The 72,089-nt window shown below is 42.5% G+C and overlaps 1 protein-coding gene across 1 annotated transcript; it reads left to right on the top strand.

Moving 5' to 3' along the window:
* The first annotated feature begins 13,310 nt into the window (after window positions 1–13,310).
* usp53a (ubiquitin specific peptidase 53a) lies at window positions 13,311–71,246 on the top strand. The gene is made up of 16 exons (XM_083789329.1): window positions 13,311–13,585; window positions 15,963–16,055; window positions 17,013–17,147; window positions 19,208–19,318; window positions 21,947–22,029; window positions 22,758–22,842; window positions 24,100–24,246; window positions 29,047–29,196; window positions 34,336–34,510; window positions 41,413–41,649; window positions 49,415–49,564; window positions 56,225–57,188; window positions 59,218–59,282; window positions 68,022–68,088; window positions 68,422–69,224; window positions 69,827–71,246. Exons 1-16 carry the CDS (start codon window positions 13,442–13,444, stop codon window positions 69,895–69,897), a joined length of 3,480 nt encoding a protein of 1,159 aa, XP_083645455.1. The 5' UTR covers window positions 13,311–13,441; the 3' UTR covers window positions 69,898–71,246.
* The last annotated feature ends 843 nt before the right edge of the window (window positions 71,247–72,089 follow it).

Below are 72,089 nucleotides of genomic sequence, written 5' to 3'. Positions count from 1 at the left end.
TATATTTTGGCCTGCAAACATGTACAGTTCACCAATCACCATGTGATCATAATTGTGCAGAAATCATAATGGAAACAACAAGAGTTGTTTAATAACAGTTTGCTGTGAGCTATAGGAGTATCATCATAGCAATCAGTGAATTCATTCATAAATCCAGCTATGCAAGTTGGAGGGACTCTGAGAAGTTTGGCAGTTAGGCTTGGAAACATTCTTTTTGTGCATTCCCTCCCTGCGCTAACTCTGGAAGTAGGAAAAAAACATACTGTAGCTGGCGGTCTGAATATGTCATCATACTGTACGTACGTGTTCCAGCCCAGGGACTGACATTACAAATATCCATGGGCAACAGAACAGTGAGTGAGCTACAATTCAAGTGAGTGAATTCGGCAGGGGAGGTAGTTAAACTTCTGAAAAACTATCATTTTATTGCAATAACAGCCGTTATTATCCGTTACCTTACCCGGTATTTATTTCCCTAACTATCTGGTGGGGAGAATTGAACTTTCCCCCCTTCCCAGTTCCCAGTCAGAGTTTAGTGGCATTTTGAAAGTTAATTACCAACTTGAGTCAATGGGTTGTGAGATGTTTTAAAGAATCTTATCTTACCTTTCTGTTACTCTAGCAACATAATTTCTTCACAGTTTCTTTCTGTTACTCTTAGCAACATCATTTCTTATTTATAATCTTGTCACATTGTTGACGCTGTCACTGAACTTAATTTAATTTAAACCATGGATGGAGGCTGAATTCCGGGTAGGTGTTTTGAATAAAAATAGTAAAATTGTGAGTCATGATGACTCATTTGGAACATTTGGAAATACATTCATCTTATTATTATTTGTTGTAGTTGCTCTAATACTTGTTGACATTAAATGTATAAATAGTGAAAATAACGAATAATAAATAATACCAGTATTTTCTAGAATATCTTTAGTCATTGTAATGGTTAATAAGACGTTTAGGAGAAAAGGTTGTGACTCCTAACTGGTAACCGATTTCTACAAGCTCCAAATTCCTGAATTTGAGGTCACGCAATCAATGACCTCCCAGAATCTTAACCGTTCGTTACCACCTGAAAACCCATACTTAACCATCTCTAACCTAAGACCTTTAGTAAACACACCCACTTTATATGCTTTTATATACCTATACTTCAATGCCACAACCATTATAATCACGTTCCTAAACTTTATCATCTCTAAACTTTGACCTAAACAATATGAACATGGTTTGGCCCAGCTCTGGCTGTCATGCAATGCATCATGGGTATGATACTGACGGTTCAGGAGCTATACTATGAAAAACACAAGTTTTGTATTAAGAGCGAAAGGATCTCTGTAGTGTTCTCTGTAGTGTTCTCTGTAGTGTCCGTACTTCGTACCAGGGACAACGCTTTGCAGTTGAATGTTACTCCCAGTAAAGGAAAGCCATCCATCAACGCTGAGACAGAGTTTAGAGGCACATGGAAGGGGCACGTACACTATGCTGTCACACAGGTGTGTAATGTCGTGCCATCCCAGCCAGCCAGATGATGTATTGGATCTGCATGAAGGAAAAAAAAAGCATACGTTGCACCATTGGGTCAAAACTCTAGAGAATTTCAGAAGTTTCTCAAGTTGTATTAGAGACTGTTCAGAGCAAGGCTAGAGAGCTGTGGGCTCACGCTTTGTCGATGGGCTGTTTTCAGCACAGAGATTTGGTTTAGAGTATATATCAATGAGTATACAGTTTAACCCATTCTGACCTGAGATCAGATTCATACGAGGTTTCCACTGGACACACACTGGTCTGATTAACCCATTCTGACCTGAGATCAGATTCTAAAAATGTCAGTCGTTCTTCGAAAAATAGCAGACCCACAAGCTCGTAGCGCGCCACTCGGTGGCACACTATGAGCTTGTAGATCTGCTGTTTTTCAATAGCTAAAGCATAACATAATGCTTAAAACACCAAAAGGGGTTCCCGCCCCAAAATGGGTTAAAATGGTGTAAGATGATTGACAGACACACTCTGATACATTTGATGAATATAGTAGTAATTAGGGATGTCCCCGATCGATACACTTTTTTCGCTTCCGATCCGATCCCGATCCCAATTTCTGTGTTTTCTGCTGATACCGATATCAGTGTCGTGATCTCATGTTGTGTTTATTGCTATCTATCTATATATCTCGTGTTGTGTTTATAGCAGACTCCTCACTCAAATGTGTCCTTACAGTTTGGGACAACTACAAAACAAACTCCACATGTCCCAACATTTTATTTACCTGCCATAGAGTCAACCCCTTCCTTACCCCTGTGTCGGATCGGTGGTTAGACTGGCATATTCACCGATACCGATATGACCAAATAAGGGCCGATCCGATACTTTCCCCAGATACCGATACAGTATAGGTACATCTCTAGCAGTAATATAGATCAGGAAATGTTGGCGGACCTCTAAACAAAGGTATCGCAATAGACTGCACGGTTTGCAACTTAACAATAAGCAGGGCAATAACACATTGAATGCAGAGAGACCTACACTAGCATGACAGTATGCAAAGAATATAGAAGTGCCCGCCCCTGTAGCAAATATGACATATTTATCACACTGTCAGATGTTTAAATATTACATATGGGTGGTACAGTACAGTCCAATACTACTTTACAACAATACTCTATTATGTAACTGTGTTTATTTATCATTGCAGACACACTAAATTAGTGTGTTTCACTTCAACCGTGAATCAATGCAGCACAGGCTCTTAGCATTATACAGCCATATAACGCAGATCAATTAAATCATTCTTAATGAGGCTATCCATCAACGGATCACTAATAGATAAATTACAGCACCAGACTCTCCCCTTACTGTCGCACAAAAAAAATACCGTACACGCTGTACAGTATCTCGCAGACCGCCCTGACTGTTAAAGCTGCTGATTCACAACAGAGAGACTCTTTGGCTGATTACCCCAAGGTGCTGGCCGTAGCGTTTTTACTGCAAAGAAAAAAAAGAAATAAAAAAACGAATCCTTGAAATTCACTATACTCACAACCTGGGGTAGTCGTTGTTTACAGAGGAATACCCAGGGCTTCCTAGTGTGTGTGTGTGGTGTGTGCGCAATGTCACTTCCAATCCTGGAAAGTGAAATGGCTTCTTCTCCGAGGCCCCGAGTTTTGGCTGCATCTCAAATCTACATTTTATATTTGGCAGATTTCCCGTGTTGTGACACAGGCTTTTGTTCTTTCTACTTAACCCATTCTGACCTGAGATCAGATTCATACGAGGTTTTCCACTGGACACACACTGGTTCTGATTAACCCATTCTGACCTGAGATCAGATTCTAAAAATGTCAGTCGTTCTTCGATTTTTTTCAAAAATAGCAGACCTACAAGCTCGTATCGCGCCACTCGGTGGCGCGATATGAGCTTGTAGATCTGCTGTTTTTCAATAGCTAAAGCATAACATGATGCCGACACCAAAATGGGTGCCCGGTCAGAATGGGTAACAAATGTCCAAAGACAAAGGGGGAATTCTAATGGGGAGGTCTAGTCTAGCAAATAAATAAAAGAAAGAAATAAAATATGGTTCTTGGAAATGTAGTAGTAGGGCTACAACTATCGATTATCTCCTCCTAGCGATTATTCTATCGATTTTAGGGGGGAACCCCTTTTTGGTGTTTTAAACATTACGTTATAATTTAGCTATTGGAAAAATAGCAGATCTACAAGATTTGAAAAATCGTGAAAATGTGGTGCAAATTTGGAATATATATCCTTTCAGAGCGAACGTTTTTAACTCAAATCTTTGCTTCTGGCAAGGTCCCTGGAACAACATAATTTCAGATGGGGGGTCGGCAGCCAAAATGCATAAATTTTTGGGGGTCCTTGACATGAAAATGTGTGAGAACGAATGACGTAGAAACATGAGGTTTTTCAGTAAACTGTCAGGATTTAGAAGACATATTGTAGAATCCTTCCCAGGTCAAAATGGGTTAAGCACATTTTTATATTGACTTTTTTTACGTGTCAAACAAATTGATCAAACACTTACGGTAAGCTTTATTTTATACTTTGTCGCACAACGGTGTCATAGATGTCATATGTATCATATATGTAGTTTATGTACTCTACTACAAGCTCACAACACACCATATCATCATGCACTGCATGTGAGCTTAGTTTTATAGATCTGCTATTTTCACAGTTTTTATTAATTTATTATTATTTATTTTTGTGGCTTTCGCCTTTTATTATTTCATTTGATGTTTTATGCAGGGACAGACAGTAGGCTGACAGGATGGGGAGAGAGATGGGGCGGGGGGGGGGGGGGAGTGACCTGTAGTAAAGGCCGTCGGGATCGGGAGTCGAACCCGCGGCACACTGCCAGACTGGACCGCTGAGCCACGGCCCAGACCTTATTTATTTATTTTAAAACATTTTTGAAAATGTTTACCTATGACATAACCAGAATAGAGTTGGGTAGTATAGATACTGGTTGCGTTTTATATATATATATTGCTCAAGCGATCCTTGAGCAATGTTAAAACACACCACCTTCCCCGTTCTGTGGAGAATATTTGCTGAAAATAGCAGATCTATACATGTTGTTGATGACTGTGTCACTATTCGTATGACAAATAGCGAAAATACCCCATCTTTAAGATTGTTTTAAATTCTTTTCACAATTTCACCTATAATGACATGGCCAACATTGGAATGCCAGTGTGCTTTGCTAGAGAAGTTTAGTCTACTATTGTCCTTGTACCCGTTTCTCTTAGGAATTTAATTAATACTATTTCAACTTCAGTTAGCTTTAAAATGGGCAAGAAATGTTTTTTTCCATTTGTATTACATTAAATTAAATATTTGAACTGCATGGAAGGAAGCCATGCTGCTGCTTGAAGATAGTGATCCCACTCATACTGAATACTTTAGACAGGAGGGTGTGGGTTGTCCTGCTTGGGTTACACTAGGTCATGACATAACTGTTTGTTTGCAGAAGACACGTGACCAAAGTATATACAGTAGGCAGTTATTATTCCATCTAGAACCGGAACGAGGACGCAGAGTTTTAACCTCAATGACTGCTGCTATAAGTACACTAATTTAAATTAAACTGTCTTTTAGATTCAGATCTTTGAATAGCAATACCACATAGCCACTTAAAAACCTATCATAGGCCTGTCATTGATTTATACTTTGTTGACGCCAAGGTTATAATAGTTAACTAAAACTAACTATAAAACGAAAACTAGAATTTAAAAAACATTTTAGTTAACTGAAACTAATAAAAAATACAAATAAATTAAAAAACGATAACTAACTGAAACTGTATTGTGTGTCCTCAAAACTAACTGAAATTATAGACAAAATACCCTTAGTTTAATAATATTTATATTTATATAAACTAGAAAACCCGCTCTAAAAACTAACTGAATTAGAAATAAATGTCAAAACGAACTAAAACTAAACCATAATGAAAAAAACAAAACTATTATAACCTTGGTTGACGCTGGTGTCGCCTGCAGAAAATAGCAGATCCACAAACTCACAAGTAAAGGCGTCGCAGATGTGATTCGTATAGCGATGCCTTGTGAGCTAAAGCTTGTAGATCTGCTAAATAGTTGATATCTCACACAGGTGTGTGAGTACAGATGGGGCTGTAGTCAGTCACCTGGGCAGGCAACGTGTTTGTATCGCTCTTTTCACAGTCCTACAGTATCAGCTTTCTGTTTCCTCTACACCTGATCTCAGGAGGTTAACATGGTCTCACGTTAACCTCCTAGGAGTGCATTGGCGTTTAGTCAGTCCAACGCTGCATAATACTAGTTACAGGTCACAGAGGCTGCATTTCTAGTTGGTTTAGTATATGGGCCGCCTCCAACAAACGCTGCTAGTGTGTAATTCACAAAAACATGTACTCAGAGCAGCCACAGAATACTTGCCCAGGGTAACAAGACAACTCGCCCCATTTCTGTTTTCCTCACAGAATTTTCCCCAGTGAGGGGTGGGAGAGGCTGGACAGCAGACGGCTGGACTCTAACTATAAACTTTCATGACAGCAGAACAGCCTAAGTACAAATATAATTTATCAAAAGCTACTACAGTGAAGTCTGTTCACAGAAGTTGTTGTAGGATATGTGGGGATTATCTGACGAGGTACCATTTGAGTGGGCAAAACCTTACATATACTAAATAATACTAAATTGTTTATAGGGTCAATATAAGTAAAATAATATAGCCTTTCCACAGGAGTATCTTTTTATATTTTTCCAAAAAGAATACAAACAGCCAATAGCATATTACAAAGATATCCCCCTCACTGGTGAAAAACGGGCAAGCACCGGGGTGAGTTGTCCAGTATTACTTGCCCAGCATACAAGTACAATGCTCATTTTCTCTCTTTAAAGCCATACCAGTAAGACGCCCCCTGGGGGGCGAGATGCGACCTCGCCCTAAACCAGAGCCTTTGATATAGACAGAGTTACGCAAACTGCGTTCACTTTATAAAGTTTATGGGGCTTCAGTCCAACAATGGCGGCTCTCCTACATGGACTTCTATTGAGCATAGGGGACAACCAACTGGGACAAGTCCTGGATCGGAAGTACGCAGAAATGCACTGGACTCAGGTGGCAACAGCCCAGCTTTAATGATCTTAAATCCCCTTTATTTTAGATTGTTTTGTAGTAATAGTACAACATAAACATTAAAGACACTTTAGTTGTTACTGTAGAATACTTTAAAACAGTTGTCATGTTGCACACATGCTTAAAATAGCTCTTATTTGCGGCCGCCCTCGTTGAAAACAATGTATTTCCAACTCCAGCTTGTCCCTCTCCAGGCTGCATGAACAGCACTCGAGCGCTAGATGGCTCTGGGCATGGAGGGGGGGCATCAGCTATAGTATATAGGTTGTGCTTTAGGTGAAAGCCTTCGTTATTTCACCTAGAGCTCCATATATGGAGACAACAGCAGATATCCAGCGCTGACATCAGACTAATGTAGAAACCTCATATATGGATATACACGCCTGGCATCGTCATGGTGATATGTACAGTAGGCTACTCAGTTGGCTGGCATCAGTATAGTCATCATGACGCGCATCTAGTGAACCATATATAAGAAGAATCCGAGATCATGTGGGGGATCCCGACTACACAGCTCAGCGAGATCTCAAATCTACAGGGCCCAAGACACAGGATACAAGACACCACACTCTACCAGGGGGACCCTGGTCAACCTTGCAAGTACATCAGGATTAAGTGGCTATAGGGTTAAAGGCCATCTCTATTTAACTGAAGAGGTAAGCAGATGTTTGTATGTACAGTTAAAAGTCAGGATAACAGGAGAAAGGGCACGGTCATTCCTCTCTATATGGGAAAGGGTAGACTTTGGCTAGCTGTGCAGTGTCAGTGCAGTGGTTTGTGGCAACCAAAATAATACAGACCGAGAATATCTCCAGCCAGTCTTTGGTCATTTATACTCATTCAAAAAGCTGCATCCCCAACTACGTCTTCCAGATTTATGTCATGCCCTTCATAGCTTGTGTGCACGTGTGTGTGTGTGTGTGTGTTGAGGACTTTGCTGAATAAATAACAATTTCATCAACTTGGTGTACACTTTAATTGCGACCGGAGGTGGCAGTTAACTATGAAATAAGTACGTAAGTAAGTAGCCTTGCCGAGCCGTGAGGCCCATAGCAGGGCAGGAGCCTATCTCCTGTTTCTGTAGCGTGAGGCAGCTTGATGTACAAGTACACCCCCTGGACATGACGCTAGTATGTCACAGGGACTTACACCCCAACAACCCTTGATGCTGAGTGTCAAGCAGGGAGGCACTGGGTCCCATGTTTCATAGTCTTTGGTATGACCCGGCCGGGGATCGAACCCCTGACCTCCCAGTCTCAGGGCGGACACTCTAACCACAAGGCCACTGAGCTGTTAACTATGAAACCGTGCATTTTTGACACCTAACCCACCGTCACTCTCTCCCCGCCACTCTCACACCCCAGGCAAGCCCCCAGGTCATGGTGACATCACGTGACATCAGCCCCTGTCTAGAGTCACCCCCAGAGGGTATGACTGTACAAACGTTTTCACTCTACACCAAATCTCTTTGTTGGAAATAGCAGATCTATAAGGCAAGCTCATTTCGCAAAAATATGGCATTCGGCAGCAAATGTAGCTTGAGCTTAGTGTATAACACAATACACTACATTCTACAGGAAGGAGTCGGACAGAGTCATGTTTACGTTATGACTGTCAGTGCAGAACTTGTGTTGGTTATCATTATCACTAAGTATAATTACTCAGACAGGGGGCTGGCCTGGTAGTTCATTTGGTTGAATATACATGTGGAAGAAATTGAGCTAGATTATAATAGATTTTGATGTGATATATCTGTGACTTGCCATTGTCTAGTGATGTTATTCTGAGGTCTGAGTTTGAAACTGAATACAGCATGCATGTATTGTGATGCAGATAACTTTCATATTTGACCTGAGGCGAGGGAAATGTTTGCCATAATGTAACACCATGGTATTATGGACATAACTTAATATCCGATCAGTTACAGGTCATTTATTAGAGTTAACTAAAACTAAACACAAACCTAAAACTAGGTTTTTTGTTAGGTTAAATAGTAAATCAAAGCTACACTTACAAACTGGATTGTGCACTTAAAAAAAAACTAAATATACAGAATAGAGAATACCGTATGTATTGTTTAGTCTTTGTCAATTTGTCAACAAACTTGTGCATGAGGAGCTAATGTGATTGAGACTGGGATATTTACAAACGCAGTCTGGCCTCACTGTTCAAGGTGGGAGATAAGGGAGTGTAGTGTACACACACAGTTTACCTCCCTCCAGCACCGACGATAATCCCAAAGACTTTAGCGACATTGGTTCTTGAGTTGGTCTTTAAGTAAGTGATTTCTGTGGAATGCTGTTGCTATGGAGTTGAGTTGCAAAGCGTAGAGCCTGCTGGGCCTTCTATAGCAAGTCGTTGCGTAGTGGTAGTAGTAGGAGAGGAAAATCGGGGGCAAAGATGTAACAGGAATGCTAAACTTTTGGTTGCAACATTAACCTGCTATACCTTAAGTTACATGGGGTTAACTTGCAACTAGTCAGATCAGGTGAAAATTCCTGGAATGCCAGGAGGGAGGGAGGGAGGGGTGTTGTCCAACTGGTTCTGTCTGGCCAAAGCGTTGTAGGAACGTCCTGGAGCGCTCTCTGTTGAGAGTGAAACATGTGTCATTGTTTCATTTTTGAGCAGTGCCTAAACCATGTATGTATGTCTGTCCCTGGGTCTGTCTGTCCGAGCACGGAAAGCTGCACCGCTCACTTCACACAGGCGTGATTTCTTTTTACAAACTGGGGCTGTCTGAATGGCCAGTGATGTAAATAAGTTGTCAATGTAATGAGTCACAGGATGCAGGGATGGTATTTTAGAAATGAGTCCCAGTTACATTTTATGAGTCCCACTTCAATGACGTTAGGAGTCATATTTTGCCATTTTTACAAATTGCAGAATTTAACTCCCATTTCATATGGTTATAATGTGGTTATATTCATGTAGAAAACAGAAGGAGAAATTATTATTATAACTAAAGCTATCAAAATAAACTAGAATAAAAAACAGTACAGTATAGTGCATCCCGTGGATGCATTGCAGAGGTTGTTGTTTTATTGCGTCCCTTAACTATAAAATGCGTTTTGGGATGCACAATGCACCCTATTTTAATCTCTGCTGAATGGCTGTCTGAGTATTACATTTAGTCAATTGGTCAGCAAGCATGGTTATTTTGTCAGGTGTCTGGTCTGGTGTTTAAAAATAGGATGTGCAACAAAGGAAACAGCTGCTCATTATCTCATTTCAGCTTTGGACGATTTCCTCTTAAACCATTTATCATTTATACTAGCACGAGGAGAAAAAAACCCCCCTTGCTACAATTTACGGTCTGAGCTCTCGTTCTAATTCAGAACGTTTCAAAGTTTAAACTTTCACATTCCTGACCTGAATGTAGAGTTCCTTTTGCTTACCTCATGCCCCCCCCCCCCCCTCCCCCCTTGTGGCATGTGCACAGAGTTGTGGACCTAATAACCTTGGAGCAGGTTGGACTGCATAGTCATGCTTATGGAAGCAGCCAGGCAGGCCACAGGGTGCAGATGACACTCTGTCAGAGAGAGAGAGAGAGAGAGAGCCTCTGGAAGTGGATAGCATACATAACTGCAAAACCCAAACAACCCTATTTCCATTGCTGTGTGCCCCAGCCCTGCATATTCAACGCACTATTTGTGTGGGTGTGTTGTTCTCTGTGTTTGACATGACAAGGTTAAGCCTGTGTTTGGTGACCGGTGTGGTGGAACTGGAACACACTCTGTCACACACTTTACTTTATGTGTGTGTGTATTGTGTAATGTGTTTGTGTACTTGATGATATTAGGTTTTTGTATTTGCCACTTTAACCCATTCTGACCTGAGATCAGATTCTAAAAATGTCTTCTACATCCTGACAGTTTTCTGAAAAAGCCATGTTTCTATGTCAGTCGTTCTTCGGGTTTTTAAAAAATAGCAGACCTACAAGCTCGTGGTGCGCTATGAGCTTGTAGATCTGCTATTTTTTCAATAGCTAAAGCATAACATACACCAAAAGGGGTTCCTGCCCAAAATGGGTTTTAATTGAAGGAGGCATGTGATACAGTGTGGACTAAAATAAAATATGAAGTTCAATTGATAATTTTTTTTTCTAACTATAGCCCAAAATAAATACCTGATTTGAAAAGGTAAATGAATTAAACATTTCAACCGCTAGTAGTATTGATGGTGATCAGCAGACACATGTGTCATTGTGTGCCATATTGTGTGAAATATAACTACAGTAGTACTGAGAAAATAACAGCAAGAATGTTGTTGTACTACGTTATATTGGTTTCCATCACGTGACGGTCAAGTTTTGTTAAGGAATGTTTATCTTATAATTAACTGACATTTATTTGAAATTGTGAAATTGCGATGACTGTTTGTGCAGTCATGTTTATATTCAGTCCAGTATTACTTTTTTCTTAATTTCTTTCAAGCTATACTGTTTTGGAAAACATCCGAAAAAATGTAGGTTACAAATGTAATCACAGGTCAGATTTGATGTAGTGTCACGTCTAGTGCAAAGGCTACTCATACAAGTTAATATATAATGTCTCGAAAGATTGCACCTTGACACATGATTTTCAGTTAAATATGTTTTTACAGTTTTGTAGGACTACTATTGAGAGGGTATGCGCGTGACATCACCGTACCTGGAAGTTATGCGGGAACGCCCACTGAGTGGAAAAAAACTACTTTCTGGCCTTGACAGCCCATTCATCCAAACAGAAAAGTCCTGTCTGATTGCATTAAACAATGTTAAACTCACCAACATTGCAGCTGTACGAAAAGCTTGAATTACCCTCTTTCTATCTGCAAAGTTTTTGTTTCATGAAAATCCACCATAGAAACGTTATGAGATACTTTCTGTCAAGAAATGCCCTGCATTTGTTTATTTTTCTAAGTGTCAGAGTTTGGAAGTGCTTGTTTTCAATAACACAACATTTTGCTGCTTCCTGCATTAAGTGACGTTTAGAAACAGGTGGTACGGCAGGACGGTTGAGTGATTTCCAACGAGCGCTTCCAAACTCCAACACTCCATGCTGCTCAATGTTTTACCACTCAGTCTAGATGAGGGGGGGCGTGTCCTGATGGGAAAATCATGCATGTGCATTACTCTCTATATTGACATGTCCTGGCTCATGTCCTGGCTCAGGAGGTAGAGCAGGTCGTCCAATGATCCGTGGGTCTGCGGTTTGAATCCAGGCTCCTCCTCCTGTCTACATGTCGAAGTGTCCTTGTGCAAAGACACTGAACCTCAAATTGCTCCCGATGTGCTGGTTGGTGCCTTACATGGCTTCCGCCGCAATCGATGAATGTGTGTGTGTGTGAATAGGTTAATATAATGCACAATCTATGTAAAGCGCCTTGGATAAAGGCGCTATATAAATGCACCATTTACCATTTATGTCGCATCTCAGGCCTCATTCACACGTATCAAACACAATCAAACAAATGTTTGGTCATTGTTTTTGTTTTTTTAGGCCATCACAATGCTTTTCCAATGGGAGTCACATGGTCTGACCAAACTTTTGTGTTTGATTGCTAAACCTAACCTCCCACGGGGCAGCACACCTAAACCTAACCTTAACCCATGTCTTACCAATGACTAGTCTAAACTAAGTATGCACCCCCCTTCAATCCGTGTCATTTTAGATGTTGCAATTTAAGTTGATTAATTGAGCATTTTGGCCTTTTAGGCTTCGTAATCACACATTGCACAGGGCAGATATGTCCCCTGGGCCGGGGGGACCACCGGTGGGCCTTGAGGGATTCCAGTTCTGGTTCCGAGAGGCTAAATCTCGTCACATGGTGGTTCCGTGGCTCTAATGCCGAATAAATAATGGGCCTTGATATGATTTTTTTTTGAAAACCACTGATCTACAAGCTTACATCACATCACAAAGTGACTTGTTGTAAGCTTGTAGATCAGATATTTCTGCTATTTTTTGAACATGGAAACGATTGACGATTATGCAAAAAAAACAATTGTGATTATGTCAAATAATTGCGATTAGGCGAATTATGTCATAATCGTGACAGACAGGCCTATGCATAACTTAACATGAATGTTTCCTGGGGGTCTAAATGGTTTAATCAATAATCATGTGTAAAGCCCAGCAGATCATACGCATCACTGTTAATAACGATATCGATGTTTCTCCTTTTTTCTCCCACGCAGCGCTCCACTTGAATTTGAACTCCGGCGGTGAGAGATCTCTGCACGGTCGGAACGTTCCCCCATGGATGGACCTCGGGGCGGGCAGAGCAACAATTGATTCTGATCGATTGATTGTCCTCAATAACGGCCAGAGAGCCATGTGGTAATAACCCACCCAGCGGGACAGACAGACAGACAGACAGACGGTCCCTCTCCCAACGTTGCTGTTGTGTCTGTGAGCGTGACGGGAACAAGAACAAGATGATGACCTCAAGCTTCCTAGGGCGCCCTGCAGTACGGGCAAAAAACTACCCCGAAGGAAAACAAACTCACAAGCAATAAGGTTTTCCTTAACCTTTGAATTTTTTTGTTTTGTAATTTTGCCCCTTTTTTGTGTTCAATATATTAATTTGAGACATTTCCAAAGTACCAAACCGGGGGTTCCAAAGCACCACCCTGTGAAAAAGCTGCAGAAATGGGGGATTAAGAGGCCGATGTGTTTATTCGGGGACAACAATCGAAGCTATAGCTAGCGTACACACGGCTAGCTAAACGGAGCTTCAGACTGTCGGGGAATTCCTCCAATCAGGGGCCGAGGATTCCCAAGCAATCATCAGCGAGCCCCCCATAAACAGACCCCTCTATCCGATGGCATGGGTCAAGTTCTTCAGGAAGCCGGGCGGCGGTCTCGCCAAATCCTACCAGCCGGGCAGCATGCTGTCTCTCGCCCCCACCAAGGGTCTGCTCAACGAGCCGGGCCAGAACAGCTGCTTCCTCAACAGTGCCGTGCAGGTACGGGTCCAACAGAACACATTACAAATCCTTCTGATAATACAGTGGTTCCCCAGCTTTTTCATGTCAAGGACCCCCAAAATTACACTAATTAGGCCGCGGACACCCCATTTGAAGAGAAGATTGTTACGGCTCTAGCAGTGATTTTCAACCCCCCAGTTTGACGTGCATTAGTCTACGGACCCCCCATTTAATAGCATTTCTATCTCTGGGACCCCCAATTTATATTGTAAAATCAATGCTAATTTAACTCTGAGAGCGTACAAATGTACATTTGTACACTCTCAGAGTTACAGACCCATAAGGGTCCATTTGGTTCCAAATTGTCTCCTTAACCCATATCTCCTTCACACGCTTTCAGAGCCACCGTTCCATTTGACCATTTAACAATTCTCAACGAAACATTCATCCTAATTAGTTTGGCATTTACTGGACATGAACAGATTGATAGTCTTCTAAAGTACGTCAATGATCGCTCCATCGTAGGCTACAACCTCATGTCATCATTACTTACACAAGTTTAATAATGGAGATATTTTATCATTTCTTTCCCCTGGCACAGTACTTCTCAATACCATTTGTCTCTGTTACAGAATTGATCAACGTAGAGCGATAGCATTCACGCTACTCTGTGTAATAATGGTTTCCACATGGATGTGTTCTGTTCCCTTTTAGCTATAGTGCCTTTATTATCGTATGCAATGATTTCCAATAATACATTAGCACTGCATTTCCATTTGACAAAAACGCAAACAATACAGTACTGTAATAACCCATTTTGGGGCGGGAACCCCTTTTGGTGTTAGCATTACGTTATAGCAGATCTACAAGCTGCTACGAGCTTGTAGGTCTGCTATTTTTGAAAAATCGAAGAACGACTGACATAGAAACATAGCTTTTTCAGAAAACTGTCAGGATGTATAGAAGACATTTTTTAGAATCTGATCTCGGGTCAGAATGGGATAACCTGTCCTCACGTCATGGTGACTAAAAACTTATTTGTTTTGCCATATCATCAAAATATTGTTTTGCCATATCATCAAAATACAGTGAAAACAATTATATCTCTGGGTAAAACAAATCAAAACGACGTTCTTGGCACATCATCATTATTATTATTATTATCATCATTTGTTTTCCAAGTTTCCATATTATCGCCACAGACAGTTCCACAGAGTAATGAATTCTCCAGCAAAGCCAAGCCGTTATCTTAAATGTACATCATGTACACAGTACACACAGTACAATGTAAATGTACATGTTGTAGTACATGTCATGTACACAGTACGATCCTTCTTGTGTCATTATGCGGAGGACAACAATTCTACATTAAAAGCCCAAAGCTTAGTCACTCTATTGGATGTGTCATGACTTCCCAGAACTTGACCCAAGGTGGTTGTTGTTTTTTTTCCTGTCTGGTGGGGTGGGGGGTGGGGGGGGGGGGGGGGGGGGGGGGGATGTTAATTGGTTGGTATAGACGAGCGTCTATACTGTGGTCAGCCCACAGTGAGGTCATTCTGAGACGCTGTGAGTCACTGACAGGACAGCCCGTGAGCTTCTGGAAGAATATCCTTTACCTAGGGCTTTGTTTGTTTCCGCACAGAAGAAGGCAAGAAATGTGGCACAGATCTTTGAATACGTTTTTAACTCATATCTTTGCTTCTGGGGAGGTCACTGGAACAACATATTTTCAGATTTACAGTTACAGTTAACTCTTGGGGTCCTTGACATGAAAAAGGTTGAGCACCACTGACGTAGAAACAGAGGTTTTTCAGAAAAATGAGTTTTGTCCCCTCAGCCATCGCGGCATTAAACAAACTGCCCCACCGATAGGATGGTTCTGTACACAGTGGGGACCTCATGTTTTGGTTATATTTTTTGTATCATCTTGGTGTAATGTGTTGTTTTTGATGTGGGTGTTGAACAGACTGTGAAGACAAATATCCTTCAGGACAATAAAGATTATTATTATTTTGTAGAATCGGTTCTCAGGTCTAAATGGGTTAAAACGAAGACGGCGGAGAAGAAAAAACAACGACTGACGGCCAAGCTACACCATTCAGTTTTGCGCGCGTGCGTATGCGTTTACTGAGCGCGTACAGTGCGTTTGGATAGGACCAATATATGTCAATGATACCAGCTACACCAGACGCACGGTTACCGCGGGCCATCCTACGCGTGCTCTAAAAATAGGATTGGTTCTAAATCTTTTACGTGCGTACGCCCCCATGCGCGCTTATCTATATATCCTGCCGGAAGGTCCCGCACAAATCTGCCGCGCGCCACAGATCTGGTGTAGCCGGGGCATTTCACACGCATACTTTGTGCAATTAATTACAATTAATCCATTTCCCTTCTCTCCTCTCCTCTCCTCTAGGTGCTGTGGCAGCTGGATATCTTCAGGAGGAGCCTGAGGCAGCTACCTGGTCACTTCTGTCTGGGAGACAACTGCATCTTCTGTGCATTGAAGGTAACGCAACGTAATGGCCCTCCCCGAGGGCCTTATGGTCACATGCTTAAGGTGCAACGCTGGGATGTATTATAAATGAAACGCATTGTACCGTCACATAAAGTGGCTGCAGTGAAATGAGAAAGGCTACTATAATACTGAATAACACTGTCTGGGTGAACAGATGTATTAAAATGGAAGAATATTTTCTTCATGACCTTTTTTCTTTTTTTTTTTATGATCATTATTACATTTAAGGACCAATACTTTTGCTACAATTGCTGCTATAACTGCTGCTAAACCTGTGATATCCGGTCAATTCACAGATAAACAAGAATTGATGGGTACATTTTGGTCTGATAAGGATGTAGCGTGCAATCTGCATGCATGTTCAAATCATATATACATTTATACTTTAATAATAATAATAATAATAATAATAATAGATAAAATTGATATAGCGCTTTTCTAAATACCCAAAGCGCTTTACATAAGAACACTAGGAACAGACTTTATTAGGAAAAAACCCAAAGCAAAACATAGCAACAGTACAGGGTCAAAAAGATAAAAGGATAAACGAGGGAAGGGGGGGGGGGGGGGGGGGCGGGGGGTGGGGGACGGGGGGGGGGGGGGACGGGGGGGGGACGGGGGGGACATCCTAACCAGACCTCAGCTGGGGAAAGCTATCCTGAAGAGGTGGGTTCTGAGTGAGGTTTTGAAGGACAGGAGAGAGGGAGCAGCTCTGAGATGGTTAGGGAGTTCATTCCAGAGTTTGGGGGCCGAAACATAGAAGGCCCTGTCCCCCCCAGGCGCGGTACTTGGCCTTTACATTATATCCAACCATTTTCCTAGGTGCCCCTGTATCAGTTTCAGTTGCTAGGATTTGTAAGGTGACAACAGGTGACTGTGAAGTGTACGTCGGTATCTTTCATCCAGTTGTAAAATAAAAACATTTTGTTGTTTTTCCTTCCTCTCCAGGGAATCTTCTCCCAGTTCCAGCACAGTCGGGAGCGAGCGCTGCCCTCGGACAACCTGCGCAACGCCTTGGCGGAGACCTTTAAGGACGAGCAGCGCTTCCAGCTGGGTTACATGGATGATGCCGCCGAGTGCTTTGTGAGTTCCCCGGGCAACCACTGAGAGAGAGAGAGAGATACGCGAAACAGTGTGTAGGGTGATGCACTGTAACAAATTGTTTGTCGAGGTCACTGAAAGAGCCTCTGTCCCTGCCTTCCCTTCCCCTCCCACCAACCCTTGCCACACTGGCTCTAAATATCTTCATGGCAGCTTACATAAGAGCACCAGAGCTATGTCGGATTGTTGAAGACGTCATTATGCCAAGTAATGTTTGTTTATATATGGATATGGGTTCAACTTCTCACACATTTGGACTGTTTTACTGTGTGCGTTTGTGAGTTGTTGTTTTTTGTAAAGGCTTTAGTTTTAGCCAGGTCGGTTATGTTTCCACTACAGTTCTGTTTTGGCTGCAATGAGCAAACATAAAGCACTATAGAGCGTCGCAGTCCCACCCCCTTTCATGATGACGCCAGGCCCAGGAAATGAATCCCAATGCATTTTCCTCATAGACATTTCAAAAAGTAATTATTTAAAGACCTTTTAAGCGTCGTACGAAGCCAACTCGAGTCGTGACAAATCATGACAACAAACACAATATTTTGGACCAAACAAATGATTTACAAAGAAGAAAAAAGTGTTGTAACTTACCCGCCGTTTTTTTCTACTTTCTAATTCTTTGTTTGGCCACAAAACATTGAGTTTATTGTCATGATTCGTCACGACAAGAGTTGTCTTTGTCCGCGGCGTAAACTTCTAAATACTTTTTGAAAAGTCTATGAGGAAAATGAACGGGGATTTATTTTCCGGGTCTCTCGAGGGGGTTGGACTGCGACGCTCTATACTGTAGCCTACTGTACATGGCTTCACAATGCATTTCAGTTATGGAGTTTTGGCCCTGTTGTTGATAGCGTGCATTAACTTAAGGTTCGTCCTGTAGTGTTGTTGCTATGATGCTAGTCAGCATACTGTAGATATATGTGTAATCATTCTGTTCTGTGTTGGCTCAGCAGTTTTGTAACGAGGGGTGTGTGTTCACGTTCAGTTAAGATGTCTCATTACGTACAGTTACAGTAGCATATTGGATAAACAGCTGACAAAATGAAGAGGGCAGTTGTTTTTTAGAGAAGACAACCAGAGCAGCGCACACACCACTATTCTGCATGGGAGAATAAAATGAACTGAAATATTACCACACCGCATGCAAACACAACAACTTAACTCCCCACAGCTATAAACTGTAAGTGTAAGGCATGTTAAGTGGATAAGAAAGTTGAAAATAAGCAGTGAATATCAAACCCAAGTTAGGAGCCAGGCAAAAACAACTTTGTGTTTTGGGCCTACGCTCTGAATGCAAAGAAGGCACATCTTTGAAGTGACTTTCAGACTACGGCAGAATATTGAGAGTGAGGCTGCAGTAAGAATTAGAGACGTACAAATATTTAAAAAAAACAGGAAATCATCATAGAGGAGGTAAAAAGGGTATATATTCATAATGCTTAGTAATGTTATAAAGATGAATGCAGGACGTGTTTTCAATAAATGGCTGGCATACATGTACATTATACATGACCGATCCGTCTTAAAGATCATGTGTACCGACTAGGCATGTAACGATACACTCAACTCACGATACGTATCACGATATGAGGTTCACGATACGATTTTCCACGATATTTTCAACACAATGATTTTCCAGACAAATGACCAATTCTTTTTTTTTTAATGATTTATCTTCCCCCCCCAAAGCTTTTTTCACAATTTTTATTTAACTACATTGCAAAGATAATTGCCTTCCTTGATGTATTAATGAGCATCAATAACGACCATCACCTGGGCACATTCACAGACACATATACAGCTCCCCTCTCCAGGCCTCTACTGTCTCATTTCTCTCCAAAATCATGTGAATATGATGGAATATGATTACAGCTGACATTTCTTATCACAATTTTTTTTTTTTTTTTTTTTTTGAAAATCGTTTTGTTTTATTTTATAAATCGATACATATCGTCGGGATATAATATCGATCTATCGCGATATACGATATATCGTTACATGCCTAGTACCGACTGATATATGCCTTTCTTCTTGTCATGCAGGAGAACATTCTGGAGAGGATCCACCTCCACATCGTGCCTGAGGAGACTGACGCCTGCACCTCCAAGTCTTGCATCACGCACCAGAAGTTTGCAATGTCTGTGTACGAGCAGGTAAATGGACGACCATCCCGTGTCGGGGGGGGAACCCTTGTATCTCCTTTTCAGAACACTTCCAATGGATCCAATGTAGTTATTATTTTGCTCTGTAACACTTTCCATTAGTTCGATGTTTATAAAACCCACAGACACACTTAATTAGTCACAAGCTCTGTAACACTTTACATTAGTTCAATATTTATGAAACCCACAGACACACTCATTTAAAAAAATCTTTAGACATGGTGAACATAGCCGATCTACAAGTTCACAGCGCGTCACATGGATCGCCAGGTGCTTTTTTCAGTCACCTCTTTCTGCGACACTGCCATATGATAATCTAGGGCAAGTGGGTCCCAAACCTTTTCATGTCAAGGACCCCCAAATTGACACTAATTAGCCCTGCGGACCCCCATTTGAAGAGACATGCCAAGAGAGATTTTTACGGCTCTAGCAGTGATTCTCGACCCGTTTTTATTTCAAGGACGCCCAGTTTGACATGCATTAGTCTGCATTTCTCTCTCTGGGACCCCCACTTTATATTGTAAAATCAATGTTAATTTAACTCTGAGAGTGTAGGCCCAATTTGGTTCCAAAGTATCATTTAGCTGGGGACCCCCTGGGGGTCCCCGGACCCCCGTTTGGGAACCACTGATCTAGGGCACTCATTTACAGAAAAAAGCATGAAACGTTAACATGTGGAGATACAAGGTTTCTGCCCGACAACAACGGCGATAATATTCAGCACTGCAAATTGAACTGGATGAACTCATTCTCTGTGTGCTAGCACCATACCAATGTGAGGATGAGATGTCGACAGCTAATTTTACCACAGCTGAATTATTGCTTCGTATTAAACTGCAGCACTCTGTTGGAAAGGGTGTTGATTGTAGGCAAGGCCAGTTTATTTGTATTTGCACATTTCAACAACAAGGCAATAAAAAATGCTTTACACAGCATTGTAGTATTCCTGCCTATAGTATATTTTCTCCCACATTGCTTAAAGCACTTTAAACCCCATACATCATCAATGACTGCAGTCCTCCAGAGGTCTATATACTATACAGTAGGTTCCCTACTTTTTTACCCTTTACACTAAATCTCTTCGCCGAAAATCGCCGCTCTAGAAGTTTAGAATACATCCATGACTCATGGATGTATTCTCTGGCTGTTGTGAAATCTGACATGTACTGTGTAGCATTGAAGTGTAATTTAGTTTCTGCCTCTTGGCCAGTTCACCCTGTGTAAAAGAGACTCCGTCTCAATATGTTTTTTACTGGTTAAATAAAGGTTAAATAAATAAATAAATACAAGCTCACGACGCGTCGTAACATGACACGTTCTTAAGTTAGAGTTAACGCTTTTTGAGCTTGTAGATCAGCTATTTCTCTTGCTATATTTGAATTGAAAACCTGAATAATCTTTTGCTATTTTTGAAATGGAATCCTGAAAAGTAACTTTCTTTTTTATAGTTATGTTAACTTTATGAACCGTTAACATAACTACATTGGACACAAAAAGACAATAACATTTGAATACTAGTCATTAAGTACTATAGTATCCCTAAATCCCACACCCTAACTCTGTCACTTTGATTCCCATCCCTAAATCCCACAGTGATTATTATCGCCATATCCAGTCTTTGAACATCCCACTGTAGTCTGTAGTGTCATTATTGGTGACACACCTTTAGAGCAGCCGTCAGTAAATCTGCTTTTTTTTCTCCCCACTCCATGGCACTCATTTCACGACTATTGGATTGTCACAGAACACACACACACACACACACACACACACACACACACACACACACACACTACTAGATCATGTGAGTTGCACTTGGGTCGATACAGGATTGATGACTTGAGAAATTAAATTGGACACATGATATATCAAGCTCTGAGAAGTGTTAAAGCTAAAAAAAAATCAAACACTTCTGTCACCAAGGCTACTGTTGCCAGTGACGTACAGTAAGCTCTGGCAACACGGTGGCTGTGGTGACAGGAGAAGAGTGTTTTAACTACACTAAAACTACATGAAAAGAACGGGGGAAAAAGTCATCCACTTTCTTGATAGAAACCACACCCAAAATGGTCCTTTTTTTGCCGATGATATCCAGTGCCCACCATTTGTGACCAAATTTGACTGAGACTGCCATTGGATTCTTTTAATTTTTTGTTTTTTTATGTCATATAAAAGCAGGGAATCATAGCTTCAAATTGACATATTGGTTGTTCAGTTTGACCCACCAGTTTAGGAGATATGGCTTATAGAGTAATGTCTTTCAGAGAAACAGCGATTTGAGAAAACAGGCTTGAAAGGTTCACTTCTGTGGTCTCTAACATTACACCTAGCTAAAAGAAAAATCATTTTTACATGTCAATTTCAGCTCCGACACTTATTTCAGACATGCTCTAGTATGTGAAGAGTCTTCCTGTGCTATAAACACATTTTGAAAAAAGAAAACCTTTTCTCCTCTGGTGAAAAGCTGGAATTTGCGCGATGGCAGGCTCTCAGTCAAATCTGGACACATTTTCCCACAAATGACTTCAGCTGACTTCAGTAAATGAGTACGTGGTATACTGTAGTAGCAGAGGGGAGCGTCGCTAACACCCCGCTGTGTGTTTCTTTCTGTCTTTGCAGTCTGTGTGCCGTAGCTGTGGGGCGTCCTCTGATCCTCTGCCGTTCACTGAGCTGGTGCATTATGTCTCCACTACGGCCCTCTGGTAAGACACCGCTTTGTTTGCATATATCTGCGGCATAATCTGCTATTTTTCAATAGCTAATGTATAATGTAATGCTTAAAGATGGAGTGCCACAATTTTTTTTATTTTTCCAGTTTTTCATGTGTCTATGAGGTGACAGTACTTCATTAGACACCCTGGGGTCGTTTTTATGTGCAATGGTGTATTGACTTTGTATTTAGCGTTTCTTCCTGGAGGCTAAACCCTTGACAGTCAAACGGGCCAATGAAATAAACAGTAATATAGTGACATCACACTATCAGCCCCTCCCCTAACCCCTCCCCCTTTATCATACAACTACAGCTGTGGGTGCGGCTTCAGTTCAGGTGGATCACCACCCATCATCACCCACCAGGCAAACCAGGCATACTTAATGAACTGGTGGGTGTGTCCACATAAAAGCATGATTTTAACAAATACTGTACACTTTTTGGAAAAAGTTATATTCCCCCTTATATTGTAATAATACCTGATGATCATATTTTAGGGTGGAAAAAAATGGTGGCACTCCATCTTTAAAACACCAAAACGGGATCCCGCCCCAAAATGGGTTAAACTGGCTATTGTTGACATGTTTTCCTGCGGAAATTTTTCACAGCTCGCATGCGGCGCTGCCAAACCGCCCACAGCCTGTCTGTAGTCTCTCCTTTATTTCCCCTCTTCTTCCCAACATCATCTTTCTTTCCTGACAATCTGCAACTCCTCCACAGCCACCAGATGAATCACAGGAGAGATGAGTCATTTGGGGAGGTGTTGCAGGCGGCCAGCACCATCGGAGACATGCGTAACTGCCCGGTAAGTAGCAGAAACACTTACCGTTAATGTACTGTACGTGTTGAAGTGTGCACGGGGGTGTGTCAGTCACACTCCCTATACTGTACACACACACACACACACACACACACACACACACACACACACACACCAAACGATAAGAAATTAGTTGAAAATAAGCATTGAATATCAAACCTCTCGTTCTTTGAATTTATTAGCCAGGCAAAACAACTTTGTGTTTTGGCTTATACGCTCTGAATGCAAAGGCAATCTTTACTTTGAAGTGACATCTTTTTTTTTTATCGCAAACATGCATACACCGTAAACAATCATACATAATCATATCGCACACACATATCCCCTCCTTACCCTCCCTCCCTCTCTCCCTCCAGGGAACAGGGTGCTTTTGTACCAAGTTATTAATTTAACCCATTTTGGGCGGGAGCCCCTTTTGCTGTTTTAAGCATTATGTTATACTTTAGCTATTGAAAAATAGCAGGTCTACAATCTCATAGCGCGACACCTACGCGCTTGTAGGTCTGCTATTTTTTTTAAACCGTGAAAATGTGGCGCAAACCTTTGAATACATATTCTTTCAGAGTGAACGTACTGTATTAAACTCAAATCTTTGCTTCTGAGGGGTTCCTGGAACAACATATTTTCAGATGGTGGGTCGGTGGCCAATTACATAATAATCGCGGGGATTCCTTGACATGAAATATTGAGCACCACTGATATAGAAACATAGGTATTTCAGAAAACTGTCAGGATTCAGAAGACTTTTTTTCTTTTTTTTCCAGACCTAAATGGGTTAATACGTTTTAACAGCAGGGCATAATTCTTGATTCAAGGGTCTGCCGCTTCTTATCCGTCAAAGAGAGTGTGTTTGCCAATTGGTAATTGGTAAAAAATGTGGGCTAATGGCCTCTTTGTCTGCATCTCTTTTTTTTTTTGACACAAACACACACACACACACACACACACACACACGCACACACTAAAACCTGGGAGCTGACCAGTACAACCACAGTCTTATACCGTTGGCCACTAAGCAGCTCCAGGGGGAGCAGTTGGGGGTTCAGTGCCTTGCTCAAGGGCACTTCAGCGGTGTGATTTTTCGGGCAGTGATTTTTCCTGCCCGTCCGGGGAATCGAACCGGCAACCTTTCGGCAACAAGGGCGCTCCCCTAACCCTTAGGCCACCGCTGCCCCTAATGGTCTCTTTGTCTGCATCTCTAATGGTCTCTTAACTCTTCGTCTGCCTCTCTCCTGTTCCCAGAGTAATTGTGGCCAGAGGATCAGGATCCGTCGGGTCCTCATGAACTCCCCAGAGATCGTCACCATCGGCTTCGTCTGGGACACGGAGCAGTCTGACCTCACCGAGGACGTCATCCGCTCCCTGGGCTCCCATCTCAACCTCTCTGGGGTAGGTTCTGTTCTCTGGGGTAGGTTCTGTTCTCTGGGGTAGGTTCTGTTCGTTGGGGTAGGTTCTGTTCTCTGGGGTAGGTTCTGTTCGTTGAGGCTGTGCTGTTATTGTTTGTTAGGTTTTTTTTTTGCATGCATTTAAATTGGCCAATACCTGAATAACTGTTACTTTTAGACGTCGTTGGGACGTAAAGAGAGTGCGGGGACAAATTTATTTTTGTGTGTTTGGGGCGGAATATGTTATACTTTAGCTATTGAAAAATAGCAGATCTACAAACTCATAGCGCAGTACTCAGTGGCGCACTATATGAGCTTGTAGATCTGCTATTTTTGAAAAACCGTAAAACTTCGGCACAAATCTTTGAATGTATATTCTTTCAGAGCGAAAGTTATTTTTATTTCGACGTCAGGCCTAAATGGGTTAAAACACCAAAAGGGGTTCCCGCCCCAAAAATGGGTTAAAGATGTAAGTTGCACACGCATTGGGGCTGTACCAAGAAAACAATCTGCATAAAACCTTGACCTCCCTTAAGGGCGTGAACCTCGAACCTCTTTCCCCGCCCGACGTGCCCGCTGCGTTGTCGGCATACGTGTGCACGTCCAAACTGTCCATGATGATGAAGACGGGTTCATGGCTGCTGTATTTCTTATACATTTTATCCCACGATTTTGTAACCCATTTTCACCCCTGTGTCAATCATCTAATGTGATCCTGGGCTCTACACACCCTCCACCAACCTAGTCCCCATTATATGGGGGACAAGGGGAGAGCAGCCTAGTCCCCATATATGGGGGACAAGGGGAGACCAACCTAGTCCCCATATATGGGGGACAAGGGGAGACCAACCTAGTCCCCATATATGGGGGACAAGGGGAGAGCAACAGACTTGAACTCATGCTTCCTTCATGCCTGAGTGTCCAAGTCGCTCCTTTACACCTGACAGGGGGGGAGTTTCCCTGGTTGGACGTAGCGCGTGGAAGGAACACGTTATTCCAACCAGTTCCTTTCCCCTCCATCAGGCGCCCCTAGGCTGCTGTATTTCTTGACCCCCTCGCGACGAGGTCAGTGTATTTTTGGTGCGACTGACGGCACATATGTGGGGCATAAAGTAGGGATTTATTCCTCTGTAAGTCGGGGTCATTGCGTAAGCTAAGCAGCAGCAGCAGCCAGCGCCCAGTCAGTCAGCCAGTGCCCACTTGGCTCGCCCACCCCGGGCTGATGAAGAAAGAAAAAGCTCCCTGCTGGCCTGGGTCAAAAGGGTCCAAAACACCACCCGTGCGTGTGCGTGTGCGTGTGCGTGTGTGTGTGTGTGTGTGTGTGTGTGTGTGTGTGAGCACATGCGCGTGTGTGTTTAGTGATGAAGTAGAGAGTGTTTGTGTTTTGTTTGTGGGTGTGCTTTGAGGTGGCTCTTGTTATTCGTCTGGCTTGTTTATTTTCACATTTGACTTGATCAAACACACATGTATAGCCTTTCTTATGTTCTTATGCGAATAGAGTAGAGTTGATGCTGTTACAGCTGCCTTCTTCTTAGATAACACTTGTTCAGGTTAGAACTTAACGGGAACACGTTAGTTTAAAACGCACGCAAATATCAGTGGAACTGATTTGCGAATTCACATAACATCCATTTGCAAGTAAATAGATATGTATAGTAGGGCCGGGACTAATTGCGATTAATTTAGATTAATTAACTACAGAAAAATTTATCGCGATTAACTACAGATAAATTAATCTCACCTTTTTTTTCACCGCGGAACGTTTCTCACTGGGCGCTTTTCTATAGTACTGAAAACTGGAAATAATAAAAAGTCACCCCATTTTGTGTTGCCTAGAACTGGAGGTCTGACAAAAAACAGTAACAATATGAAGTAAGTACAGCTTTGAGATGTACTTGTTACTGTTACTAATTTTTTTTCAGACCTCCAGTTCCAGGCAACACAGAATGGGGTGACTTTTTATTATTATTTCCACAACAGGTATATTAATGACAGTAAAATGTTGAAAATGAGTGGTATCCTGTAGTCACTATTCGTTGATTCACTGGGATACCAAAAAACATTAAAAAAAAGGTTTCTCGCTGTTCTCGGGTTGAATATTGATATGCGATTAAAATGCGATTAATCTAGATTAATTAATCGCAAAGCCTCTGATTAATTAGATTAATTTTTTTAATCGAGTCCCAGCTCTAATGTATAGACATGGGGAAATAGCACAGTCTAAAGTTTTAAGGCTAAAATAGGAATAGAAAGATCTACAATACAAAGCTCACAAACGAGCAGTGTATCTTAAAGTTCAGTTTTCTGCAAATATATTTAGTGTAGCGGAAACAAAAGGAGGACTAGTTATAGACCCCTGAGGAACTAGTCGGGACAACTATACAGTCTACAGGTTTGTGTTTATGTAAGACGTTAATTCTCTGTTCGCCGACATTCAAAAACGAGATGAAATGGTGAAAGCAACATGCTTTTGATCCTCCCAAAACACACACACACACACACACACACACACACACACACACACACACACACACACACACACACACACACACACACACACTTTTTGAAAACAACAGCCTTCTCTTGGGACGCCCCACCATGCCACACTTCCTCAAGTCCTACATGCAGGGGCCACAACAACGGGAGGAGAGAGTTGTGTAACTGGTCACTTGTTTCAGGGGCCACACAACGGCAGGAGAGAGTTGTGTAACGGCCACTTGTTTCAGGCTGCCTGGGGCCAGGGGCCAACACCAGGGGCCCAACAACGGCAGGAGAGAGTTGTGTAACTGGTCACTTGTTTCAGGCTGCCTGGGGCCAGGGGCCAACACCAGGGGCCCAACAACGGCAGGAGAGAGTTGTGTAACTGGTCACTTGTTTCAGGCTGCCTGGGGCCAGGGGCCAACGCCAGGGGCCAACACCAGGGGCCAACAACGGGAGGAGAGAGTTGTGTAACTGGCCACTTGTTTCAGACTGCCTGGGCGAAACAAGAACGGCCGGTTCTCTCTCTCTCTCTCTCTCTCTCTCTCTCTCGCCTTCTTCTCTTTCTTTTCCTCGTCTGAGACAAAGGGTTTCAAAGCAGGGGGGGGGGGGGGGGGGGGGGGGGCTGCCTTCCTTAAACACCAGAGAGAGAGTCACATGAATCAGGGTCTTTGTGGCGCTCCAGTGAGTTGGTGGTAGACTAATCCCTCTGATGGAATGCCTTCGGAACTCTGGAGAGGCGCGGGAGGGAGGGAGGGAGGGAGGGAGGGAGGGGATCTGTCAAATAAAAAGGCTCTCTCTATAACGTCAATGGAAAAGGTTGTTATGCAACAATCTCACACGCTTACGAGCGTTTGCCCCCGTGTGAACTGTGCACCGATTGATTTGTTGTCGTCGTTGTCGTTCCCTTTCCGTTGTCCGGTGAGGCTGCACAATGGAACTTAAGAATATTAAAGGACCACTTCACCACTTTTCAACCTATCTTATAATAGGTCCTCACTAATAATCATATGGAAGCATATCACATTGAGTGCAGTGCACTGTGTATAGTATAGCATGTACACACTACAGTACACAACTTTTTTTTTTTATCAAGTATATTTATTGTTTTTTTTTAAAGACAAACAGACATTACACAACAAGAACATAATAACAAAACGACAAAAGAAAAGAAAGAAAAGAAAAGAAAAACAGCTCAGGCACAACACTATTATAAATAAAAAGATTGAATATACAAAGACATGACGAGGACAATTGAACCATAATGACAAGTGGCTTTCGAATTTTGATAGACTCCCATTCAAGAAATACATCCATACAGTACATAAATACATATAATAAAAAGGCAGACAATAGTTATCATAGGCACCAAATCATTACAACAAGAGCAAGACGGCTTTTATAAGCTCACTCTGAGCATCGCGGCCCATATAAGGGGCTGTGACGACGACGGCGGCCGCCCCCTGATTTAACCCATTCTGACCTGAGATCAGATTCATACGAGGTTTCCACTGGACACACGCTGGTCTGACGAACCCATTCTGACCTGAGATCGGATTCTAGAAATGTCAGTCGCTCTTCGATTTTTCAAAAAATAGCAGACCTACAAGCTCGTATCGCGCCACTCGGTGGCGCGATATGAGCTTGTAGATCTGCTATTTTTCAATAGCTAAAGCATAACCAAAATGGGTGCCCGGTCAGAATGGGTTAAGCCGGCCCTTATCTGTGTTGATTGTCAGATCAATTGGCAGTTCATTCCCTCAGAGCTTAATCCATAAACAGATGGGGGGGAGGGGGAGGGGGGGGGGGGGGGTAACTGATCCCACTAGCTATCATCGGCATCACTCACTGAGTCACTGCCCCCCCGCCCACTCACTGGTGCAGCATTGATGCAGCTGAGTAATTGATCAATTTGTGTGTGTGTGTGTGTGTGTGTGTGTGCTCTGTCTGTGTGTGTGTGTGTGTGTGTGTTTTAAACATTATGTTATAATTTAGCTATTGAAAAATAGCAGATCTACAAGCTCATAGTGCGCCACCGAGTGGCACGCTATGAGCTTGTAGGTCTGCTATTTTTTTTTTATCGTGAAAATATGCCTCAAACCTTTGAATATATATTATTACAGAGTGAACATTTCAACTCAAATCTTTGCTTGTGTGTGTGTGTGTGTGTGTGTGTGTGTGTGTGTTTGTGTGTGTGTGTGTGTGTGTGTGTGTGTGTGTGTGCGTGCGTGCTCTGTGTGTGTGTGTGTGTGTGCGTGCTCTGTGTGTGCGTGCTCTGTGTGTGTGTGTGTGTGTGTGCGTGCTCTGTGTGTGTGTGTGCGTGCAGCTCTTCTACAGGGTGACGGATGAACACGCCAAAAAGGGCGAGCTGCTGCTGGTGGGAATGATCTGCTACTCCAGCCGTCACTACTGTGCCTTCGCCTTCCACACCAAGACCTCCAAGTGGGTGTTCTTTGACGACGCCACCGTGAAGGAGGTGAGAGACAGTAACACTGTAGTAACACTGTACTCTAGTAACACATTACTGTGCCTTCGCCTTCCACACCAAGACCTCCAAGTGGGTCTTCTTTGACGACGCCCCTGTGAAGGAGGTGAGAGACAGTCAATGTACACGATGGTGAAGATTAGGGCATGAAGCGACTAGTCGACTAGTAACCTCGCCTCACCAGGCTTTCCATCACCTCGGAGGAAAGCCTGGTCTCTGTTTCAAAAGTCTGTATGATCCTGTCGGGAGCGGACGATATCGTTACGTCATGTTGTAGTATTGTTTTGTAGTCATCAGGATGATATCGTTACGTCATGTTGTAGTATTGTTTTGTAGTCATCAGGATGATATTGTTACGTCATGTTGTAGTATTGTTTTGTAGTCATCAGGATGATATCGTTACGTCATGTTGTAGTATTGTTTTGTAGTCATCAGGATGATATCGTTACGTCATGTTGTAGTATTGTTTTGTAGTCATCAGGATGATATCGTTACATCATGTTGTAGTATTGTTTTGTAGTCATCAGGATGATATCGTTAAGTCATGTTGTAGTATTGTTTTGTAGTCGACAGGCAGGAACAACAGGCGGCGGCAACTTCCTTTTTCCCTCAAACCAATTTTTCTCAATAAAAGCTACAGGCTATACGAGAGCTTTTATTGAGAAAAGGAAAAGGAAGTTGCCGCCGCCTGTTGTTCCTGCCTGTCGACTACAAAACAATACTACAACATGACGTAACGATATCATCCGCTCCCGACAGGATCATATACCCTAAATGAAATGGTGCCCAGGCTAGTCGACTAGTAAATCCACTAGTCAATCTTGTTGGTACTAGTTGACTAGTTGATAAGAAAAAATAAATAAATATAAGTTTTTTTTCTTTTCCCCCCTGATTTTGTAGTCCTCAAGATCAGGTAGATTATAGTTACTAGCCCTTACCCGTTGTGAGATGGGCGCAGTACCGCGGGGGGTACTGCGCCCTGGGTGCATTTTCGCCATTATTTTTTTAATTCACTAATAAATTCATTATAAATTTATAATTTGTTAAATTGGTAAAAGGGCTTCGTTAAGACCTCCATATTCATATGGTCAATGCCTGTGTTAAAAGTGGGAGCGATTGGTGCAGGCGGTGAGGAGATATGGCGGTGTTTCTGACACACACACAGACAGACACGCAGACAGACATTGACTGAATTATAGTATGATGATGATGATGATGATAGTCACGCTGTTGTACACTGTTTTTAAACGTACACATTTTTATGAAAAAAAAGAAAATCGAGTAGTCGAGTAGTAAACTAGTCAACTAGTAAAAAACTAGAAGTGAATGCCGTAGTAAAGATGCGTAAGATTCACCTTGATGCACCTTTTTTAAGTGAGGTTAAACGATGTATTACAATATTTTACCACTTAAATCCTATATTCTTCATTGACCGGGGGTCCCCCAGGGGTCTATCCATGGCCCCCTCCTTATTCTTTCTTTTCTTTTCTTTTCTTTTCTTTTCTTTTCTTTTCTTTTCTTTTCTTTTCTTTTCTTTTCTTTTCTTTTCTCCCCCCCTACACCAAATCCTGTTGGTTTGGGTACAAGCTCCCACTGTAACGTTTTGTTGCGTTTCTAAATGACCTATTTTCACCAAATGTTTGTTTATTATGCTAACGCCCAGAATAGGGACGCTAGGGTTGAAGTGGTTGACACTGGATTTAACGACCGAAACAACAGCTTCAGAGTTGAACTGACAGACTTAACTTTGCTGTGTGTGCAGAATGCTGGCCTGCTGAAACTCACACCCATCAGATAATAAGAAAACACCCCATGCCAGCTCATTGAAATGCACAGCATTTATATATACGGCATGCGCACATAATTAATTTAGCAACAACCCACATTTTTAGTCGCCCAACTGCATATACTGTTGTTGTTGTTGTTATTGTTGGTGAGGCATTCCTCCGGAGCAGCAGAAAGTGTAGAAAATGTGCTGATGGAAGAGAGAGAGAGAGAGTAGCGTCTCCTCTGTCTCTTTATCAACATCAGCGCTCTCTGTATCGCCCGATAAGAGCTCCATCGATTGCCCCGTAAGGAAGCCCAGGTTGATGATTCTTAATAGACGGCTCCCCTCCCTCTCTCTCTTTCCTCCCTCACGAGTCACCACAGAACACTGCAGTACTGTCTGTGTCTGTGTCTGTACTGTCTGTGTCTGTGTCTCTCTCTCTTTCCTCCCTCACCACAGAACACTGCAGTACCGTCTGTGTCTGTACTGTCTGTGTCTGTCTCTCTTTCCTCCCTCACCACAGAACACTGCAGTACTGTCTGTGTCTGTGGAAGCAACGCCCCTCACTGTGCCACTATGGTTGTGGTGTTCTAGGGCATTAAGCAACCTTGTTGGTACTAGTTGACTAGTTTCCCCCGATTTTGTAGGCCTCAAGATCTAGTCACCAATGTACACAGTTTCTAAATGTACAAATATTTATTTCCAAATATATATATATTTTTACATAATAGGTCGTTAGACAACCAGTCGACTAGTAAACTAGGCAACTAGTCAACTAGTAAAAATGACTAGAAGTGAATGCCCTAGTGTGTTCTTCTTCAAATAAGTTGCTGGTTTTGAGTCTTCACTGATTGTTAGAGTTTTGCAGGTCAGAGGATGCATACAGAGTAATGTGCTGCCATGCAGCCTAGCTGGACATCCCTGATGTCCTTGTGTTGTCCCTTTTCTCTACCTCAAAGTGGGGTCTAGCTAAATGAGGAATACTTTAACCCTTTTAGACCTGAAAACGATTCTACAAATGTATTCTAAATCCTGACAGTTTTCTGAAAACCCCATGTTTCTATGTCAGTGGTTCTCAAAACGTTTTCATGTCAAGGACCCACAGAATTATATATGTGTGTAGGGCGACCCCCCATCTGAAAATGTGTTGTTCCAGGGACCCCCCCCCCCAGAAGCAAACATATGAGTTAAAACGTTCACTGTGAAAGAACATCTATTCAAAGATTTGCACACGTTTTCACGAGTTTTCAAAAAATAGCAGACCTACAAGCTCATAGCGCGGCACTCTGTGCCGTGCTTTGAGCTTGTAGATCTGCTATTTATCAATAGCTAAAGTTTATAATAAATAAGCAAAAATCCTGGGTCATTCACATGACATTTTTTGAGAACTACCACCGCTCTCTGTGTGCTCACATGTGAGACAAGCGTGCTTTTCTCGAGCCCCCCGTCCCTATATCCTCCTCCCTCCCTCCCCGCCCCGTCCCATCCATAGAGTATTAAAAGGATAGAGACTGATCTGGCGCGAAGCTCCGCCCCCTCCGCTATTCATGTCAGTGGAAGTTGCTCAGTGGCGTTTTGAAGCACCCGGAAGGACCGTCTACTTCCGCCTTTTTTCGCCGATTCAGCATTTGGGCACCAAAGTTTGGTGCCCAAATGCGGGGGGGGGGATTTCCAGCGTTTCTAGCATTGCTGGAGTAAATTCATTTATTTAACTCTTTGAGTGTAAAAATGACACTCTCGGTTAAACTCCCTCCCTTTACAATAGGGTACTAGAAATGGTGCTCCTTAGGGCATTCACTTCTAGTCATTTTTAATAGTCGACTAGTTGCCTAGTTTACTAGTCGACTAGTTGTTTAACTACCTATTATGTAAAAAAATATATTTTTAATTTTTTTATAAATATTTGTGTACATTTAAAAACTGTGTACCTGATCTTGAGGCCTACACATTTGTGCTGCATGGCGGAGACAATAAGAAGTCCAGCCTGGAGCCCCTCCACGCGTACTTTGAAGTCTGTGTTGTTTTTGGCAGGAAATTTAGATTTTAGTTTTAGTCACAGTCTCTTGAATAGTGTTCATTTTGTTTTAGTCACCTGGAATGTCTTAGTGTTAGTCTAGTTTTAGTCGACTAAATAACCTAGGATTTTAGTCGACTAAATCTACAGTTGATTTAATCGACTAAAATGTGTTTTTACACTTGCTGAAAATAGCTGATCTACAAGCTCACAACGTGTCGCAGCGCGACCCATTGTGAGCTTGTAGATCTGCTATTTTCAGCATGCAACCAAGTGTAAAATGACTTATACTGGATCTCTTGTCCACTAGTCCCTTCCTAACATTTTAGTCTAGTTTTAATTTGTCTACGAAATTGTCAGTATATTTTAGTCTTAGTTTTAGTCCTCGTAGCTTAGTTTTCATTTAGTTTCCATTTAGTTTTCGTCAGAGAAAAAAGGTAGTCGACCAACATTTTTCGTCTTGGTTTTAGTCGACGAAAACAACACTGCTTGAACTTCACATTGCTCTGCTGTGTTAATATTATTGGCTCACTCTTCAAACCAGAGTATGAGCAACGGTGCATTGTGTGTCTTTGGAGAAGTTTGTGCTGCATCTCGTGTTTCCCCCTTTTTTTCTCTCCTTTTCCTCTCGTCTCTCCTTTCACCATCACCATCCATGGTGTAATTCCCTTCACTAACGCTGCTCCCCTTCGCTCCGTGTTATCCCCCCCCCCCTCCACCCCCCCCCCCCCTTCACGCCTCTGTCCTCGGCTCCGTACCTCTCCCACCTTCTGTGCTCTCCTTGTCTAAACCTCATTTGCTTAATTAAGGAACGTACTAGCATCTGTTAGCTCGCCTTTGTGGTGTTTCTCGCGGTGAGGCACACGTACCGCGCGCCTAACCCAGCTTAGCTAATGTGATTGTGAGATTCTGCCTCGTGAGTAGTTTTTACACAAGACCTCCAATACAACATATGTTGTAAAAAACTAAAACGTCTTTCTCTCTGTGTGTGTGTAATGGGTAGTGTAGTGGCTCAGGAGGTATAGTAGAGCAGGTCGTCCAATGATCCCTGCAGGGTCGGCGGTTCGAATCCCGGCTCCTCCTCCTGTCCTACATGTGGAAGTGTCCTTGGGCAAAGACACTGAACCCTACATTGCCTCCAATGAGTCGGTCGGTGTGAGCTCGCCACCGTCGGTGTGTGAATGTGGGGAAGTGAGGACGCCTGGCGTCGACTGTTCGCCGCTTCACCTCCCAATGTATGAATGAATGAACCATTGTAAAGCGCTTTGAGCACTTGGAAAAGCGCTATAAAAATGCAATTCATGATTTTGTATATAACTTCATATTCTTTTGCCTTCTTCTGCCTCAGATTGGAACCAGGTGGAAAGACGTGGTCACCAAATGCATAAAAGGTCACTTCCAGCCCCTGCTGCTGTTCTACTCCAACCCAGACGGGAGCGCTGTGGAGGCAGACGATGCATCGCGAGGCCACAACAACAACAACCAGTCCCACTACAAGACTCCTGTCAACGGAGAGGACCACGGTGAGCTCAGTCCCTCCAGTACTAGCACTGTTAACCCATATTCTGACCTGAGATCAGATTCTAAAAATGTTCTTCTAATCTACATCCTGACAGTTTTCTGAAAAAGCTATGTTTCTATGTCAGTCGTTCACCTCCCGTACGAAGCCAACTCGAGTTGTGACAAACAAACAAACAAAAATCTTCGGGCCGAACAAATAATTAGAAAGAAGAAGAAAACAGCAGGTTACAACACTTTTTTTCTTGTTTTTCCTCTTTGTAATTATTTGTTCGGTCCAAATTATTGTGTTTATTGTCATGATTTTGCTGATTCGAGTTGGCTTTGTAGTTTGTAACAACGCTTAAAAGGTCTTTAAATAAATACTTTTTGAAATGTCTATGGGGAAAAATGCATTGGGAATTATTTCCTGGGCCTGGCGTCGTCATGAAAGGGGGCGGGACTGGGCCTGGCGTCGTCATGAAAGGGGGCGGGACTGGGCCTGGCGTCGTCATGAAAGGGGTCGGGACTGGGCCTGGCGTCGTCATGAAAGGGGTCGGGACTGGGCCTGGCGTCGTCATGAAAGCGGTCGGGACTGCGACGCTCTATAGCCAGAGGGAACAACCCTCAATTCAGTCCTTTTTTTTGGTGCATTGTTGGACAGGCTTTCATACGACACAATCTCTTTACATAAATCACACAAAGATCACAGTCCCTCGGCACCCTCACATGTACCGAAGTCATGGGAACCAGACCACACTTCATCCATTATTCATCTGTTCTATTTCATGCATAATAAGGAGACACTATATTTAGACAATAACCCATTTTGGGGCGGGAACCCCCTTTTGGTGTTAGCATTGTGTTATGCTTTAGCTATTGAAAAATAGCAGATCTACGAGCATGTAGGTCTGCTATTTTAAAAATAATCGAAGAACGACTGACATAGAAACATAGCTTTTTCAGAAAACTGTCAGGATGTAGGAGACATTTTTTAGAATCTGATCTCAGGTCAGAATGGGATAAAGTCAATTCAGAGGTGGAGCGTCGTAGACAATAAGGCCCAGTGAACACAGTGTTCTGTAACGGAGGTAAAGGAGCGTTGGTGGTTTTGTTCTGCTCTTTGAGTGACTTTAAAGTGGCTTGTCCTGAACTTCACCCCAGACAGGACTCTGAAAGGGGAGTCTTTAGTACAATGGGTTGAGGTCAGGTCTTGTTGTTCATGCTCTTATAACTCTTGCCAATTCTATCCAGGCAGACCCTGCTGTACTTGACTGTAGGTGTGCTCCACTGGCACTTACAGTACAGTACAGTACAGTACTCTGACATGGTTGTTAGTACTGTATATCTGCTGTATTAAAATGTACTTTTGTTTTTGAGTGGTGCAACCACTCCAAGGAACAGCAATGTCCGTGTGTCTGTGTTCACCTATCTGTGTGTCTGTGTTCACCTATCTATGTGTGTCTGTGTTCACCTATCTATGTGTGTCTGTGTTCACCTATCTATGTGTGTCTGTGTTCACCTATCTATGTGTGTCTGTGTTCACCCATCTGTGTGTCTGTGTTCACCTATCTATGTGTGTCTGTGTTCACCTATCTGTGTGTGTCTGTGTTCACCTATCTGTGTGTGTCTGTGTTCACCTATCTATGTGTGTCTGTGTTTACCTATCTATGTGTGTCTGTGTTCACCTATCTATGTGTGTCTGTGTTCACCTATCTATGTGTGTCTGTGTTCACCTATCTATGTGTGTCTGTGTTCACCTATCTATGTGTGTCTGTGTTCACCTATCTATGTGTGTCTGTGTTCACCTATCTATGTGTGTCTGTGTTCACCTATCTGTGTGTCTGTGTTCACCTATCTATGTGTGTCTGTGTTCACCTATCTGTGTGTGTCTGTGTTTACCTATCTATGTGTGTCTGTGTTCACCTATCTATGTGTGTCTGTGTTTACCTATCTATGTGTGTCTGTGTTCACCTATCTATGTGTGTCTGTGTTCACCTATCTATGTGTGTCTGTGTTCACCTATCTATGTGTGTCTGTGTTCACCTATCTGTGTGTCTGTGTTCACCTATCTATGTGTGTCTGTGTTCACCTATCTATGTGTGTCTGTGTTTACCTATCTATGTGTGTCTGTGTTCACCTATCTATGTGTGTCTGTGTTTACCTATCTATGTGTGTCTGTGTTTACCTATCTATGTGTGTCTGTGTTTACCTATCTGTGTGTCTGTGTTCACCTATCTATGTGTGTCTGTGTTCACCTATCTATGTGTGTCTGTGTTCACCTATCTATGTGTGTCTGTGTTCACCTATCTGTGTGTGTCTGTGTTCACCTATCTATGTGTGTCTGTGTTCACCTATCTATGTGTGTCTGTGTTCACCTATCTGTGTGTGTCTGTGTTCACCTATCTATGTGTGTCTGTGTTCACCTATCTATGTGTGTGTGTTCACCTATCTATGTGTGTCTGTGTTCACCTATCTATGTGTGTCTGTGTTCACCTATCTATGTGTGTCTGTGTTCACCTATCTATGTGTGTCTGTGTTCACCTATCTATGTGTGTTTACCTATCTATGTGTGTCTGTGTTCACCTATCTATGTGTGTCTGTGTTCACCTATCTATGTGTGTCTGTGTTCACCTATCTATGTGTGTCTGTGTTCACCTATCTATGTGTGTCTGTGTTCACCTATCTATGTGTGTCTGTGTTCACCTATCTGTGTGTCTGTGTTCACCTATCTATGTGTGTCTGTGTTCACCTATCTATGTGTGTCTGTGTTCACCTATCTATGTGTGTCTGTGTTTACCTATCTATGTGTGTCTGTGTTTACCTATCTTGTGTGTCTGTGTTTACCTATCTATGTGTGTCTGTGTTCACCTATCTATGTGTGTCTGTGTTCACCTATCTATGTGTGTCTGTGTTCACCTATCTATGTGTGTCTGTGTTCACCTATCTATGTGTGTCTGTGTTCACCTATCTATGTGTGTCTGTGTTCACCTATCTATGTGTGTCTGTGTTTACCTATCTATGTGTGTCTGTGTTCACCTATCTATGTGTGTCTGTGTTCACCTATCTATGTGTGTCTGTGTTCACCTATCTATGTGTGTGTCTGTGTTCACCTATCTATGTGTGTCTGTGTTCACCTATCTATGTGTGTCTGTGTTCACCTATCTATGTGTGTCTGTGTTTACCTATCTATGTGTGTCTGTGTTCACCTATCTATGTGTGTCTGTGTTTACCTATCTATGTGTGTCTGTGTTCACCTATCTATGTGTGTCTGTGTTCACCTATCTATGTGTGTTTACCTATCTATGTGTGTCTGTGTTCACCTATCTATGTGTGTCTGTGTTCACCTATCTATGTGTGTCTGTGTTACCTATCTATGTGTGTCTGTGTTTACCTATCTATGTGTGTCTGTGTTTCACCTATCTATGTGTCTGTGTTTACCTATCTATGTGTGTCTGTGTTACCTATCTATGTGTGTCTGTGTTCACCTATCTATGTGTGTTTACCTATCTATGTGTGTCTGTGTTCACCTATCTATGTGTGTCTGTGTTCACCTATCTATGTGGTTGTGTTACCTATCTATGTGTGTCTGTGTTTACCTATCTATGTGTGTCTGTGTTTACCTATCTATGTGTTTACCTATCTATTGTGTGTCTGTGTTTACCTATACTATGTGTGTCTGTGTTCTGTGGTCTCTGTGGTACACCTATCTATGTGTGTTTACCTATCTACCTATCTATGTGTGTCTGTGTTCACCTATCTATGTGTGTCTGTGTTTACCTATCTATGTGTGTCTGTGTTCACCTATCTATGTGTGTCTGTGTTCACCTATCTATGTGTGTTTACCTATCTATGTGTGTCTGTGTTTACCTATCTATGTGTGTCTGTGTTTACCTATCTATGTGTGTCTGTGTTCACCTATCTATGTGTGTCTGTGTTCACCTATCTATGTGTGTCTGTGTTTACCTATCTATGTGTGTCTGTGTTCACCTATCTATGTGTGTCTGTGTTTACCTATCTATGTGTATCTGTGTTCACCTATCTATGTGTGTCTGTGTTCACCTATCTATGTGTGTCTGTGTTCACCTATCTATGTGTGTCTGTGTTTACCTATCTATGTGTGTCTGTGTTCACCTATCTATGTGTGTCTGTGTTTACCTATCTATGTGTGTCTGTGTTCACCTATCTATGTGTGTCTGTGTTCACCTATCTATGTGTGTTTACCTATCTATGTGTGTCTGTGTTTACCTATCTATGTGTGTCTGTGTTTACCTATCTATGTGTGTCTGTGTTCACCTATCTATGTGTGTCTGTGTTCACCTATCTATGTGTGTCTGTGTTTACCTATCTATGTGTGTCTGTGTTCACCTATCTATGTGTGTCTGTGTTTACCTATCTATGTGTATCTGTGTTCACCTATCTATGTGTGTCTGTGTTCACCTATCTATGTGTGTCTGTGTTCACCTATCTATGTGTGTCTGTGTTCACCTATCTGTGTGTGTCTGTGTTCACCTATCTATGTGTGTCTGTGTTTACCTATCTATGTGTGTCTGTGTTTACCTATCTATGTGTGTCTGTGTTCACCTATCTATGTGTGTCTGTGTTCACCTATCTATGTGTGTCTGTGTTCACCTATCTATGTGTGTCTGTGTTCACCTATCTGTGTGTGTCTGTGTTCACCTATCTATGTGTGTCTGTGTTTACCTATCTATGTGTGTCTGTGTTTACCTATCTATGTGTGTCTGTGTTCACCTATCTATGTGTGTCTGTGTTTACCTATCTATGTGTATCTGTGTTCACCTATCTATGTGTGTCTGTGTTCACCTATCTATGTGTGTCTGTGTTCACCTATCTATGTGTGTCTGTGTTCACCTATCTGTGTGTGTCTGTGTTCACCTATCTATGTGTGTCTGTGTTCACCTATCTATGTGTGTCTGTGTTTACCTATCTATGTGTGTCTGTGTTCACCTATCTATGTGTGTCTGTGTTCACCTATCTATGTGTGTCTGTGTTCACCTATCTGTGTGTGTCTGTGTTTACCTATCTATGTGTGTCTGTGTTTACCTATCTATGTGTGTCTGTGTTTACCTATCTATGTGTGTCTGTGTTCACCTATCTATGTGTGTCTGTGTTCACCTATCTATGTGTGTCTGTGTTTACCTATCTATGTGTATCTGTGTTCACCTATCTATGTGTGTCTGTGTTCACCTATCTATGTGTGTCTGTGTTCACCTATCTATGTGTGTCTGTGTTCACCTATCTATGTGTGTCTGTGTTTACCTATCTATGTGTGTCTGTGTTCACCTATCTATGTGTGTCTGTGTTCACCTATCTATGTGTGTCTGTGTTCACCTATCTGTGTGTCTGTGTTCACCTATCTGTGTGTCTGTGTTCACCTATCTATGTGTGTCTGTGTTCACCTATCTATGTGTGTCTGTGTTTACCTATCTATGTGTGTCTGTGTTTACCTATCTATGTGTGTCTGTGTTTACCTATCTATGTGTGTCTGTGTTTACCTATCTATGTGTGTCTGTGTTCACCTATCTATGTGTGTCTGTGTTCACCTATCTATGTGTGTCTGTGTTTACCTATCTATGTGTGTCTGTGTTCACCTATCTGTGTGTCTGTGTTCACCTATCTATGTGTGTCTGTGTTCACCTATCTATGTGTGTCTGTGTTCACATATCTGTGTGTGTCTGTGTTTACCTATCTATGTGTGTCTGTGTTTACCTATCTATGTGTGTCTGTGTTCACCTATCTATGTGTGTCTGTGTTCACCTATCTATGTGTGTCTGTGTTCACCTATCTATGTGTGTCTGTGTTCACCTATCTGTGTGTCTGTGTTCACCTATCTATGTGTGTCTGTGTTCACCTATCTATGTGTGTCTGTGTTCACCTATCTATGTGTGTCTGTGTTTACCTATCTATGTGTGTCTGTGTTTACCTATCTATGTGTGTCTGTGTTTACCTATCTATGTGTGTCTGTGTTCACCTATCTATGTGTGTCTGTGTTCACCTATCTGTGTGTCTGTGTTCACCTATCTATGTGTGTCTGTGTTCACCTATCTATGTGTGTCTGTGTTTACCTATCTATGTGTACGTTAATGAGAACCAGTATATGACTATTAGTACCAGTAGAGGCACTGTTTGCCAGAAACGGAGAGAGAGAGAGAGAGACAGTGCTGCACTGTTGCCTGCTAATGAGAGAGAGGGAGAGAGGGGAGTTGCACCACTCGGTTCACACAGGTGTGATTTTTTTGCCAGGTGCTTGCGTGCCGAGGCTGTGGCACGTATATATATTATATATTTTTACATGTCATATCGACACATCTGACTTGTGTTCCTGTTTCTTTCTTTCTCTGTTTCTTTGTTAAAACCCATTTTTGGGCGGGAACCCCTTTTTGGTGTTAGCATTACTAGTCCTTACCCGTTGTGGGATATTTGCTCCCCCCCCCCTTGTGGCCGTGAAGGGTACTGCGCCCGGGTGCGTTTGTAATTGACTAATAAATTAATTAATAATCAATGTGTCAAATCGAAAAAAGGGCTTCGTTACGCCCTCCATATGCATATGGTCAATGCCTGTGTGAAAAGTGGGAGTGATTGGTGCAGGCAGTAAGGAGTTACGGCACTGTTTCTGACAGACACACACACACGGACACACACGGACACACACACTCAGACATTCGGTTAATTATAGTATGATGATGATGTTATGCTTTAGCTATTGAAAAATAGCAGATCTACAAGCTCATAGCGCGCCACCGAGTGGCTTGCTACGAGCTTGTAGGTCTGCTATTTTTTGAAAAATCGACTGACATAGAAACATAGCTTTTTCTGAAAACTTAAAATTGTTGAAGATGGAAAAAAGGTGGCAGCTTGTATGACAAATAATTCAATTATCCATCTTTTCCCTGTATGTCTTGGTCAGACTCGGACTCTCCGCTGCCTCCCGGCCCCAGGAAACTGGACCTGACCAGAGAGAACCTCAACGCCCTGTTGGGCCCCCAGGGCTCCTTCAAACAGAAGGCCTCGTCCACGCTCAGCAGGGCCAGCGCTCACACCAACGGGGCCCCCCGGGGGGGCCCAGTGGGGGGCCCGGGGGAGGGCCTGGGGGGCCCGGGTACGAGAGAGGAGCGCTGCAGGGCCAGTGGACGGAATGGATATGGTGAGTGAGTGAGTGGCGCAGCGGTGTTGTTTGACGAAAACTAAATGAAAACCAAGCTATGATGACTAAAACTAAGATGTTAGGAAGGGACTAGTGGACAAGAGATCCAGTATGAGTTACTTTACACTTGGTTACATGCTGAAAATAGCAGATATACAAGCTGTCAAGTCATTACATCAAGGCCCACCGAAACACATTTTAGCCAACTAAATCAACTAGATTTACTCTAAAACTAAAACTAAAACCTTATACTAAAACTAGACTAACACTAAGACATTCCAGGTGACTAAAATGTGACTAAAACTAAATGGAAACTATTCAAGAGACTATGACTAAAACTAAAATAGAAATTTGCTGCCAAAAACAACACTGGGGGAAAAGGGTGGCGAGTTGAGAAAGATGAGAAAGGTGCAGGAATAGGGAGGGAGTAAAATAAATCACTGTTACAGCCTCAAACTTTGACGATGGAGAGGGCCACACTCACTCCAGAGGGCCACAGTGCATATTACTGTCGTAGCAAAAATAGCCGATCTACAAGCTCAAAACGCGTCACTATGCGACGCGCTTTGAGCTTGTAGATCAATTTTTTATTTTTGCTATTTTTGAATTGAAAACTTGAATAATCTTTTGCTATTTTTAAATTGGAATCCTGAAAAGTAACCTTTTTTATTGAATTTCAAATGCATTTAGTTATAGTTCTGTTAACTTTATGAACTGTTAACATATCTACATTGGACACAAAAAGACAATAACATTTTGATACTTTAGTCATTTAATAGTCATGAAGTAATTAAAGCAGGTTTGGAATTGTAACAGCTGAAATCAATACTATATCAGTATTCTGATATTAACATGCAGGCCACATTAACTCATCGATTGCGCAAAACGCTCTAAAGCGTTTTATTAATCTCGAGCGCCGTCTGCGCATCACGCTCTAAAGCGTTTTATTGGTGTTTTTACTGTATACTGTACATCAACTTCTCTGACGCCCGGACAACACATAATGTAACACTGATCACCTCCAGAAAGATCCGCTGTGAGATCCGGGAGTTTAAAGCCCCCCACCTCCTGAAAAGAGGCCTGGTCTAACCACATTCCAGGCATGCCGTATCCATTACGACGTACTGGGGAGGCGGCATCGCCGTCCTGCACACGGCATAGACCAACGCAGATCAGGGGATCTAAAATGGAGCTACCCATTTTCTAGTGTGTGTGAAATTTGTGAATACACTCGATTACCCTTCCCCTCCTGTTTCTACATGGTTTCTCCCGAGGCATCTCTCCATCGCATTACAGTTTCTCCCCCCCCCCCACTCATTCACACAGATCCACTCGACACAGCCCTCTCTAATTCTTTCCAACGACAACTCACCGGTCTGCCGCCTCATTCTCGGAAATATAAACCCGTATATAAACCAATAATAATCTCCAACGGTCGATCGCCATTTCACGGACAGGTATACGCGAAACGAATGACGTATTCTCGAAGGACCGCCATAGGAGAAGCAGTATACATCTGACCAACTGTCTTTTTTTCGCCGTCGCGTCAGCCATGTTTGGACAAAGAAGCAGTATACTAGGCTAGCAGATATCACACCGTGGAACCCCCCCCACACTGCGAGTTGCGATCGATCGTTTTGCAGTTTGCAATGCTACTCTCATTCTCGGAAAAAAGATTCTCGGCAGTTGATCACCATAATCGCCATAGCGCCTTCGCCAGCCAATTGCAGTGATAAGGCGTCTGGGACGTAATCGACCCGTTTGTAATGGATAACTAATACAATCCTAAGCTGCGGAAGCCATCGTGTTGTCTGTCATTTTGTCGAAATCACAGCCAGCCTGGCTACGCTTATCGCTCCTGTGGTTCATGTCCAGACATGTCGTGGAACCCCCCCCCCCCTAGGGTTGGGATTCGTTAGGATTTTAACGGTTCCGGATCCTTCCCGGATCCCTCTTAACGGTTCCGGTTCCTAACGGTTCCCTTAACGGATCCTAATATTATTTTTTTCCCCGTTTTTCTGACATAGATTATGCTTATATTATAACTAACCTAACCAAGTACATAATAAACACAAATTAATTAATTAAATTATTGAAAATGCACTTTACAATTATGAGGTGGCACTATTATTTAAACTTCACCACCACCACCAGCAGCAGCTAGGCACCACAACAATATCATTGTTGCAATTTGTACTGTATATTGCAATTTGTACTGTATATTAAATATACAGTACACAATATTGATATTGTTGTAGTGACAAATGTTGTCTTTAATGTTCAAATTAATTTAATATGAAGGACCCCTTACCCTAATGGAAACAAGCCATAGTGCTTTCTTGGATTATAGCAGACCTTGTATTGAACTGTAGGCTACGTTCCTGTGCTTTTTTTCTGCAAATTGTTTATAAAGTAATCAATCTATGGCGGTATATGCACCTAAACGCTGGGCTCTCAACAGCCACGCAATTAATTTAGAGCCAAATTAAAAGCACGTTAGTAGTTTTTATTTTCCATTACGTTACTAGCCTGGGGAAAGTAAACCAGCCTTGCATCAGATCGTCCCCCGCTGGCTGTGGTGAAGCTGCGGGGAGAGCAGGCACGGCTTTCCGCATGGCTCTCAAACGCGATGTGTAGGCATATTGATTTTGAGATGTTTCCTCTATGTTCACGTGGTACAAGTTGCAACAACCTTTGCTAGCAACTCTCGCATTTATTGCACTTTGCATGCTCACTGCTCAGCCTCAGTCATTTCCCTCTCTGTTAACCACACTTTGGCGACATACTTATACTGTCCCACTCGCTCCACACCACAGCGGTCGCTGAATGCACAGAACAGTGGGCGTATCCTCCCCGACCCCACTCACTCATGTAGGTGGGGTGACGTCACCCCAGGCTCTGCTTGCATGCAGGCACAGGGACACAGCGGAGCTAAATGACAACTGATGAGATCCGTTTGGGGAACCGTTAATAAAAAAACGATGGAACCGGCTCCGGATCCGCAATGTCGGAACCGGGTCTGAAATGGACCCGGTTCCGAATCCCAACCCTACCCCCCCCACTGCGAGTTGAGTCGCTCCTGTGGTTCATGTCCAGACATGTCAACCTCTCAAGTCACTGTTATGCTATCAAACGATCTGTTGATTTTGTTTACTGAGACAATGATCACATATGTGCATAGAATCATCATCATCATGACGTTATCATGACAGGCAGATATAAACATAAATAAAGTATCATATACATACTACACACTGAATGAAAGCCCTAAATGTCTAATTTTAGGAGGAAAACAAATAAAATACACATATCCCATATACTGTTTGTCAATACTAGACTATTGAATCCATTTCATTTATAAAATTCTCTTTTTCAGAGAGAACTTTAGCCCATTCTGACCTGAGATCAGATTCATACGAGGTTTCCACTGGACACACACTGGTCTGATTAGAGAAAGCATGGACCTATAGAACTATTATTCACAAAATAAGGCATATAGCGACATGTACATACTATATACCGTATGAAACAGAAGACTCTCTGCTTTCATAAGAAAAAAACTAATACTGTAATAATAATAAAAATCACACCCATGTGAAGTGAGCAGTGCAATGTTGTGAAGTGAGCAGTGCAACATTGCACTGCTCACTTCACAGGGGTGTGATTTTCATTATTATTACAGTAGAAGTATTTTTCTTATGAAAGCAGAGAGTCTTCTGTTTCATACGGTATATAGTATGTATAGGCCTTATTTTGTGAATATTTAGTTGTCAGTTCCTTGTCTTGTCTAAAATACTCTGAGGATTTCAGAAAATGCATGGACCTGAAGAACCATTATTCACAAAATAAGGCCTATAGCGACATGTACATACTATATACCGTATGAAACAGAAGACTCTCTGCTTTCATAAGAAAAATACTTCTACTGTAATAATAATAAAAATCACACCCATGTGAAGTGAGCAGTGCAATGTTGTGCAACATTGCACTGCTCACTTCACAGGGGTGTGATTTTTATTATTATTACAGTAGAAGTATTTTTCTTATGAAAGCAGAGAGTCTTCTGTTTCATACGGTATATAGTATGTACATGTCGCTATAGGCCTTATTTTGTGAATAATGGTTCTTCAGGTCCATGCATTTTCTGAAATCCTCTCTGGTGGGCGCAAGCTGCATTCAACAGCCAATTACTGACAAACTATACATGGGACCATGTGTATTTGTTTTCCTCCTAAAAGTAGACATTCAGGGCTTTCATTCAGTGTGTAGTATGTATATGATATTATTTGTGTTCATTTTTATATCTGTCTGTCAATGTCTGTCAACTTCAACCTTCCATATCTCTGCTGTTTTTTCAAAAGAGCAGCGTGCAGTGAAAAGCAGGTTTTAGAAAAAGGTCAATATCTCCAGAATGGAAGATGGTAGAATCATATTTTTTTTTTTAAATTGAAGTGGACTAGTTTGGCTTCCTTTTGATTTATGCAATGTGCGATGTGCTATAAGAGGCCCCTCGCTGTGGGCCCCTAAAAAGTTAAAAAGTCCAATGTTAATCGCTTAGCAGAAGCAATCCTGAGTAGAATTTCAAAAGTTAGCAATCAATGTGTTAAGTGAAGGTGGGGGCCGCATTTGGCCCCCGGGCCACCAGTTGCCCACCCCTGCTCAAAAGGAACCAATTTGACATCCTTAGACCATGAATCAGGCAAGGGGAAAAAGTCAAACTAAAACCTGGGAAGGATCCCAAAGGGACAAACAGGACAGGCATGCAGAGGTTTCTGAGTGGGCAACAATATTCGAGTGCCAAACAAACAAAAGCAATACTAGTGAAGTGATATAGTAATAGTAACACATTCTGAGTAGTATAATGGTAATAAATCAAACACGGTGAAGGATATAAATATGTCAGTAAAGTCCATATCATATGGCAATAATAAGGTGGTGTCTGACACAGATCAATTGATTTGAGGTTACTGTATGCTGAAGGAGATACAGGAACAGATACGGGATACCGGAACCCCTTTTGGTGTTTTTAGCATGATATAATTTAGCTATTGAAAAAAATAGCAGATCTACAAGCTCATAGCGCGGCACCGAGGTCCTTGACATGAAATAGTGAGAACCACTGAGGTTTTTCAGAAAAAAAAAATACTTTAAAAAAATACATTTTTAAAATTTCAACGTCAGCCCTAAATGGGTTAACACAGTTGAGTGTGAGTGTGATAAGAAGAGAAGATAGTAAGATACATGCAGACCAGCGTCTGCATGTAACAGGGAGAGGGATTAGGGACTGTTATTAATGCATCCGGACAAAGAGGGACAGGGAGGATATTAGTGACTTGAAGAACAACAAACACTAAACTAGAGAGAAAGAGAGAAAACGGAAACATAGATTACAAGGAAACACAGAAACGACAAACAAAAGATAATTAGAGAATGGAACAACGGTACAATGCTCGGGTGCAAGGTCAAGTAAAGGTCCTTTGGCAGACTTTAACCCATTTAGTTAGGCCTGACGTCGAAATAAATAAAAAACAGTTTTCTGAAAAACCCATGTTTCTATGTCAGTGGTTCTCAAACATATTCATGTCAAGGACCCCCAAATATGTATGACATTGGCATTGACCCCAAATCTGAAAATATGTTGTAGCAAAGATTTGAGTTAAAAACTCGCTCTGTAACAATATATATTCAAAGATTTCAGGCACATTTTCACGGGGTTTTTCAAAAATAGCAGACCTACAAGTTCGCGAGTGCCGCGCTATGAGCTTGTAGATCTGCTATTTTTCAACAGCTAAAGCATAACATAATGCTTAAAGCCCAGAATGGGTTAAATCCATGACTTGTTTAATGTTACGGCACATTCTTGTGTAATCATTAGCGTAGAGGCTGCACATGTCCTTGTGATCGCCCTCTCTCTCTGTTGTTGTCGTAAACTAGGAGGACCTCGCATATTTTCACTTTTTCCGTTTTATTTTCTCGCCAGTAGTGGCACAGATAAATGTTACCAGTTGCTCAGAGCTTTTAGAACTAGTACCAATGCACTGCCTCCCCCTGGCCAGCCGGGGCGCCTGATGGAGGGGAAAGGAACTGGTCTCTAAACTGCCTCCCCCTGGCCAGCCGGGGCGCCTGATGGAGGGGAAAGGAACTGGTCTCTAAACTGCCTCCCCCTGGCCAGCCGGGGCGCCTGATGGAGGGGAAAGGAACTGGTCTCTAAACTGCCTCCCCCTGGCCAGCTGGGGCGCCTGATGGAGGGGAAAGGAACTGGTTGGAATAACGTGTTCCTTCCACGCGCTACGGTCCAACCAGGGAAACTCCCCCCTGTCGGGTGTAAAGGAGCATCTTGGACACTCAGGCATGAAGGAAGCATGAGTTCAAGTCCGTTGCTCTCCCCTTGTCCCCCATATATGGGGACTAGGTTGGCGGAGGGTGTGTGGAGCCCAGGATCACATTAGATAATTGACACAGGGCTGAAAAATGGGTTACAAAATCATGGGATAAAATTTATAAAAATAACTAACTCTAGCTCTACCGCTAGCTGTTAGCATAAACCCCAGTGCCAGCATACGCTTTCACTTTAAAAAGTCAGAGTTTGCGTTCTAAATCCTGATGCTGATGCCTGATGTCAGTGGTTCTCAAGGTTTTTCATGTCAAGCACCCCAAAAAATTATATGAATCTGGCCGACGACCCCCATCTGAAAATATGTTCTTCCAGGCAGAGACCCCCCCCCCCCCCCCAGAAGCAAACCTTTGAGTTCGCTCTGAAAGAATATATATTTTGTAGCGCGCCACTCGGTGCCGTGCTATGAGCTTGTAGATCTGCTTTTTTTCAACCGCTATTTTTTAACATAATGCTTAAAACACCAAAGGGGGTTCCCGTCGTCCAGAACGGGTTAAAGGGTAGCTCGAGGTAGAGAATGAGGTAACGGGACATTACGAAGATTCTTTTTCCCCGACCCGACCCGACCAGGCAGTGCAGAGGAAGCCTATTCGCTGCTCCAATGCGGTGGAGTTATCGTGTGATTAAACGGTCATTAATCTACTCCTGTCTGGAGAGAATCAACCCTCTATATCAGCACTTGTAACTTGGCTTATGGGGCTAATTTGTCTTTATCTATCTACGCACCACCGAGGCACACATTCTGTGGCTGATCATGTTACATTGACCCATTTTGGGCGGGAACCCCTTTTGGTGGTTTAAGCATTGTGTGCAAATAGCAGATCTACAAGCTCATAGCGCAGCACCGAGTGCCGCGCTACGAGCTTGTAGGTCTGCTATTTTTGAAAAGTCATGAAAATGTGTGCAATTCATGGAATATATATTCTTTCACCGCAAACATTTTTTTTTTTTTTTTTTTTAGATTTTTTTTTGCGGCTTACGCCTTTTATTGATTTTTGAAGGGACAGACAGTAGGCTGACAGGAAACGGGAGAGAGATGGGGGGATGACATGCAGTAAAGGCCGTGTCGGGTCCGGGAGTCGAACCCGCGGCACACTGCGACTGGATTACCAGTCCGGTGCCCAGACCGTTACGCTACGGCCTGGGCCACCGCAAACATTTTTAACTCATATCTTTACTTCTGGTGGGGGGGGGGTCCCTGGAACAACATAATTTCAGACGGGGGTCCGTGGCTAAATACAGATAATTCTGGGGGTCTTGGGACATGAAAAAGGTTGAGCACCACTGACATAGAAACATTTTCTTTTTTCAGAAAACTGGTCAGAAAACAGAGCGCCCGCTAATATCTTGGCCCTCTCTGTTGTTTTGCAGCTAAGCTGGGCTCCGGTGATCCAGTGAAGAGCCACTTCAGGGACATCTCCAGAGGAGTTGCCCAGAGGGCGGGAGCCATCCGGGGGATGCAGCCGACCAGGAGAGACCCTGAGAGGAACGGCCAGAAGAGAGCGGAGTCACACTACAAAGGTCGGTTTCCCCCCGTCGTGATTTAACCCATTTTGGACTGAAGTCGATTAAAAAAAGGCTTCTAATTCCTCACATTTTTCTGAAAAACCCTATGTTTCTATGTCAGTGGTGCTCAACCTTTTTCATGTCAAGAACCCCCTAGAATTATCTGTATTTGGCCGCCGACCCCCATCTGGAAATATGTAGTTCCAGTGACCCAGTGATTTGCGCCACATTTTCACGACTTTAAAAAAAAATAGCAGACCTACAAGCTCATAGCGCGCCACTCGGTGGCGCGCTATGAGCTTGTAGATCTGCTATTTTTCAATAGCTAAAGCATAGCATAACGCTAACACCAAAATGGGTTCCCGTCCCAGAATGGGTTTAGGTTGATTTACGCTTTAGTCACGCTATGGTGTCTGCGATGAGTTGTGAGTTTGTAAAAGAAGACATTTGTAAAGCGACAAGGAAGTGTGTGTCTCTGCTTTTAGCAAGAGTAAAAGCTTTTACCACTATATAGTACTGCACATAATATGGATCAATACAGGGAGACACTGTAGTACTGTACATACAGTATGGATCAATACAGGGGCACACATGGATAAAGCATGCAGACAACAGTGACGGAGAAGACAATGTGATTTTGCTGAGTGCAGATAAACACACGCACACACGCGCACACACACACACACACACATGGCATCAGGTGACATGAACGCTTTTGACACTTATCCCATTCTGACCTGAGATCAGATTCTAAAAATGTCTTCTACATCCTGACAGTTTTCTGAAAAAGCCATGTGTTTCTATGTCAGTCGTTCTTCGATTTTTCTAAAATAGCAGACCTACAAGCTCATAGCGCGCCACTCGGTGGCGCGCTATGTGCTTGCAGATCTGCTGTTTTTCAATAGCTAAAGCATAACGTAACGCTAACACCTAAACGGGTTCCCGTAAAGAATGGTTTAATGCACACAATCTCACGCCGTAAACATACTCCATGCATTGTAAATGCGCCATGGGGGCATTATGACGCAAAAAGGGCTAGCTATTGAAGACGAGACTATAGCCCTTCTTATGTAACCAGAGGTCTGGGAGCAAAGTGTCAGCCAGGGGATTAGATTACGTGCTGGCTGCTGACGTCTGTTCAAGCCTGCCAGGCCCTGTGTTGTTGCTGTCGCTTCAAACTCTCATGAATGATGTTGTAGTTTGTCCTTAGTTTTTGAGTGGTGCCACCACTCCTACAACCAGCAATGTCCGTGTCCGCCTATGTGGCAGTGGTCATGAGCACGAGTATATGACTTATTAGTACCAGTAGGGGGCGCCAGAAACGGAGGGATAGTGCATGGCATGCTCTGTTCTGGAGAGAGGGAGAGGGAGAGAGGGAGGGAGGGAGGGAGAGAGGGAGAGAGGGAGAGAGGGAGAGAGGGAGAGAGAATTCTAAAGACTACTAAATCCCGATATAAGTTTTCTGAAAACCTTCCAAAATTATGTTTATGTAAAAAAATATATATAATATATACATACATATCATGATGTTCTGTCCCAATGTCTTACTTCATATATATATATATATACACATACATATGATGTTCTGTCCCAATTTCTGACTTCACATATATATATATATACAGTATATATACTGAACTGGTCCATGTAAACCCAATAGTCCCTGTTAGCACCGGCCCGTGTTCCGTTATGATTGAATACAGCGGACTAAAAGGAGGCTGTAGCATCTCTGCCGTTGATGGATGGCGCGGCTGGAGGTGACACTATGGTTAACGCATTTTGTGCGGGAACCCCTTTTGGTGCATTATGTTATGCTTTAGCTATTGAAAAATAGCAGATCTACAAGCTCATAGCGCGCCACCGAGTGGCGCGCTACGAGCTTGTAGGTCTGCTATTTTTGAAAAATCGAAGAACGACTGACATAGAAACATAGCTTTTTCAGAAAACTAATCTGATCTCAGGTCTAAATGGGTTAATGCACGTCCTGGAGCATAAATCTACCGCTCGCGCCCATCATCACACTACAGCGTTCTGCTGAAGAGCCCACTTTCAGAACAACTTCAGCCACTCCAAGAAGAAAGACAGAAACGCCTTTTAGAAACACAATAAAAGTAGCAAAACTAGTCTTAAAACTTCACAACGCTCTGCGATGCGCCGTGTGATTCTTTTGATTTGATTTGATTTATTTAGAAAAGCAATCATAATACAACATTATAAACGGCGATTTCAAGGATTGCACAGTAAAGTCCAAAGTCTTATTTCCACTGAGGTCCTCTTCACACTGAACGGAACAATACTTTAAAATACATCACAAATACATAACAGTACATATACATTACATACACAACACAACAAGTACGTCCCTAGTATCCATCCCTCTAAGATGACCCTTTTATAGGGGAACCTTTTCCAGTAGCCATTTTTTTGTCATCTGTTTAAATGTTCTCAAATTGGAGGTCAGTTTAAAGGACAACTTTAGTTTTTTTCAACCAAGGTTCATGTTTTAGGTTGTTATTAGAGAAACTAAAAGGTGAGTGTTCATTTTCTTTCATTTGCTGCTTTCTTCCGTTTTAGGGATTTTAGCAGATTTTGACAGGGGGGCGGGGGCATTTGAGCATGGGGCTAAATATGTATTTTTTAACACAATTTTATGGTGATTTATTTATTTATTATTTACTATAGTCCTAATAAATGCCAGGAAATTACATCTGGCCACAAAAGATCACAGGATCCATTGAATGTGACAAACTGACATATTGAGCCTATACACACAGTATAAGCCTTCCCCCAGTAGGCTACCTTCACATTCAGTAGATCCTGTGATCTTCTGTAGCCAGATGTAATTTCCTGACGTTTATTAGGACTATAGTAAACCATAAAAAAATAAATCACCATAAAATTGTGTTAAAAAATACATATTTAGACCCATGCTCGAATGCCCCCGCCCCCCTGTCAAAAACAGCTAAATTCCCTAAAACGAAAGCAGCAAATGAAAAAAGATTAACACTCATCTTTTACTTTATCTAATAACAAACTAAAACATGAACCTTGGTTGAAAAAAACGAAAGTTGTCCTTTAACACTGGATTCCAGGCTATCCCACTGTGTGGCTCCTATATAAATGAATGAGCCTTTGCCCACTTTACTTTTAAAAGCAGGGAGCACCACATCTGCAATACTGGCTCTGGTGAGCTTTGCAGAATCTGCTGTTTTTGTCTTTTCATCGGAACACAGCACTTTTTGGACCTTTCTGCCTGACAGCGACGATATCTCCTATCGTATCGATTTTAGACCTGTTCCTTCTCAAAAGAAATGCACCGTGGACCACTTTGAGAAACTTCCAGGAAGTATTAACGTCACAGACCTAAAGCGTCTTAAGTACTACGGCTCAATTGATTTAACCCATTCTGGACGGGAACCCCCTTTTGGTGTTTTAACTATAAGCATTATGTTATACTTTAGCTATTGGAAAAATAGCAGATCTACAAGCTCATATAGCGCGCCACCAAGCTTGTATAGGTCTGCTATTTTTGAAAAGTCGTGAAAATGTGGTGCAAATCTTTGAATATATTCTTTCAGAGCAAACGTTTTAACTCAAATCTTTGCTTCTGAAGGGGTTCCTGGAATAACATATTTTCAGATGGCGGGGGGGGGGGGGGGGGGGGGGTCGGTGGCTCAATTACATATATATTTGGGGGTCCTTGACATGAAATATTGAGCACCACTGATACAGAAACGTGAGGTTTTTCAGAAAACTGTCAGGATTTTAGAAGACATTTGTAGAATCGAGCTCAGGTCTAATTGATTTAAAGTCCCATGCGGTGTCAGCAGCAGAATCCTTCTCCGCATGGCGGGCGCCGCCCACTTCTCCAGAGGTTACTTCCTCGGGCTTTTAGCCCATAATTCACGTCGTTGTTGCACACCTGAGAGCATATGCTGTAGATCACACACACACACACACACACACACACACACACACACACACACACACACACACACACACACACACGGCTCACCTACTCTGACTGTGGCGTCTTCAAAATTCTAATTCATGCACTTAACTCCCGACCATGAATTATGTATGCCCTGTACTGTACTGTACTATGTCTGAGTTCTGTCAGACATACAGGGCGTCGTAGATAATGCCTGCTGCGGCAAGACACTTAACCCATTCTGACCTGAGATCAGATTCATACGAGGTTTCCGCCGGACACACACTGGTCTGATGAACCCATTCTGACCTGAGATCAGATTAAAAAAATGTCAGTAGTTTTTTTAGATTTTTCAAAAATAGCAGACCTACAAGCTCGTATCGCGCCACTCGGTGGCGCGATATGAGCTTGTAGATCTGCTATTTTTAAATGGCTAAAGAATAACATGATGCTGACACCAAAATGGGTGCCCGGTCAGAATGGGTTAAACCGTAACCGCTCCCCCCTGAGCACTCCACATGACCACCTGAGCAGCCATCTGCTGGGTGAAACTGAATTGTAGGATTAATAATGTCTACGCTATAACAGTAATAATACAAATGGTAATTTCAGACGCTATATAAATATAGTCCTTTTTTGGACTGTGGTTAAACAGACAGATCTTTTTCATGTCAAGTCTTTTCAAATGTTTGTCCACGGCCTAAATACGGGTTAATTTAGGGCAGGGTTCCCCAATTAATTTTCCTCAAGGGCCATATTTTGACTAGGGTACCACTGGCTGGGGGCTGAGTCCGCACGTGCGAAGTCGAGGTCTTGCCCTGAAAATTCCCCTTAAAACCCTTATTGCTAGATTTAATAACATCTTATTGTGCATTGGGCCAGATTTGGCGACTTTTTGAATGGCAATCGAAAAATGTGAGATATGACCACAATGTCACGAAATGTCTCATTTTAAAGCTCCAAGTGTATACTTTAAACCGAAAAAAGAAATATGATTCTAGCTTGTTCCCTCGTTTACTTATAAGCATTTTAGTACACCTTGGTTTAACTTTGCACTGAAACCAAGGTCTACTAAAAAGCTTATAAGTAAACGATGGAACGTGCTAGAATCATAATAATTTTTTCATTGTAAAGTACAGAGCTTTAAAATGGGACATTTCGTGACATTGTGGTCATATCTCACATTTTTCGATTGCCATTCAAAAAGTCGCCAAAGCTGAACGATAGTGCACGATCGCGCGGATTTCGGCCGGTTTTTGGTACATTACATTATTTTATTTTTTTAAAGTCTAAAAGTTCCATTATTTTGTTATAATAAGACGTACTGACAGGGCAGTACGTCTATTACGTCAATTACGTCCCTGGCCACGAGGGATTTGTTGATTTAATACGCAGATTACGTCTTTGGCCACTAGGGGGTTAATCTGGGGGACCCCCCCCCAAAAAAAAAAAAAAAAAACGTATATATATATTATTTTTTTGGGAAATTCTTCCAGGGGCCACAGGGGGGCGCTCCGCGGACCGCAAATGGCCCGCGGGCCGCCTATTGGGGAACCCTGATTCAGGGGGTCCTTGACGTGTCAATGTTTGAATACCAACTGGCACACAGAGGACACACAGAAGAGAGGAAAGCAGCCTCCCACCGGCCATCATTTACACCTAACTCTCACATGCAGAGATCCCAGTTAAATGTCAAGAGACCCTGTTGTCGCCACCCCACCGCCGGCTGTCGTTTTGGAGCCAACTAAAGCTTTGTGTCTTTGGTTGCTTTGAAAGGGCTTTTTACGCGATGCACAGCAGGAGAGTGATGCTGCCACAGCCAGCCTTTGAATCAGCACTGCTTTGAATCAGCGCTGCTTTGAATCAGCACCGCTTTGCAGAGAAAGTGGCATTTCTGGAACTGGGAACTGGTTGGAATAACGTGTTCCTTCCACGCACTACGTCCAACCAGGGAAACTCCCCCCTGTCAGGTGTAAAGGAGCCACTTGGACACTCAGGCATGAAGGAAGCATGAGTTCAAGTTGCTCTCCACTTGTCCCCCATATATGGGGACTAGGTTGGTGGAGGGTGTGTAGAGCCCAGGATCACATTAGATAATTGACACTATTGGTGAAAAATGGGTTACAAAATCGTGGGATAAGAAATATATATATAAAAAAAGAAATTGACATTTCTCATTACCTGGTTTTGGTAATTTTGACCCCTAAAAGTCCCCTGTTTCTCATTATATACCTTCATGCTTTGATCAAAAGATAATTTAAAAAATCTAAAACAAATTCACTGCGTTGCGGTTTCACTGCAGTCCTTTTGCATAATGATTAATGAAGCGTAATTCTGCATTTAGTTGATTTAGTGCTTCCATGCAGAACAACGGTTGCATGAAACCTCTGCTAAATGAGAGGGTGTGCTGTAAGGATTTTAAGCAACTAGTCGACTTTTCAACTAGTCAACTAGTTTACAACTAGTAAAAATCACTAGAAGTGAATTCCCTGGTGTGCTGATGGTTAAAGCTTTAACGAAACGTATGTGTCCTTGCCTCTTAGACCCAGTCCCGGACCGGCCCTACTTAACGTATGTGTCCTTGCCTCTTAGACCCAGTCCAGGACCGGCCCTACTTAACGTATGTGTCCTTGCCTCTTAGACCCAGTCCCGGACCGGACCGGCCCTACTTAACGTATGTGTCCTTGCCTCTTAGACCCAGTCCAGGACCGGCCCTACTTAACGTATGTGTCCTTGCCTCTTAGACCCAGTCCAGGACCGGCCCTACTCGCGCTCCGTCTCCCCTCCAGAGAACGGCTTCCACCACTACCTGGACACCCGCCTGTACGCCAGCCAGGGCAAAGGTCCCACCCGCACCGAACGGACGCCTCACATGGGCGGTCGCTCCTCCCACCACGACACCTCCCACCGCTCCTCCCACTCCTCCAGGGTCCACGGGCTCCCCGCCGTGGTGCCCAGCGGCGGGGGCCACGCCGGCCACCACAGCCGGGCACGGCTGGACCAGCACTCCAACGGCTACGACACCGACAGCAGCCAGGACTCGCGGGAGCGTCCCGCCAGCCGCGGCAGCAGCGGCGGCGGCGCCAGGCCCAGTCGCCCGTGGAAGCCCATGCGGGAGTCGCTGAACGTGGACAGCGTGATAAGTGGCGCCGGTGGCAACAACAACAAATGCGAGGCGAGTCCGGAGCGACAGCGGCAACACAGTCCCAGGAGAAGGCCCAGCAGCGAGTCGCCCGTCCGAGACCGGGACCGGGACCGGGACAGGGACCCGACGACGGCGGCGTGGGCGCCGCCGTCGGGGCGAGGAGAGGAGCGCCAGCCGCCCAAGAGCCTCATGACCATCTACGAGGACGAGCAGCGCCACGACGGGACGGGCGGCAGCCGCAGCTCGCTGGACTCGGACAGCCTGCGCGGCGGTCACCACAGCGACAAGGACCGCTCGAAGCAGGGCGTGGCCGCTCTTAAGGTCAACCGCACGGCCGCGGACAACTGGAAGATCCAGAGGACGGAGTCGGGATACGAGAGCAGCGACAGACTCAGCAACGGCTCCTCCGCCAACCTGGACTCTCCGTCTCCCGTGGTGGAGAACAGGTCCTCCAAAGACCTCCTCAGGCTGGAGAACCTGTCCTCCAAAGACCTCCTCAGGCTGGAGAACCTGTCCTCCAAAGACCTCCTCAGGCCTGTCCCTGAGCTGCATCGGACAACAAGGTATACGATAGATCGTTTTGATTGTTTTTTTCCAGGTATTGATTGTTCCCTGAATGAACTGCTAGTGCTAGGACTCTATGTCCATTATGTCACTGATAATGAGGTCACTTAATTTAATCCCCGTTGTTTGTTTTTTTGAGAGGCATTTTTGAGCGTCAACTGAGCTGCCAATTATTAACCCATTCTGACCTGAGATCAGATTCTAAAAATGTCTTCTACATCCTGACAGTTTTCCATTCTGACCTGAGATCAGATTCTAAAAATGTCTTCTACATCCTGACAGTTTTCCATTCTGACCTGAGATCAGATTCTAAAAATGTCTTCTATAGGGATGCGCCGATCCGATACTCGTATCGGAGATCGGCGCCGATCCAGGCTAAAATTCTAGATCGGGAATCGGTGGCAAATGGGCCGATCCATTATCCGATCCACTCAGATGCCGCTCCGTTCTCCCGTTGGAACTTGAGACATGCTCCTTCCCAGTGCGCACACACAGTCAAACAGCCCCCTCACTCCCTCAGCCCTCTCCCTCCTGATCCTCGAGGGAGAGGAGGGGCTGCGCTGCCGCTCAGTCACCGCTCACTGTGCACCACTACACTAGTCTGTCTCGTTCTATCACTTCTGTCCCGGGTGTCCCCCCGCTGTGTTCTTAACTTTTTTAACAGGTTGCTCGTATTTCTTTATGTAAGATAAAGAATCCGATGAACACGGAGAGCCAAAGAGGACAGTTGCCAAAGCCCCCATTCAATTACATCCTACTTGTTGTTGCTGTTCCTCATGTTAGCGATAGCTGCTAAAGCTATCAACAGTAGCCTACCTACACAACATTGCTAGGCTAGCAAGCTAACGTTGCAGCAAAAGGATCGTTGCGGTGTGTGTGTGTGTGTGTGTGCGTGCGTGCGGGGATTCCGAATATTAAAATAATAATAGTAGTTTGAGTATGCTGGCCCACAGTAGCTACAGAATGTGCGTAAGGAGAGGGAACATATGGGCTAATGCTGGCAATGATGCATTGAATAATATCTGAATGGAACATTAACTAGAGTTATAAAAGGAATAGAAACCAAAATGATGTGGTTGACTATCGTCAGAAATAAATTAAATTGTGGTTGTGCTTTACAACTTTCCTTTTATGTGTAGGCCTAGCTGGTTTATAATCCATAGTTACTATGTATAATAATAATAATAATATTATGCATAGTAACTATGGATTATAAACCAAAAATAATAATTATTATTATAATAATTATAGGCATAATAATAATAAAACCCAAAGACGGTGGCCAAAGACGTAATCTGCGTATTAAATCAATAAAAACTATGAAAGTGCATAATACTGCACAGCTTTTATTTGTACTTAGAATGTTAAACCCTCAGAAATCGCCGTGGTTGACCAATATTATTAATCCACGTGTTAATAATATATTATATTATTATATATAATATAATATATATAATAATGTATTAAATACATTACATTATACATAGGGTATCAGATCGGTACTCTGTATCGGCAGATACTGGACCCCCATGTATCGAAATCGGTATCGAATGCCAAAAAGCCGGATCGGTGCATCCCTAGTCTTCTACATCCTGACAGTTTTCCATTCTGACCTGAGATCAGATTCTAAAAATGTCTTCTATGTCAGTCGCTCTTCTCAAAAAGTAGCAAAATAAACCTCAAGAATTGAGGGCTTAATTCATCTTTTTTTTTACACAACACGGAGCCATATTAAATTCTTTAAAATGTTTGTAGCGTGAAAATATGGATGTCAAGGATTGATTACAGATTGATTGTGTTGAATTACAAATGATGAAAGTCCTTGTTAAAGGGATAGTTCACCTTCAATTCATGGATTTATTTTATTATTATTTTGTCGCATCCTAAGCCAATAATTTGATGATATTAAAGCAGTGGTTCCCTATGGAGACACATAGGGAACCACTGCTGGTCATAAAATTATTGGTAATGTTTTTGGGTGAACTATCCCTTTTTAATGCAATCTAATTTGTTGAATTTGTATTTTAGGGATCTGTACGCTCAGAGAAGTGACGACTCAGAAGCAGACATTTTGCACTCCTCGTTTTCCTATGGTAAGAGACTACTTAAAATACCTCAGTCTAATTTAACAAGTTTTATATTAAGATTTGTTTTAATGATTTTGTAAGTAGCAAGTTTGTCAAGTCAAAACAGTTAAGACATTTTTCTCCCTTTCCCAATCACTCCCCCGCGTACCCCCCAAAGTTATCGCTGCCAACCTGCACACATTTTGTGTACCAACCACGCAATTCTAGGCGTATAGACACCTATAATTGCGTGGTTGGTACACAAAATGTGTGCAGGTTGGCAGCTCTGTCGCTGTCATAATTTCCGTCTTCAAATATGTGACCAGTGCCAGTGATTTCAACCACAAGTCGGCAATAGTATAACTTCACAATTGAACGAAATACATTCTTTCTTTTTTTTTGGTGGTTTTCGTTTTTTAGCCACATTAACACAGTTGGAATGTTAAAGAATGTTTTTATTCCATCAGAAAGTCGTTTTAGTGTCATTAAGTCGTTGTAATTGCTTAAACAAGTCACTATGTCTAATGTTTTAACCATTGGGTTAAGCAATGCTAACCAATGCTAATCAGAAAATCAGCTTTCCTTTCAAAGTATGCAAATTTCGCTAAAATCCGCTTTTTTGTACACAATCGTTTTTGAAGATGATACTAGTCTTTTACTAACTGGCTAACAGAAATAGCAGAGAAAGAAGTATTAACCATCGTATTTTGGAAAAAGTGTGTTTATTTTCGGTCCGCCTAAAGCTAATGTTCCAGATGGGGGCACTGGTGAATCAGAACAAAGGAACATGTTGAAATGGCTTCCTGTTTCCAATAGCAGAAGAAGAAGACTTGGATTAATTTAATGTAAACATTGTAACATTGTCACCATAACGTGGTTATTATTAGTTGCTTTGGAATGTACCTGCCATGAAAATGAAGGTCATAATAACGCAGATCACATTGATATGTAATATAGCGCGATATGTACTTGTTTTAGCTACAGGATTGATATCAATATAATGCTAAACGTAGCTAAAAAGCTATCGCGGGGTTGCCAGGTTCTGAGAAATAAGCAACCCGGTATATGAAAACAAGCCCAAAATAAGCGAAAATAGCCGATCTACAAGCATTTAAAGGGATTGTGACATTTAAAACACATTTTTTAGATTTTTTGGCTTTTTTGGCTTTTCTTGACATCAATTTCACAAAAGAAAAACGAAGTTTGAACATTCAGTGTATTCTCTGCTGTCTGGACTTTTGTGAATAATTATGCAAAAATGTCTCTGGTTGGACGGCAGGCATATACGTAGATCCCTGCTAAACCTCCGCCCCCTCCCCTTGCTCCCTGCCTACCCTCTCTTCTCCGCCCCTCTCCTCTCCGCTTCCTCATTGTGACCGCGACTTTGTTTCTTTGTAATACTTACTAATAATGGCTTCTAGAGAAAGATCAATCTGCTCTGTTGTTGGCTGTGTCAATCAACACAAGTCCTTACACTGGATACCAACTGGCCTAGATGACTCTTTTATTTTTGACGGTGACGTTCCTACCACGTTGTCAAAGAAGCGCATCTTGGGTTGACAGGAAAGGGGGAATTACCGACATCTACAGGCTAAAAGAATGTGTTTTTCCATGGCTTCTCAGGATGCAGATTACACATACACAAAAACTCCTGGCAAGAAATACTGGAGTGGAGTTGAGTGTTCAAACTTTTTAGACACGTTTGAAGGACCATGGCCAAGACTTTTAATATTGTTAAAATGATGTTATAAATAATGTCATAATACCTTTAACAATACAAATCTTGTCCCTGGACCCTGGCATACATTATTTTCTGCAGACAAATAATAATAACAGGCTAATATAGCTATTTTATTTGTAGGCTACTCATCTGGAACATTTACATAGGCCTGATCTAATAAGGGTCCACTTGGTTACCAACTCTCCATAATCAACTACAATTTAAAAACAAGCCCAAATAATCAACTACACTTTATTTTTGTCAAATAGATTTTTATAACAGGTTATAAATTATTATAAAATTGGTACAGTAGGCCTATGCATTATTTTTCTTTAGAAACAAGGCCAACTGATTATAATAATCAGACATGGCAACACTGCTGGTTGAATAATGGAGGAATGAAGGGAAAACAGCGCCCCCTAAAGTCATAGATAGATCACTGCTGAAATCTTAGATGGGCAAATTCTTTACTTTGAGGTTTCCAATTCAGCAATACATCATATGAAAGGTTACAGTGTGCAGTTTCATAATATGTAAAGAACTGAAAAATGACCATGGCCCCCTTGTATATTAAACCACTGTCCCCGGTCACATATATTCCATTTTTAAGCCAGTATTGGACACACCATAGGTTGAACTTTTCATCAGTCAAAACAAATCCTGCAATATATTAATTACTGCAGAGAGTTTTTCCCCATCTAAATTATAGAGTGGCTAATTTTCAGAAGTATTTCTCCGTGGCAAAGAGGCCATCAGTTATACATTTATAAACCGTTCTCCTGTCCCATGGACTTCCATGTAATGTACAGACTTGACGCATTAAGATATTACTGGGTCATTTGTTTGATTCATGGTTCTATCGGTAATGCTGAAGGTCAGAGCCTGGTGGAAGGAACGGAGGTTGTATGTAAATGTATGTCCTCTTGTCCCTCATGCTCTGAGTCTGAACCACTATACTGTACCTACGTGTGACTTCCACCTGCAAGTTCAGCGTCAGTACCAAGTACCTATTGTTAGCATAGACTTATAACTTATAAAGTAAGCGAGGTGTGGTCTTGTGGTTAGAGTGTCCGCCCTGAGACTGGGAGGTCGGGGTTCAATCCCCGGCCGCGTCATACCAAAGACTGTAAAAATGGGACCCAGTGCCTCCCCTGCTTGACACTCAGCATCAAGGGTTGGATTGGGGGGTAAGCGTCATGTACTTGTACATCAAGCTGCCTCACGCTACAGAAACAGCAGGAGCCTATCCTGCCCCCTATGGGCCTCATGGCTCGGCAAGGCTACTTACTAAGTTTCTTTGTGCTTTGGTGTTCTTAACCCATTCTGACCTGAGATCAGATTCACACGAGGTTTCCACTGGACACAAGCTGGTCTGACGAACCCATTCTGACCTGAGATCAGATTCTAAAAATGTCAGTCGCTCTTCGATTTAAAAAAAATAGCAGACCTACAAGCTCGTATCGCGCCACTCGGTGGCGCGATATGAGCTTGTAGATCTGCTATTTTTAAATAGCTAAAGCATAACATGATGCCGACACCAAAATGGGTGCCCGGTCAGATAAACATTCTCCGGACAGATACTTTGCCAAGATCATCTTTGTCTGGATTAAAACCACAGCCAGCCACAGGGTTTTTATCCCAAATTGAAGGTGGCATTATGCTATCATGAGTTGAAAACAATCACAACTTGATGGTAGTCGTGGAAGAGTCATCTACGAGGAATGCTTTGTGCAAAGCAAATGCTTTCCCCCCACATTGGTATACAATTAGGCCCCTGGTTTGGTTTGTCAGTAGTTACTTCCCTCCAGAATTTATCATTTCTAAATGGAAGGCTTTTATTTGTGTTTGTGCTATATTACACGTAATATATTTTGTCATAAGTTGACACTACATTTTTGTCTTTAATCAAAATGGCTTTTTATGAGTCTGATCTGGGTTCAGAGAACAACATTAAAATTGCGATGCAGCTGTACGTGAGCTTTAGTTTTAGTTTTCTTGCATTTAATGGTTATGGAACTGCATTCCTTTTTTTTATAGTTTGGATTGATTGAGGACTTTGCTAAAGGTTTCTCTATATAAACATAATAAACAATGTGTATGTTTTTTAAACATAAACGAGTTTGATCTATATATTACCCCAAATGTATGTAAAACAGCTTCTCCTTCCCACAGTTGCAAATCATATTTTAGTGGTGGAAAGTAACTAAGTACATTTACTTAATAACCCTGGAATCCCTATTTGGGGCAAATTTCAGGACTGCTTGGTTCTTTAATAAAAACTTAATTCACAACACATTCACAACGAATTGCAATGCGACACATTGTGAGCTCATAAATCAGCGTTTGTCCGGAAAGAAACTATACCCAACTCCAATTTTGAGGTTTTTAGATATTTTCTTTTGAATCGTTATGAAATATGTTGAAGATATTCAAGTGGGCAATGAATATGTCCACATTGACGTCCCCAGCTCTGATGCCTCAACGGGGAAAAAATCCTTCTTCGTTGCTCGGTAGCAAAGCATTTTTTTTTTTTACATATGCTTTTATGTTTTACGGCCTGACTTTAAATCTACTTATGTCAGAATAGAGGTTTTCATAAAAAAAAAAAAAGATAAAAGCTGTTATGAGGGAATTATCAGACTTCATCATGAGGATAAAGCTATATGTTAACCCATGTTGGGCGGGAACCCCTTTTGGTATTATAGCATCACGTTATGCTTTAGCTATCGAAAAAATAGCAGACATACAAGCACATAGCGCGCCACTCGGTGGCGCGCTATGTGCTTGTATGTCTGCTATTTTTTTTTAAATCAAAGAACGACTGACATAGAAACATAGCTTTTTCAGAAAACTGTCAGGATGTAGAAGACATTTTTTAGAATCTGATCTCAGGTCAGAATGGGTTAGTGATATCCATAGCGGAATGCGCGTACGGCCGTACGCGGGGCATCTGTGGTGTGCATGTCTGTCCATGAGGCCATTGTGTCGAGAGATGAACTGTAATGGACAGGCTTAGAGAGAGAGGGACCCATTGATGCCACTTTAACAAGCTGGTGACTGATGTGCTAACCTAAGTGTTAATGCCTTGGAATGAGTCCAAATTTATATTGTACCTTTTTTTTTTAGGGGCTCCTCCTATATTCAGCTTAGTGTAGACTGTAGAGTCGATTCTTGTCCTCTAACACAAACATTAAATTCCATTGACAATGAATGGAGGATTCACGTCATATGTGGACGAGCAAATCGGTGTTAACACAAACATTAAATGGGCAATCCTATGAAGATGGATAGAACATGGGTGAAGTCGTTCTTTTTAAGGCCTCTGGCACGTGCTAATCAAAAGGGTCCAAAACGCTTTCCCCTCCGTCATCAGGGGACATGATTAACTGACCCAACGGATCAAATCAGTCCAGCTAACAGGTGTCTCTTCTTGGCCGCTGAAAAGCATCACGTCTGCTGGACGCAGATCAAAGGCTGCACTGTGATGTTATTTATGCTCCCAGAAACGCTATCTCCACATCCATCACTTTTTTTTTAAAGCTAAATATATAGTTGTGCTCACTGCTGCATGGAGGCCTTTTTTAATCATTCCATATATGGGTTGTTGTATGCAGTGTTGTTTTCGTCGACTAAAACTAAGACGAAAGATGTTCGTCGACTACCTTTTTTCCACTGACGAAAACTACATGGAAACTAAATTAAAACTAAGCTACGATGACTAAAACTAAGACTAAAATATATTTGACAATTTTGTCAACAAATAAAAACTAGACTAAAATGTTAGGAAGGGACTATAGTGGACAAGAGATCCAGTATAAGTCATTTTTCACTTGGTTGCATGCTGAAAATAGCAGATCTACAAGCTCTGTATAGATCTTCTAGTGTAAAATCAGTCAGATTAAATCAACTGTAGATTTAGTCGACAAAAATCTTATGATATTTAGTCAACTAAAACTAGACTAAACACAGACTAAACGGGTGACAAAAAATGTTGACTAAAACTAAATTAAAACATTTCAAGAGACTATGACTAAAACTAAAATAGAAAATCCCTGCCAAAAACAACACTGGTTGTATGTGTTTTGCTTGCCGTGCACCTTCAATCCATGTTCCCTGGAGTAGAAAAGCACTACTTGGTTTCGATCACTGTCTTCCACCCCCAGTTGTGGGACTTTTGTATTGTTATTTAATAGCCCATTTTGGGCGCCGGGAACCCCTTTTTGGTGTTAGCATTATGTTATGCTTTTTCTTTTTCAAAAATAGCAGATCTACAAGCTCATAGCCCGCCACCGAGTGGCGCGCTACGAGCTTGTAGGTCTGCTATTTTTGAAAAGAAATAGAAGAACGACTGACATAGAAACATAGCTTTTTCTAGAAAACTGTCAGGATGTAGAAGACATTTTTTTAGAATCTGATCTCAGGTCAGAATGGGATAGACACCCCCCCTGTATCATAGTCATATGTGTAGCTATGTGTAGATAAGATATTGTGGCTGTTTTTTTTTATATTATAGAGGCTTAGATTCAACCCTAAGCAACCACGGGATGCAATGGATGCTTCCCTGGGGCAGACGAGACATTCTGACCTGAGATCAGATTCTACAAATGTCTTCTACATCCTGACAGTTTTCTGAAAAAGCTATGTTTCTATGTCAGTCGTTCTTCGATTTTTCAAAAATAGCAGACCTACAAGCTCGTAGCGCGCCACTCGGTGGCACGCTATGAGCTTGTGGTTCTGCTATTTTTCAATAGCTAAAGCATAACATAATGCTAACACCAAAAGGGGTGAGGTGAGGTGATACAGACTGAGAACACTGATACATAGCGCCACCTGGTGGTCACCAGTTTAGGCTCTGAGTGCCAATTCTCCCATTATAAAGAAAGAAATAATTTGTAATTTCTATTATGCATGTAATGTCATCACCTGTACACCAGATTAGAGGAATTTTCATCCGGTACTTAATTTGCAATTAGACGTCTTGACGTTTATGGCTCTTAAACTGTTTTAAGACGCAATATTATAACACTGCAAAAAAGAAAGGAAAATTAAATAAAAACACAGCCTATACATGAAGTGACCAGAATGAGGAAAATAATGAAAGAGTAGTAAAATTACAGTACAGAGTAAAATAGGACACAGCATAATATGGACTCTTTTTTAAGAGTCATATTGTTAAAATCGTTTGCTGACTTTGAAATTCAACTGCATCAAATAGTGAATCGCCACATGGACTTTGTATAGATGCTTAAACACACAGCAAGCAGCATTGCTGAGGGGGGGGGGGGGGGGGGGATTCTGTAATTGCATGCCAGCAGAAAAAGGATTTAGTCACTAATGCTCCCGGAGAGTGCAGAACGGGGAGGGTATAGCGCTGACACATCACAGATGGTCCTTATAGCCACTCACTCTCTTCCTTGTCCCATTAGTCAGCTGTTGTCTGTCTGAATACCGGATGACTCGCCCCGGTGCGTGCCCGTTTCTCCTCCCGGAATTGTCACCAGTGAGGGGGATAACTTTGTAATATGCTATTGGCTGTTTGTATTCTTTTTGGAAACATATAAAAAGATACTCCTGTAGAAAGGCTATACTATTTTACTTATGTTGACCCTATAAACAATTTAGTATTATTTAGTATATGTAAGGTTTTGCCCCCTCAAATGGTACCTCGTCAGATAATCCCCACATAGCCTACAACAACTTCTGTGAACAGACTTCAATGTAGTAGCTTTTCATAAATTATATTTGTACTTAGGCTGTCTGCTGTCATGAAAGTTTATAGTTAGAGAAATTCAAAGTCCAGCCGTCTGCTGTCCAGCCTCTCCCACCCCTCACTGGGGAAAATTCTGGGAGGAAAACAGAAACGGGGCGAGTCATCTTGTTACCGTCTGTCTCAGGCCTTTACGAATCACACCGATGCCACCAGGCTCTGTCTCAATGCCTTTACAGATTCACACCGATGCCACCAGGCTCTGTCTCAATGCCTTTACGAATCACACCGATGCCACCAGGCTCTGTCTCAAGCCTTTACGAATCACACCGATGCCACCAGGCTCTGTCTCAATGCCTTTACGAATCACACCGATGCCACCAGGCTCTGTCTCAATGCCTTTACAGATTCACACCGATGCCACCAGGCTCTGTCTCAAGCCTTTACAAATCACACCGATTGGGTTGGGTTGATATCAGTGGTGGAAAAGCAAGTACTTTTACTTAAGTACTGTACTTAAGTACAATTTTGAGGTATTTGTATCCTACACTTTTAGTGTGTAGGGTTCGTAGAGTGTCATTAGTCTTAGCATTGCTAGCTAAAGACCGGCAGGGCCCTGTATGTGAAGTTGTGACCCAACTTCCCTTTGCGGGGGGCCTCCCTTTAGTTGTAGGATCAGACAGTCAGTACACAGGGGGGGGGGGGGGGGGGGCTTAGGGCCTTACCTTAACATGACCCCTGTTAGGTAACATGTCTGTGGCCCTTAACATGACCCCTGTTAGGTAACATGTCTCTGGGACTCTAAATACATTGTTTTGGTTTGTCTGACAGTAATTACCAGTAATACAGGAACTTTGACACAGGCTTTTCTTTTAAGTATATTTATTGTTTTTTTTTAGACATTTAAAGACAACAAGACATTACACAACAAGAACATAATAACAAACAGCAAAAGAAAATAAAGAAAAGAAAAGAAAAACGGCTCAGACACAACACCATTATAAATAAAAAGATTGAGTATACAAGGACATGGCAGGAACAATGAACCATAATGACAAGTGGCTTGATTGTTTTGATATAGACTCCCATTCAGGAAATACATCCATGCAGTATATAAATACATATATTAAAAAGGCAGACAATAACAGTCATCACAGGCACCAAATCATTACCACAAGAGCAGACCCATGCAGTTTTTTTTTGTTGGTTTAGTTAATGTCGGTCTGGCGGTAATGAGCTGTAAAATGTAGAAACTGGTGTGATGACATGAGCTGTCGTGTGTGTCTGTGTCTGTGTGTGTGTGTGTCTGTGTGTGTGTCTGTCGTGTTGTGTCTTCAAGGTGAATACGGACGGACTTCCCCAGATCTACAAGACGTTAACCTCAAATCCAGTTCATGTTTACAAAGGTAAAAAAGAAAAAAAAAAGGAAAACAACTGTACCACTCTTTCTATTAAAACCCATTTTGGGCGGTAACCCCTTTTGGTGTTAGCATTATGTTATGCTTTAGCTATTGAAAAATAGCAGACCTACAAGCTTTTGTAGGTCTGCTATTTTTGAAATATCGAAGAACGACTGACATAGAAACATATAGCTTTTTCATAAAAACAGTCAGGATTTAGAAGACATTTACAGAATCGTTCCCAGGTCAAAATGGGTTTTAATGTAATTATAATTGCATGCCTCATAACATAACACAACATAATTCATGTAATCTGTAAATCTGTGCTTTTGCAACCAGAGGGAGAGCATTCCGATACACTCCCGGAGTCCTGGAGAAGATCGATGGTATCGATAGTGAACGGGAGGACAACGTCGACAGCGGCTCCCCCGTCCCGCCGTTCTTGGCCAAGACCAGCAGCTCCGAGTGGAACAGCTCCGACGACCTCGCCGGCCCCTTCTTCTCTGAGCAGGAGGAAGAACTCACTGTAATCCACCGGGAGCCGCCGTTCATATCGCACAATAATCACCGTAACGTAGCGCCTCCTGCTTTACCTCCAAAGACCTTTGGCCACGTCGGATACGACGACGACACGGACGACTTCCACCCACAGCCGCCGTCGGCGTTGCCGGTGCCGTCCCGGACCAGCTCCCTCCTCTCACACTCCTCCCACCTCCGGCGGTGGATCGAGACGCCGCCCGCCGAGCACAAGCTGTCATCGTCGGACGCCATGAGCTCCAAGTCGGGCTGCTCCTCCTCGGATCAGGACCGAAACGACCTGTCCGCCAGCGAGAGTGAAGAGAGGTTTCCTCCCAGTCCGAGGCTGCCGGGGAACGACGACGACGAGGAGCACACTGACGACTCGCCGTCTCCTCCGACGGCGGACGTGGTTCTGCCCACCACGTACTTTTCTGTAGATAACTGTATGACGGACACTTATCGGGCCAAGTACCACAAGGCGAGGCCTGCCCTGTACATGATGACGGACTCGAAAGCAGAGCCACGTCATGCTCTGTCAGGGGAAAGTGACACCGAAGAGAAGAAGGGCCTCTCGGTGCCCGAGGTCCAGCCACCGGAGCCCCCCAAGAGCAGATCAGAGTCGGGTATGGAAATATCATGTACTATAGAGTTGTGCTGTGACTTAAGTATTATTTTCACATTCTTTACTTTTGAGGGACGCTCGCTATAGGCCCTGCAACGTCATATGGCAGCAAAGTCTATGGACTAATTTAACACTTTGACTGCAGGATTAATTAATCGTGATCCCCGTCTGACCTAGTGGTTTTTCACTAACCTTTGAAGAACCACCCGGCCACCATCATCCTTCCGTTTCATGGACATCCGGTGTAACCATATATGGAGACGCAATGTCACGAGGCGTGACCATATATGGAAGCGTGGGTGACGGACGGGACGGGAAATGCAGGTTTTCATAGTAAATGCGACCGGCGGTCGCAACAAGCTTTCACATTGTACCAAAGCTGTGAATGGCAAATTTTTTCCACCACTAAACGGATCCTTTTTATAATTATTTGTATAAATCATTTGTAGATCAACAAGTTGGATCTATAAATGAACATACATAATGTATGTTCCAGAGCACCACGCTTTTTCGCAGTTGTCAGAATGATTATATTATTATTATTATTATTATTATTATTACAGATGATAATTGATTCACTTTTTCTGTCCTTTTATTTCCCAGGTTATTCTACATGGAATGCAAAATGGAACCCTGTCACTCCAAAAGGACTTGATGAACACGGGTTCCTGTGATTTTAGCAACAAGCGTTGAAGGAGCTGATGGAAGCTAGAGCTATTATTCACTGTGACCGCAGCAATATCAATAAGTCAATCTCTCAAATGGATTTGTGCGTTTGCTTTGCACAGGTGTCAAGTCACACATGTAGGCACAAGTCTGGTTGCCAAAGAGATTGGTCCCGAAACACAGTGAAAAAGGATTTTCTGTTTGAATTCTGGTATGAGCTACTTATAACTCCAAGTTTGAATTTGCACGGTAGAGAAAGAGAGACAAGAGAAGAGAAGAGAAGAGTAGAAAGCAGCACCAAGGTGGCTGGTATCAATCAATGTTTGGATTTCCCAGAACTCACAAGGCAAGGCAATGATTTGTGGGCTGGATTAGTGAAGAATGTATCTCAAAAGGTCCCTTTCCAAGTTAAGAGATTAAAGGCTCATACATAGTCTGGATTTTCGGTGGTGGGGTGACCGCCGAACTACAACATGACGTCACGAGCCACGGTGAAGAGCAAACCACCACCACCGCTCCAGCCCGTCTCTCTGTTTTTACTCGCCACCGCTCAACGTTATTTCGCGGTGGTCGCGGTGGTCAGCTCACCACCGAAACTCCGGACTATGAAAACAAAGAATAACCTATTTCTAACCAATCTGTTCTCTCTCAAACTATGGAATGCTTATGTCTCTTTGTAGAATTGTTCTCACTTCAGTGTTACAAGATCTCTGTCTGCCCTAATTCCGCCTATTGAATGTTTTCGCTGTAATTTATTGGTGTAGAGGTTTTTAAAACCTGTTAATAATATTGTTTTGGGGGGAAGTCAATTCTACTGTACATACTGTATTGTACATGTTTATGAGAGGACTGCTACTTAAAGATGGAGTGCCGTGTCCCCACCACCCCCAAACATGATCAGGTACAGGTACTATGATTATATTAGGAGAAAGGTGTTTTTCAAAAAAGTGTAAAAAGTGTTGAAATGATGTTTTTATGTGGACACGCTCACCAGTTTATTAACACAACCAGCGCCGGGATTCCTTCAAAATAAAAGCTCTGGGGTGGTGCCGGGAAGACATGGCTGCTTTTACTCTGTTAAGCCTCCCCCCAATTGATTACCTTGCTCTCGTTTCCATAATATCGCTAAATAATCCATCGCGTTCATATTTTGAGGCAGTTGAGAAGAGCTTAGGTATATCCATCAGATCGTGCATGAACGAAAAGCGAAGCCTATGGTGGCCTTGATTTTTTTTTTTTTTTAAGGACAAAATTCCGAATATTCTTCTCTCGTTTGATATCATTGAAGATGCGCTAGGACGTGTACACATGTCATTGCAACCCGTCGATTTGGATTGCTTATGACGTGTGGCCACGTTGGGTGGACTGGGTGGTGATGGGTGGTGATCCACCTGGTGGGTGGTGATGGGTGGTGATCCACCTGAACTGAAGCTGTACCCACAGCTGTATGATAAAGGGGGAGTGGTTAGGGGGACGGGATGATATTGTAATGTCACTATATCGCTGTCAATTCGATTGGGCCTTTTGAAAAACCAAACATACACAGGGAAGACATATTTCAATATTTCTTACCACACCTGGGGGTTTATTAGAGTATTGCTAACTCCATAGACGCATACAAAACAGAAAAAGTACAAAAATCATGGCACTCCAACTTTAAAAATGGATCCCAGGGGTTCTTGCAGGTGGTGGGCAAATGTAGTTTGCTTTGTTTGCTGGTAAACAGGTATTTGGCACATAGGCGTACTTGCTTGCACACCCCCCATCACATGAACACACAATCATACAGTTTATATGGCTTTATATTGTATTCCCAGGTTTAGAATTTGTATCTTTCACACTCCTTCCAGTCATAAGCTGTTCCAATGTTCCTCCACATTGAGTGAAATCTTAAGGTTTTATCGGTTACAATTTGCCTTTCCAGTACTCTGATTTTGGCAGGGTATAATGGAGATATCAAGATTGTCTTCCCGCGATAGAGAAGGGGCTTACTTTATTATTATTACTATGTTTAGTAGGTTATGTTCTTGCTTAACCCAAGCCCCAATACTGTATATTTGTTTATTTTCTTAAAAGATGCTCTAAATCTCATTGGTAATTTTTGTTCTTTTGTTTTGTATACTGCTCGGCAGAATTTACTGCACAGTGCCTTTCTATTTTTCTACGTCCAAACAAGTTTAAATAGGAGTCATAATTTGTA

This window comes from Protomyctophum parallelum, assembly GCF_964188405.1.
Source record: "Protomyctophum parallelum genome assembly, chromosome: 18".
NCBI lineage: Eukaryota > Metazoa > Chordata > Actinopteri > Myctophiformes > Myctophidae > Protomyctophum > Protomyctophum parallelum.
The sequence above is the reverse complement of the archived record's forward strand: the minus strand, read 5'-3'. Positions and strand labels throughout refer to the sequence as shown.

Bases quoted from the DNA above. Each gene is read 5' to 3' on its own strand.
- usp53a (XM_083789329.1), top strand. From the start codon at position 13,442: ATGGCATGGGTCAAGTTCTTCAGGAAGCCGGGCGGCGGTCTCGCCAAA. The intron at 24,247-29,046 runs GTAGGTTCTGTT...GTGTGCGTGCAG, and splicing joins CCCATCTCAACCTCTCTGGG to CTCTTCTACAGGGTGACGGA. The intron at 59,283-68,021 runs GTAAGAGACTAC...TGTGTCTTCAAG, and splicing joins GCACTCCTCGTTTTCCTATG to GTGAATACGGACGGACTTCC.